The 72,089-nt window shown below is 35.3% G+C and overlaps 3 protein-coding genes across 13 annotated transcripts; all 3 read left to right on the forward strand.

Moving 5' to 3' along the window:
- The first annotated feature begins 565 nt into the window (after positions 1-565).
- LOC18435108 (putative glycosyltransferase At5g03795) lies at positions 566-4,543 on the forward strand. Of its 2 annotated transcripts, XM_088869563.1 has the most exons (5): positions 566-850; positions 1,061-1,158; positions 2,261-2,472; positions 2,747-3,095; positions 3,676-4,543. In XM_088869563.1, exons 3-5 carry the CDS (start codon positions 2,330-2,332, stop codon positions 4,336-4,338), a joined length of 1,155 nt encoding a protein of 384 aa, XP_088725689.1. In that variant the 5' UTR covers positions 566-850; positions 1,061-1,158; positions 2,261-2,329; the 3' UTR covers positions 4,339-4,543. The 2 variants fall into 2 exon arrangements, with proteins under 2 accessions (XP_088725689.1, XP_020523345.2); XM_020667686.2 differs by lacking the exon at positions 566-850 and having other exon boundaries at positions 900-1,158.
- A 16,792-nt stretch (positions 4,544-21,335) lies between these two features.
- On the forward strand, positions 21,336-53,171 carry LOC18435110 (transcription factor bHLH130). 10 transcript variants are annotated; one of them, XM_088869570.1, is made up of 7 exons: positions 21,336-22,025; positions 25,871-26,163; positions 38,896-38,993; positions 43,046-43,186; positions 43,308-43,373; positions 50,387-50,548; positions 52,712-53,171. In XM_088869570.1, exons 3-7 carry the CDS (start codon positions 38,937-38,939, stop codon positions 52,766-52,768), a joined length of 483 nt encoding a protein of 160 aa, XP_088725696.1. In that variant the 5' UTR covers positions 21,336-22,025; positions 25,871-26,163; positions 38,896-38,936; the 3' UTR covers positions 52,769-53,171. The 10 variants fall into 10 exon arrangements, with proteins under 10 accessions (XP_088725696.1, XP_088725699.1, XP_088725692.1 ...); XM_088869573.1 differs by having other exon boundaries at positions 50,480-50,548; XM_088869566.1 differs by lacking the exon at positions 38,896-38,993 and adding an exon at positions 52,345-52,417.
- A 4,124-nt stretch (positions 53,172-57,295) lies between these two features.
- On the forward strand, positions 57,296-58,790 carry LOC148781730 (uncharacterized). The gene is made up of 3 exons (XM_088870885.1): positions 57,296-57,434; positions 57,807-57,862; positions 58,260-58,790. Exons 1-3 carry the CDS (start codon positions 57,296-57,298, stop codon positions 58,788-58,790), a joined length of 726 nt encoding a protein of 241 aa, XP_088727011.1.
- The last annotated feature ends 13,299 nt before the right edge of the window (positions 58,791-72,089 follow it).

Here is a 72,089-nt window from a genome sequence, read left to right on the forward strand (position 1 = left end):
CCCAAAATTTGAGATCAATCTATTTTCTAAAAAAAGGCAATATTCAAACAAAATTCCTATACAAGCAAGTATGAAATTATTAGTAAGTATCTGTCGGTAAGAAAGAATAGTCCTCCAGAATGGAGAGAGTGAGGAGCAAAGATAGAGTGTCTGGTAAACTTTCCTCATTTCCAAATCCGCGTGGCTATCCCCATTTAATTGTAGTAAACCAAACACTACACATACATTTAACCCATCAACAAAACCACTCAAGATACATCGTACTTAATTTTCAATCAACCAGGCATGCTAAACCAGACCTAGAAATAAAAGAAAATACACAGGGTGGCAATGGGCCGGGCCGCCCTGTTCTGGCCCTTGTCTTAAATGAGCCAGGCCAAAAATAAATGAAAAAAAATAAAAGGAAAAATAAGAAGCGAAGAGGGCCGGCTAATCTGAACCCATCCAGCGCTGGCCTAAGCAGACCAGCCCAAGCCCCAGTTTTTAAGGGCGTGACTCTCCGGCCCATTAGCAGCCCACGGAGGCTCTTTGCGTAAATATGTGCGCTGCATGCAATAGTGGGAGATATTGTAGGAAACCATTATTTCCTCCTAAAGTTTGCCTTTCGTTATACCCCAAGTTTTTTGGACAAGTGTCAAAACCTGTCCATGGTTTCAAACACAGTTGGGTAGAGAGAGGTCATGGCGTTGCAGAGAGAGAGGGAGTGGGGCATAATTCTTCATCGTGTTCCAGAGACAAAGACAAGGGGCACAGTAGTTTGATGTGTAGGTTAACTGAGAGAAAATACAGTTGCTTGCAGTGGGTTAGAAAGAGAGGGAGGAGCAGTAATGGAGTCTCTAGGTTAAAGAGAGTAAGAGGATGAGGGACTTTTCTTCCCGTCTGTGTCCTTACTATTCTCGTGTTTTTATTTTACTTCTTCTCTTTGGCGTAATGGCGCTTCTTCTTCTCCTTGTATCTATTTACTGTTTTCCATATTCGTCATCTCGGTTACGACCCGTCGATGATATTTCATTTCGGCTACCCTATTCTCAAGGTTTTGTTGTTGAAGTAAATCTTACAGAGAAAGAGAAGAACGATTTCTCCATTTTTGATGCTCTCAATGATACAACTACTAGAACCAGATCAAATATTTCCAGAACAAATACTTCAGAGACTGGGGTGAGTATTTTGATTATGTAATTACGCTTTTTTTCCACGTTAAAAAAATTATATTAAGTAGTTCTTTTTTCTTTTTATATATGCAGAGAGGGTTCAGTTATTTTTACAGCGTTTCCCTCTTATGGATATGAGTTCTGCTTATTTTTGGTTCTTTTTTTTCTTTGACTTCGAGTCTCAATTATTTTTTATTTACTGTGCAAAATTGTTTGCAGATGTCTTTCTTGTACTGTCTTGGACAAACTCCATTATACACCTTTTGTTTCCATGGTTCTGGGACTCACGGACTCGGACGAGTTCCACTGAAACTCGCCACTGTAGTCTCTTAAAAAAATATCAAAAATAAGAAAATGCCAAAAGAGTTGAAACATCACTATATTAATTAGAAATAATTTTTTTTTTTTTTTTTGGTAGTTGTAATGGTTTTAAGATGATTCGAGAACTTCCATTTATTTTTCTTTATTAATTCTTTTTGAAATATTTAGGTTCTAAATCAAAATTTTCAATAACCCAAACTTCTAATGGTAGTTATTACCTCTTTTAAATGTTTTCTTATTTTTAATTATTTTTCAAAATTTTTAACTCTATTTATCTCTGTTTTTTGTTGCACATAACTCAGAAGAGTCCACTTGACTTGGCTAAGGGCTGAGTATCCTGGCTGAATCGATTTTCAAAACACTGTTTGTTTCTATTGAATTTTTTTTTTTTTTTGGGACAATCCCATACCTTTTAATTCTGTGAATTGGCAATAGAAAAAGGGAATAGGTTTCAATTTTCCTTTTTATTATTCTAATGCCACGGCTTTTTTATGGCCCCATTTCCAATGTTCCACAATCCACCAGATCTGCACCAATTTGGAGTTTCAAATTCCACTTTCAAAGGTCAAGCTAAATTGTGAAACTCTGAAAATTGACTAAATTTTATGTTCTTCACGGATTAGCCATTGGTATCTACTATAACCTAAACAACTGAAAATGAGTCCTCGCATCACTAAGTAGTTTGATTTATGGATGGATGTGGCGCATTAGAACATGTGTAAACAGTCCATTTAACTCCCTACATTTTCTCATAATTTCCTCCAAATTGAAGCCTTCTCTTTATGCAGGGCGCGAGCAACTCGAAGAAGGTTGAAGTAGTTCCTTTGTTGAGTAATGTAGGTATCCCTAAAAGCATAATGAAGCTTGAAGCTGGCCTATCAAAAGCAAGAGCCGCCATAAGAGAAGCCACCTTAAGTCATCGGAATCGGACACCAATCGAAGACCCTGATGATTATGCCCCAAAGGGCGGAATCTATCGAAACTCATATGCATTTCATCGGTAAATGATTTAACAATTTGTACAGTCACTAATATTTCATAAATCTAGAAAGCAATTAGGATTGTTCAGATAAATAAGTGAAGGAACCGATCCTCTATCACCCTTTCGATTTTTCTTGATGGGGTGCTATTTTTCTTACCTTTAGGAGTCAATTTAGTGAACCATACTAAATTAGAGAAAACAATTTTGTTTGGGAAATGTGGGAAAGTAGCAATATTGCATCGATTTCCCTTCATTACAAATGCGGACCCATATTTTCTTCTTATGAGTGCAGGAGTTATTTGGAAATGGAGAAAAGGTTCAAGATATTTGTGTATGAAGAGGGCGAGCCGCCTTTAGTTCACAATGGGCCCTGCAAAAGCATATACTCCTCCGAGGGCATATTCATTCACGAGATGGTTCTTGGAAATCGCTTTCGAACCAGGTCTCAGGAACGCGCCCATGTGCATTTCCTTCCATTTAGTGTGGTGGCGATGATACAATTTGTGTATACCCCTAGTTCCTTCGATCTTTATCCTGTTAAGAACTTGGTTGCTGATTACATAGATGTCATCTCTAAGAAATATCATTACTGGAACCAGAGCCTTGGGGCAGATCATTTCATGCTCTCCTGCCATGACTGGGTACTGCTGCTTTTTCTTTTTTTTTTTACTCTTTGTATTTTTTTTTCTTTTTTCATTTCCATTTTCAAGAGTTTTTCTTTGGCGAAATAGTATGCTGTGGAACATGACACATAGCGACAACATGGTATATGCCATCTCTACCATCGAAACCTAACAATGGATGGCGAGATGAGCAATTCTGCTTGACTGGACAATGGCAGGACAACTGCTCATCTCCCCCATTTTTATTGAGCACGCATTTTATTAAAGAATTCGATGAAATGCAACAAATTGTTAGTATGATACATGTATGATGGAATACTTCCTTTCCTTTACTAATGTTGACTTCAGTCTCATGGAGATTCTTTCCAAGATGATTTTGTCAAAATTATGATTAATTTGAGCATATTGATAATCTATGATATGCTCGATGTCCGCGGGATCATCATCATCCAATTCAATAATGGATGGTGATGGAAAGTAGATTATACCCACTCGAATTCAAGTTTACTGTGGGAATACACATTCTAGTTTTGTTAGAAATTATATCTTCGTTTGGCAATTTTTTTCCTCATCTATCCTTTTTCCCATAAAAATTCAGGGGCCCCACACATCGGCCGCAAACCCCCTACTGAACAAGAATTCCATCAGGGTCCTCTGCAATGCCAACAGCTCCGAAGACTTTTACCCCCAGAGGGATGTCCCCCTGCCTGAGATCAACATCCCATCTGGCAGCATCGAAGGGATGCTTGGTGGCCTCAGGCCCTCGGCTCGCACAATCCTCGCTTTCTTTGCCGGTGGGGTTCATGGATGGATTCGGTCCATACTGCTCCAACACTGGAAGAACAAGGACCCGGATATCCAAGCCTTTGAATACTTACCTCATGACCTTTCGTACTGGGATATGCTGAGGAAGAGTAAGTTTTGCCTTTGCCCAAGTGGTTATGAGGTCGCAAGCCCGAGACTCGTCGAGGCCATTTACGCAGAGTGCGTTCCGGTTATTATCTCCGATCATTATGTGCTTCCATTTAGTGATGTTCTTAATTGGGCTTCTTTCTCAGTGGAGGTTAAGGTTGGGGAGATAGAGAGACTGAAGGAGATTCTTGAAGGGATTTCCATGGAGAAATATGTGAGGATGCAGAGGAGGGTAAAGCAGGTGCAGAGGCATTTTGTGGTTAATGAGCCTCCAAAGAGGTATGATGTTTTCCATATGGTTATTCACTCTGTTTGGCTAAGGAGGCTCAACCTAAAGTTGCACCTTTAGATTTCTCTTTTTATTTGATGGGAGAAATGCAATTATTCAATGGGCTTTCTCTAAGGGCCAATTCAATTCAGTTCATTTTACTGTGGCCTCACCATTTGATCAATTAAATAGAACAATGTAAAGAGCAAGAAAACCATACCATTAACCCCTCCCTATCTCTCTCTCATGTTCTCAAGCAAATGTACTACTGGTTTCTTTGTTTCCATATCTCAGCCCACTTCTTCATTGTTTATTGAGTGATTTACGTGCACGTTAAAATTTTAGGTAAAATATGAAATGCTCCACCTATATTTGGAAAACTTATGTGGAAATTACAAAGAAAGACTGTCAACCTATGATTTTTTTCTCTTTTTCCCAAAATTGCCTTTCACTCGACCTAAATTTTGGTAGGCCAGTGTCTTAAAGGTTGGGCCACTTTCCTACTAACGAAAAAAAAACAAAAAAAATCAAAAAATTCGAATCGACATAGGGGCAATTTTAAAAAAAATAAAAAAAAAAAGGGTTAACCAACCTTTGTAATTTTCGCCAATAAGCCAAGCATTTTGTATTTTACTTAAAATTTTAAGGTTGTACTTAAATCACTCTTGTTTATTTATTGTCGGACTTTATGCATCACACCAAATCATCCAATTTGATATGTGTGAATAGTTGTGACATCTTTGTACAAAAAGTACAAGAAAATTGTTTCACGTGGGCTGGTCTCCATTTCGATCTGATAGATGGAGATATGTTCGATCTCAAAGATAGATGTAGATATGGATGTAAATAGGTTGACCATCTAAAAAAGATAGATGTAGATATGTTCGATCTCAAAGATAGATGTAGATATGGATGTAAATAGGTTGACCATCTAAAAATAAAGCGTAACTAACCGTTTAAAAGTTTTTTAATATAATTATTATTTCTAGTTTCATTTTTTTCATATTGATGAACTTCATGGAAAAGATTATATATTCTCTAAAAATTAAAATCAAATTATATTTTAAAAATATATTTATTGCCAAACCAGCATGTCTACAGTGTGCTGGTATGCGGGTTTGCCGCATGGAAACCGTGTCCAGAAGTAAATGTCTCTTTGTGGACAATCCCAAAACATTTTGGGGACTTGTATGACGGCCTTAACATATAACTGCTTGAGGGACTCTTTGGAAGCAAGGTTTTGCGCTTTAGGTGGCCTTATTAGACTGTTTCTCTCTCTAAAATTATGAAATTTGAGATTGTTTCTCTTTAAAAATCTTGAGATGATTTATCAATCTAAGATTTTCAGGTAGTTTCCCTCTCTAAAATTTCATATAACTTTTTTTTAAAATTTTAAAATACTTTCTCTCTCTAAAACTTAAAATTAGAGATAGTTTCACTTTATAAAATTTTTAGATAGTTTTTTTTTGTAAAAATTTTTAGGCAGTTTTTCTCTTTAATATTTAGTAGTTTTTCTCTAAAATTTTGAGATATTTCCTCTCTTAAAACTTAAAGTTTGAAATAGCTTCTCTCTCTAAAAATATTCAAACAATTTCTCTCTAAAAATTTGAAAATTCAAATAGCTTTTCTCTCTCTAAAAATATTAAGATGATTTCTCTCTTTAAAATTTTTCATGTAGTTTCTCTCTCTAAAAGTTTAAAATATTTTCTCTCTCTAAACTTTCAAGTTTGAGATAGTTTTTTTCGCTAAATTTGTTTAGATAGTTTCTCTCTAAAAAAAATTAGATATAGTTTCTCTCTTTAAAATTTTAAGATTCTCTCTCTCTAGAACTTAATTTGAGATAGTTTATCTCTACAAAATTTTAGATAGTTTCTCTCTAAAAAATTTCAAGTAGCTTTTCTCTCAAAAATATTTAAAATTTCTATATACTTCATCTCTCAAAAACTTTAAAATTTGAGATAGCTTGTCTCTCTGAAAATTATGAGATAGTTTCCCTTACTAAAAATTTTCAGCTTTTTTTTCTAAACCTTAAATTTGAGATAGCTTGTCTCACTAAATTTTGAGATAATTTTTCTCTCTAAAAATTTTCAAGTAGTTTTTCTTTCTAAAATTTGAGGTAGTTTCTCTCTCTAAACAATTAAAATCCTTTGTCTCTTTAAAACTTAAAATCCTCTTTAAAACAATTTGAGATAGTTTCTTTCTTTAAAAAATTTAAGCATTTTTTCTCTCTAAAGTGAGATATAGTTTCTCTCTAAAATTATAGGATACTTCTCTCTATAAAAATTAAAACTTGAGATGGTTTCTTTATCTAATTTGGGGTGTCTTAGTGGAATTAATTGTATTTAATAAAGTGGACGGCTCTAGTGTGTGAAAATAAATCTGCATAAATATTTCCCCACCTCAAGGGAAGCGGTATTATTTTCACTCCAATTTGTGGTAAAATTTTTTACCATAGAAAAAAATTACATATTTATTAGTCACGTACGAACATGTAACTTAATTTTCACTTAGAAATATTTTGCATTAAAATATTTTCACATTTACCAAACAAATACTCCTAAATTACGTCCTCTCGTCTCCCCTTCGGCGGGCATGGGCGCATCACTCAGCCCCACCATATTGTGATCCCGCAGAAATATATTGCACATTTACTACCTTGGTCAAAACACCTAGATACATTGATTTTTTTTAATCTCAAATTTTTGGAACTATATAAAAATTAATTAGGGACTATTTTTAAAAAAAAAAATAATTTTGAGTTTTGTGACGCTTAGATCCTTCAAAAATTGAACGCTCTCTATTCAAACTTGAGGCATTATTTTCTTTTATTACACGAAGAGTGTATTTTGAAAACGTTTTTTTTGTTGAAATTATTCTATGCATCGTAGAGTTTACATCCCAAATTTTTTTTTGGAAAAGGTTTCTATACTTCCTCTAGCCCTACATCATAGAAGATCTATGCTTCTCCTATCATCCAGCTGTCCAATTTTGATCAAGAGAGCCACTCACCATTTGATTTTAGATCCGACATCTCAAAATATTTTTTTTTTAGTTTTTTTAATATAAATTTTAAGAATATGAAATTTGGTACGTGTCATCTTCTTATTGGGGCACACTTATAAAAAAAATATTAAAATTAATATTTCAATAAAATATAATGACTAAAATACCCCTTAAAAATTTCAGGGGTATTTTGGTTATTTTATTTTATTAAAAATATTTTTCTTATATTTTTCACGAGTGAGAATTTAATAGAGGATTGGACGTACAAAATTTGGTGTCAAAATAGTTTACAGACAAGAAATTAAAAATAAAATAATGTAGAGATGTTACATTGTGATTGGGGCATTCTTAGCCCTCCTTTCAGAATGGACGGTTGGATAAAGAGAAGTATATACGTTTTATGTTGTAGGGGAAGCATAGAAAGCTTGCCTCTTTTTCTTTTCTTTCTTTCCTTTTTTTTTTTCCTTTCTTTCCTTTTTTTTTTTCTTTTTTTTTTTTTTTGAAAAACAATTACCAAAACATCCTAAAATTTTGAGATCTAAAAAGTATCCCCAGCGGGTATTTTGCCAAGGGAGTGAATGAATGATATATTCCCACAACGAAATTAGTGTGAATTTCTGTATGGTGTAGATGTATAAAAAATAGGGGGTGGTTTGTATAGAGCCGATGCTCTAAACTATCAAATTAGGCCTTCAAATAAAGTTGAGAAATATGGTTTCCATATAGGAAAGTTTTGTGATAACCCTAAATTATATATTCATCTTTAGTTATAAAATTTAAAGTTTAAAAAATAATGTAGATCGAGCAGATCTATGAAAACTTGAAAATCTTAAAAATTGACGATTAAAAAATGCGTTACAAGATCACTATTTCCAAAACTTTCAATGCATTTGTTTCTCATTTTCATGCATCTTGATGTCAATTTGATGATGTTTAGGCATCAAAACAACCTCTTCTAGTAAAAGTTTTGAGGCAGACTCGCCTAAGCTCTATATAAACTTTTCCCATAAAAAAATGGGGGTAGTTGAGGGAGTGGGGTAGGAAAAAAAAATTTCCACCAAAGGGGAGGGAGGTGGGCGTAATTTATGGAAAAAATCGACTCATCCTATAATAAATATTTTAATCCACCTACGGCTAATCGCCATTTAAGCTTCAAATTTAAGTTGCAATGGTTCACAAATGTGTCCAATACGCGCTCATCATAGAGCATGGCAATAATACTCCTTTTAAAACATTATTTTTATAGAATATTCTATTTTTTGAAGAAATATTTTTAAAGCTGTGACTTTCTAACTAGGGTGTGGTTTCTATAAGGTTTAAACTTTAAACAATCCAATTAAAACACACCTCCAAATTTTATTATAGCATATAATTTTGGTATAAAATTTTTTTAGGATTATCTGAAAATCTATTTTCATATTTAATTATAAAATTTTAAACTTTAAAAATAGTTAAAATCAAATAGATCTATAAGCATATGACAATCTTGAAAATAGACGGTTTAGATAATATGTCACAAGATGCACTATTTATGGGACCCAAAATCTTTTCTTTTTTCCATATTCATACATCTCGACGTCTCAATGTCGGGATGCCCAATTAGAGCGTTTTTTACCATTAAAACAACATTTTTCGATGGATTTTTGAGGTGCTTCTTAAATTCTACATTTTAAGATTGCAACCCCGTTTGGCCCTTTGTTTCTTTTCCTTTGATCCTCCTTTCAAGAGTATCAGGCACTCAGGCAGGTCTGGGCCAAGGCTTCTTCAACCAATCAAAACCGGGCGGGGCACAGACCAATTTAGGGACCAAGACCGGCCTTATTGCCAGCCTTAAGGATTTGAACCTGGCAGTGGGGTTGTAATTGTCATTATGCAACTATTATAGAGAAGGCGAATACGTGGACCTGCCGTTGATATTTCTGGGAAGAAAAAGCCTTCGATCTTTGGACTTGAGTCTCCAATATAACATGAGTGGATGAAAACCATGTCGTCTTGAGGTGGAAATCTTGGATAATTATACCCCAACAAACCTACCAAAAAATTATTGGGTAGTTTCATGGTAGGAGTCTGCATTCTTTAGTCCCCAGATGACAATCAGTGATAAAAAAGCGGACCGCCCAACACCTAGGCGGTCCGAAAGGCTTTGGCGCATTGCCAAGGCGGTCAATCCATGGGCGGCTGCCTAGCGCCCAGCTCAGGGGCCAAAAAAAAATTCGTGAGGCCATTTTACGTCATTTGTTTTTGTTTTTAAGACCCAAAAATTAGGGTTTTAGGTTCATTTGAACCTAAACCTTGTTTGAGCCAAATTTAGAGAGAGAAAACTACAAAAAAAAACTAGATTGTGGTGAATTTTTTAAGATCGAAGGGTTACTCAAAGTTAACCAAAATTGATCAAAACATCAAAGTTAACCAAAATTGATCAAAACATCACCCATTGATATTATATTTACTTTTTGATGTTTTGTAAAGTTATTCGGGGGTGTTTTAGAAGATTTTGAGTATTTAGAAATATCTTTGTAGTGAAAGTTTGAAGATTGAGCAATCAAACTCAAAATAAGTGATTTTTTTTATTGCTTTAGTAATTTACATTATTTTTTAGATGTCTTCTTCGGGATCTAATAGGAGTGGTGATCCCGGTTGGAAATAGAGCTATAACCCATATCCTAATGATAAAAATTGCATAAGATGCGATTTTTGTGAAAAGGATACAAAATGGGGGCATAAATCAGTTCAAGAAACATCTTGTCGGTATTAGGGGGGATGTTGCCCCATGCAAAAAGACTCCTGACGGTATTAAAGAGGAAATAAAAACTTTTATGAACTTGGTGAAAATGAAAAAAGATGAGAGATTTGCTTCTATAACAGAGATCAGGTCTGGGGTTCGAGTCAATTTTGATGATAATGATAGTGATGTGGAAAGGATTGGGGAGGGATGTCAAGAGGTTGAGCAATCCATTGTTAGGGGAAAGGGGAAGGGAGTTATAATTGCTTATGGTTCTGGGACTAAGAAGCCTCGGATTAGAGGCCCTATGGATAGTTTCTTACCTTGGCCTGACCCTGAGATTGTAGGAGAGAAAACAAAAAAGCAAATCACCATTGAAAATAAAATCAAGAAGGAAGAGAGAGATAGAGCTGCATAGTATTTCGCTACATGGTTTTATGAGGCGGGTATTCCTTTCAATACCGCTAGCTTGAGCAGCTTTTAGGCTGCAGTAGAGGCAATTGGCCAATTTATCTCTGGGATGAAACCCCCAACCCCATATGAGCTTTCAGAGCTTTTTTTAAAAAAGACAGTTAGTGCCACAAAGGAAGCTGTAGAACTTAAGAAAGATGCATGGGCTTAGTATGGGGTTTCTCTTATGACTGATGCTTGGAGTAATAGAAAAAGAAAAAGTCAAATGAATTAGCTTGTGAATTATCCAGTAGGGACTGTTTTTTTTAGGTCTATTGATGCCTCTGATCATATACATGATGGCCATTACATATTTCAAGTGATAGAGAAGGGAATCAAGGAGGTTGGGGAGCATCTTGTTGTATAGGTTGTCACAGACAATGCTACTCATAATATTGCTACATCTCATTTGTTGCACATAGCTTATCCTATAATCTTTTGGACACCATGTGCAACACATTGTATAGACCTCATTCTTGATGCTCTTGGTGGTTTAACCGAGATATCAGGTGCAGTGAAGAATGTCAAGTATGTTATGAATTTCATTAATAGCCAACATATCACCCTCAGTATGATGCGTACCTTTATAAAGAAGAAAGAGATTGTGAGGCCTAGGGTCACGAGATTTGCGACCTGGTACTTATGCTTAGATAGCATACATTCGAGGAGAGTGCAGTTGAGACAAATATTTACCACGGATGACTGGAGAGCATGCAAGTGGTCTAAGGCTCAGGTTGGGAAGAAGGTGAGAGATATTATACTTTCTAAGGCTTTTTGGCAAGGGGTGAAAGGTACTCTTAAGGTATGTTTTCTTATTATCAAAGTGCTTCACATGGTTGATAGTGATGAGCCTTCTATGGGCTACATATATGTTACTATGCAGAAATGCAAAAGAGAGATAGTCCAAAATTTTAATGATGAAGAAACCCGCTACAAGCCTGTTTGGGAGATTATTGATGAGAAGTGGGATAAGCAACTACATCAGCCATTGCATGCAGCTGGTTATTTTTTAACCCAGCTTTGTTTTATTTTGAGAATGATATACAAATAAATGACACAATTATGGATGGATTTAATGAGTGTGTAGAGGTGCTAGTCCCTGAACTTGAAATGCAGGATATTATAGGCGCTGATGAGCTGATAAATTACAAGTGCTCATTAATGTCTTCCGGGAGTCTAATGGCGATGAGGCAAATGACCAAAATTAATCTAGGTATTAAATAGTATTATATTTATAATATTATTAAGTTCATCTTCATCAAATTCAACTGTAAACTGTTCAAGTAATCAAGTATTTCTATTATTTATTTATGATTTTTCTTATTTCTTTGCAGCCCATTGGTAGAGCCAATATGAGTGTAGTTCTCCAAATTTACAAAAGTTGGTCATTTGGATTTTAAACTTAACCACTTCTTCATCCGATTGTGAGCGTAATTGAAGTACTTTTGAAGGGGTAAGGCCATAAGTGTAATTTGCATAATTTTAAAAATAATACATGAACCATAGCTCTTAGATTTTAATTAGTTCACTTTCATTTTATTTTGCTAAGTTCATATAAAGAAAATGAACATGCTCGAATCAAAGAAGCTCAATGACCTTGTCTATGTCAAGTACAATCGATTGTTAAAGCAGATATTTGCTAAGAGAGATAATAAAGACCCTATCAAATCAAAAAATATGGAGTGGTTAGTTGATGATGATGAGGTCGAGGGGCTTGAAGGATTGACATGGAACATAGTCATGGATACTTCAGGGACATCAGCTGACCCTCTAGAGCCACTAGATCTTTTGCATAGAGAATAAGGGTGGAGGAAGAGGAGGAAAAAGAGGCAGATTCACAAGAGACAGCGGAAGACGAGTCCCAATATGTCGAGGAGGGTGATGACTCCGATAAATATGATGCCAATGCAGCTGACCCAAGATTCTCTGATGATGAATGAATGTTGATTTTTGAATAATTATTAAATTTTGTTACTTTGAAGTTTGAACTTTGATTGAAGTATTGTGTATTGAACATTTGAACTATTAAAGATTCTTTTGAGTCTTCAAGTATTACTTTCATAGTTTTATAATTTGGTTGGTTGGAATATTTTAAGTTTTAATTGGATATGGAATATGGATTATGGAGTATGAACCGACTTATGGATTATGGTTATGGTTATGAAATGTGTGCTAAATGTTAATATGTAGTATAATTTGAATATAACTGATAGTCTGAAACTCAAATAACTGCAGAATCCTTATTTGGACTCACTTGGGCCGCCCGCCTGGGCATCCGCCTAGGCACTGGGAGGCCTGGAACCCCCAATCCTCCTGCCTAGCGCTTTTTGAAACATTGAAGACAATAATAGAAATACATCACATATACTTATACTATATCTGGATTTACCATAAAATATAAGATATTGTACCTATCTTTTTCATATATATATATATATATATATATATATATATATATATATATATATATATATATATATATATGGATATGGGAGTCACTGTTGTACTCCCATACACCCATACACGAATGGCTCAGATTAAATCTGGGTCATTCTGTGGCCGATTTGACGATCACGGATGTCCGATAGTGTTTGAATTTTAATTATTTTTATACAATTCCAAATCACTTGAATTTTTAGGCATGTGTTCTTCAAAAATAGGCGAATCTAAGAAAAAAAAAAAAAAAACTTTTTTGTGAAATAAGTTGACCAAAATACCACCAAAACGTATCAGGGGATATTTTGATCAATTTATTTTTTGTAAATTATTTGTTTTATAGTTTTATTAGGTGCACCTTGATGAGAAAAACATTTGTCTAAAATTTCAAGTGATTTGGATTCGTAAAAAGAAAACATTAAAATTAAAAAACTATCGGATATCTGTGAACGTCAGATCGGCCGAGATTCAATCTGGGCAGTGGGCATTTACTATAGCAGTATGCATCTGGGCGCATAGCATTTTTTCCCTATATATATATATATATATATATATATATATACATTGGTTATAATACGATTTCAAATTTTTTTTATTGATTATAGTAGATACACCTTCCACATTAACCTGGTAGACAATATATACTTTCATTCCACATACAGAATAGTCGATCAAATTGGAATTGTCTTGTTCAACGTGGATCATTAGGTTGGACACATTCGATTTGTCCGATGTCCACTCATTTTTTATTATTTGTTGTTCTAATTCACTATTGAGTCCTTGATCCAAACCACAGATCCGGATCGCCCCTCCAACTGACTGATTGGGCCACTTGATCCATTTTTCAAAACATTGATACGAATGATGTGATGAATTGGACTTCCTCGATTATAAACTTCCGAGCTCCCCTTAATTGCATTGGATTGACCCATATGTGTTTACCATCTCTGTAAGGAGATCGATCGAGGTACTTGTTGTCTTGAGATTTGACCAAGAGCTATGTAGTTGTGTTGCTTTCTTTCATACTCATACAGATACATTATTCTGTTTGGAAAGAGAAAATCTTAGAGATAAAATAGATGTCATTTTCAAGTTGGTGAAAGGGTTTGCTGTTTGAACGAGCCCTTAAAATTTAAAAATAACGTTGTTCTTGTTTTTTTTTATAAGATCTACTAATTAATGAATTTGTATCAGTGTTAAAAACCCAAATTGCGTTTGGATGCGCCCTAGAGTGAACTGATGAACCAATTTGATTGGCAGAATCAGGAAAAATTAATAATAATAAAATAAATGAAAGGGCCACAAACCCAGATGACTCTCTCACCAAACCCGGTCTTAATTAGGCAATTCCGATCCTAATCTCTCTTTTCGGAAACCTGGTTTATACTGAATAATCCGCCGGAGCATAGTATAAATACACCCCCTCCTAAAATAAAAGGAAAAAGTATTTCCATACAGTATATAATTACAGAAAATACGGTCAAATACACTTTAATGGGAATATTACGCTCCAGGATGCCCGTCTCAGATCTACAGCATCGGACTAGCGTTGCTGCTGAAAGATACCTCACAAACTTCTTCTTCTTCCTCTCTTTTTTTTTTTTTTTTCATAATTTGCCCCAATATTCATCATCATACTGGGAAATTGATGTTCTATTTTTTTGTTGAGAGCTTAGGCCCTATCTGATATTTCAAACCTTGGATAGCTTACGATATAGGTTGTCCGATATTTCAAATTTTGGACCACTTGTTATCCTTAAATTTAGGGGGCGTTTGGATACCTGGAAATATATACTGTCATAATACATTACTGTGTAATGCATTACCTGTAAATGGATTGTTACTGTTTGTATAGTATTTAGATGCAATCTGGAAATACATTGCTTTTGTTTGGCTATGTTTGAAAGAAATATGGGAAATGCATTTTTAGCACTTACCTATAAACTATCATTTTTTTTCTTTTTTTTTTTTTATACAAAATTCTATTGAAATGAGAAATTAAAGTTATCATCACACTATTTCAAAAATAATTTCTAATGATATCGTTATCACCAGTTTAAAAAGATATTTTAATAATAAATTGTACCATTCCAAAGTCATTGTGACACCATTTCCTACTTATTTTTTATGCCTTTGGCACTTGGATGGAATCGCATGTCTTCTAACATGATTAGACTTTGGTTTCAACATGTTAAATCATTGGAATAATATGATTGGAATAACATGATTTTATTATGATAAGCTTTATTTTTATTTATTTTTTATAGAAGTCTTTCAAATGTCTCTATATATAATTTCAAATAAACAATAAATTTATGATACCAAATTCAAAATCTTTATGGCAAAGGTTTGGTAATTACAGTAGAAAATTTTGAGGCATCCGAGGAGATTAAAGAGATATCTTATTTCAATCAAGCATTAACTAATCTCTTAAAACGATTATGTTATGTGAAATTTTTTATTATGACTGTGTTGTATAATTTCTCATTATTATTTTTGCTTTTACATGAGAGCTGATGGTTTCAGATTGAGGGATACAATTCAAATTGGGTACAGGGATATAGAAATGACGCAAGAAAGAGGAAGAATAGCAGGAAAATGAATGGGCATATGAGAGAAGGAGAATAACAAAGAGAATGGATGGTTTCAGATTGAGGGATACAATTCAAATTGGGGACAGGGATATAGAAATGACGCAGGAAAGAGGAAGAATAGCGGTAAAATGAATAGGCATATGAGAGAAGGAGAATAACAAAAAGAATGGATGGGCATATGAAAGAGAAAATGAGAGGAATTTTTTTATAAGAGATACGCGTAGTTACATTATCCATTAAGAATGTAATCGATTTTAGAGCTGTTTAATAGATTTTGAAAAATCTATTTTGAAAAATTTTATATAATTTATTTTCATTTTTTTACTGCTGAAGTGTAACCAAACATAATAAATCTCATATTTTTTTGTAATATGTTTCCTGTAATTGATTTTCCGGTGGCGAACCGCACGTTGAACAATGCTTAAAAGCATGGGCCAGTGAAAACAACAAGGCGTCAAACGTGTTCACCCCAGACCGCTTATTCAAGAGCGGTATGAGATTCTAAAACTCAGACCGATACTTACGACGTGTTTCGACCAATTCAACCAGGTTGTTTGATATTTGGAATATCCGATATACCCACGAACTTGACAGTGCTAAATTTTGGAAACGAAAAAAAAAACAAAAACAAAAATCCATCCGATATTTGATAGGATCAAACAGAGGGACAACTGTGGAGAAAAGAAAAAAAACACCGTCCTTCCATGTAAATTTCAATTAAAATTGAACAAAAATATAGAAAATATAAAATAGTATGACGAATCTAAATTTTCTAAAATAGAAAACATACTTTTCTCACTATTGGCGTGTATTTAAAAGAACTAAAAAGGAAATTTATCAAATTATGCGTAAGAGATCAAATATTGAATATTTTACCCATACGTTTCGATTTAATTTCAAAATACTCATCAAAATATACATGAAAATGAGCTATAATTGTTGAAAAAATATATTAAATTGTTTAAAAATTAAATATATTTTACTAAATTTTCAAAAAAAAAAACCGTCAACCATTGAGAGCCGGCAGAAAGGAAGAGAAGCTTTACAAGCTTGTCTCTTGGCTATGCATGATAACACAGATATAGCACATCGTTTGGTGAGGGGGTCTCAGTCTTATAGACCAAAAGAAGCGCCAATAAATATCATCTCTAATTCCTCCTTGAAGGCGAAAAGATATTCTACTCCCTCGGGACTATATCTTTACATATTTCTCAAAGAAAAAGTTTGAAATATAGCCATGGAACACTAATGTTAATTGAAGCAATTACTATTAAAATAAGTAAAAGCAAGGCTATCTGAAAATATTAGTCATCAGTTTAATAGTATTTATTTTAGCTCTTTGTGTGATAAAGATTATCTACTGGATATTGAAAAAATAAAGAAATAAAAAGCTTCCCCAGATAAAGAAAGGGTTACTATATTATTACAGTGGTGAATGCTACATGGTTACTGCAGATACAGAAACAGACTATATTTGATGATTTTTTTAAATCAAATTTGAATAAAAACACGGTTTGAATTAGTTTGAAATGATTTGACTGAGAATCAGAGAGGGTAGAGTTCAAGATCGAGAAAGACTCTAATTTTTTTGACATTCAGATTTGAAAAACTGGGACTTTGAAAGAAATAGATGTGATAGATATTGCACTTAGGTGAAAAACAATTGGATTCCAGTATTTTTTTTTCGAGTGAAATGAATTGAGGGATTAAAAGTTGGGGAATATCCCCTGATTCACTAACTACAATGAACAAGGAAAATCGTGCAAATCGGGGTGAGTTACGAGTTTAGGGGCATCTAGATTGGTGATCACCTAGTTCTGAGTCGGATTGGGTGATTCCTGACTCAACAATTTTTAATCACCGACTTGAACATGTTAAATGGAGCTTTATATCATGCTCCCCCTCAACATCCATGGTCGGTTGGTGGTAACTGTACTAGGGATAACTGGCAAGTGAGGGAGACCAGAGCCCGACTATACGTCTGGCCATACTGCTCTTTCTTTTATTTTGTTTTTTTTTTTTTTACAAGGAATTGGAATATGTGCTCCGGAATCCAATCCCACCATCCATCCACCATGGATGCTGAATGAGGAATAGGGAGCATGCTATACAATGCTACCTAAGGATCACACAATCCTCCTAGTGCTAGGGCCAAACTATGCTGCTCATGTCTGGGGTTTCTCAGGGTGATATTGCACTAAGACTTGGTTTAAATAGAGCCCTTATAAAATAAAAATAGATAATCCAAGTATTGTGTCACCAACTATAACATGCATAGCACATTGATTCCGAAATCCTTTAAAATTATGAATGTCTCTTTCCAAATGACTTTTTAATGGTAAATCTAATGTTTGCCTCTTGATTGAAGGAAATAACCACTTTATATCTTATCTTACAATCCACTGACTTAAATTTGTTTATTGGAGAAAAAAGAATTAGGTCTCGGAGGATTCCATGGTATACGAGATTGTAAACCATAAGAACATTTATTTTAAGTACAAAAAGATCACATATCTTTTGTAGCAATTAGAAGTGAAATCCTACTGATTGAAAAATGTCATAGTAGAAATTTTATTTTATACCTTGTGCCCACACAACTCCATCTACCTAAATTCACATCTAACGGTCAATAATGATTATAGGATGTGCTTTCTATAGGCTGAGGCCCTAAACAAACAAAATAAGGTGCACCTTCAAATAGTATCAAAAGATGGTGTTTCAGAACTGGAAACCTTTGGAATGGCTTGAAAATCTATTTTCATCTCTAATTATAAAATTTAAAGCTTTAAAAATAGTGTAGATCGAACATATCTATGAACATTTGAAAATCTTGGAAATTGTCAATCTAAAATATACATTACAAGATGCAGCAATTCTAAGACTTAAAACCATTTTAAAATCCATTTTTTCACACGTACATACATCTAAATTTGAGAATTTTTGGGCAAAAAAACGTCCTCTTCTAATAAACTTTGATGTGCGCCTTAATTTGATTATTTAGAGCCTCACCCGTATGTAAACTTTTTCTATAATTGTAGCTTCCACGTAGCAAAAATAAATAATCTTAATGTCTACATTTCCATTGGACATTTATGACCGTGACCCACACACCTTTTTTGGGGCAAACCCAAAAACTTCCAAGTTATCATTTGTTTATCTCCAAGTCAATATGAAAAGAAAATTTTTTGATTGAATCAACCCTCTCATGACCCGGTGAACCAAACCAGTTGGCAGAATCAAAAAAATTAATATTATAAATAAAAAATAGTTATCAGGCTATTCCAAGGGCTATAAACACGGATGGCTAAATCACCAAACCGGATCTTAATTAAACAGTTCAATCCTAATCTCTACTTTTTAACACCTACTTTATAGTGTATAATCCACAGGAGCATAGTATAGCGGCTATGAAAATAAGAACTATCCTTTTCTCATTATTGATGTGCATGTAAAAAAGCCACCGACCGCTGAAAGTTGAAAAAGACGGGAAGAAAAGCTTTTGTAGATTCTCGTGATAACGCCGAAATAACGCATTGTTTCGTGAGAGGCCCTCGGCCTTACCTACCCAAAAGCAGCACCCAAAAATATCATCTCTAATTTCTAGAAATTAAATTCGACCTTTCTCATATCGAGGCAAAAGTTTACCACGTGACTATTTAAAATAATGAAAGGCTATCTTGAAATCCTAGCCGTCAGTTTAATAGTAATTATTTTCGACCTTTGTGTGATAAATCTTGCCTGTGGATATTGAAAAGAAAAAAAAAATCATCCTCAACTTAAAAAAAAAGCTGTGTTCTATATGGAAAATGATTTAATAGGGCAAAATAAATAAAGCTTTACTTCAAAACTTACTGAAAATTACATTTCTCGCATCGAAAAACTTTCAAATCGATCGTCTCAACCTTCACCATTATAATTGTGATAAAAAAAAATAGGATTTCAAGTTTTAAAAATAATGTATATTATAACACATTATCCAAACTGTCAATTTTGTTATAAAAATAAGTGTTTAAAGACTTACAAGATTTGGACTTTTTTTTAGTTTCAAATTTCATAATCGGTATTTGAAATTGATTTTAGAGCCATCAATGAAGATATTTGGATGCCCAAAGTGCTTTTGGACCAAGATTCAAAGTAAAATTTTACTTTTTTTTATAAAGCTTAGGCCTTATAGAACTTGCATAATTATATATTATAGTGGTGAATGCTACATGGTTACTTCATTGGACATCCACCGCTTTTTCTGATAAGCAATCGAAAATAAGGGTAGGTTTTTTTTTTTTATGATTCCTGCACAATCAATCTCGACCATAAGCTATCGAGAGTGAATGAACATTCGTCGGTGCACAATAAGTGGTGTATGGTGCACTCAGAGGAAGGATGGAAACAATGGTGAAAGTCTGACATGTCATGATTATGCGGTCGTGTATGAATCTGTTGCAATTCCACCATGCAAAACAGCAAGAGAGGACAGAGGAAGCAGGCACGCCCTCCTCCTTGCAGATTTTCTATGGTGTTCTGTTTCTCTTCTGTCAATAAAACAAAGAATTTTAAATTCCCGGGATAGCAATTCCTCCTTTTACCCTTGGGACAAAACCCAAATTTGGGTTATTTGTAGGATCCTGAATTCTGGTAATATAACATCTTTAATTCTAAAAGAAAGGATAAAGAAAAGAAAAAAAAGTTGATGTAAAGTTCCAAACTTTATACTATTGAAACATGGTGCACCTCAAAATTCAAGTAAAAAAGGGTGTTTTCTAATTAGGAAGGTAATTAAAAAACCTTTCGATTGTTCATCTTGACCTCGAAATTTATAAATACAAAAAAAAATTCAAGTGTTAAATGTAGTGTTCGATTTTGTAACAAATTATGGGTCTATTTTCAAGTATTCATAGATCTGATCAATTTGTTCTATTACAAGAATTTTGAATTTCATAATTATAATTAAACATAGACATTTATGCAATAGTAAGGGTTTTTACATTGGGACTGCATTTCCGGACAAAACTTAAAAGTACGCCTTATTTCTATAGTATACAAAGCTCACCCTAAAGAAGAAAAAACAAGTTTTTGAGTAGGCCTGAATAAAGAGATTACTTTGGACGTTTGGTCTTACTATTAAAAAAAAAGTTTATAGAAGTGCGAGGCTCTAAACAATCAAATTAGGGTCAATCTCAAAAATTTCGGTAGAAGAAGCTTTTTTGATATTCAAATATCTTCAAATTGATCATTTCGACCTCAAGATATATAGACATGAGAAAAAATGGATTTCAAATTTTGAAAATAGTGCATCTTGTAACCTATTTTTGGACTGTCAATTTCTAAGTTTTTCATTGATTTGCTCGATCCACACTATTTTTGAATCTTTAACTTTTATAATTAGAAATAAAAAAATATTTTAAAGCTATCACAAATAGTTTCAATATTGAAATGACATCTATATTTGAATGTGGGCTTTACTTTTGATTGTTAGAGCCCTCTTACAAACCGCACCCTACACTTAAATATATCAAATATAATTTCTTTCTTTCTAAAATAATAATTTGGGTGGATCACACAATTTAGATAATACATAAAATATAATTTCCCTCCTTCTAAAATAATCATTTGGGTGGATCACAAAATTTAGATCGAAAATATTCGTGTATGTAGCCTTTTCTCCCATGGGATTAAATGTACAGAATGCGTCTCGCCGGAGCATGCTACACGCTAAAAAAAGGCACAAACAGAATGGAGGCTCTTTTTGATATATACGTTTAAAGCAGGGGAAGTTTGAGAATCTAGTAAGATAGAATGGCATCGATCACGTGGATCCCAGCTAGAGAAAGAAAGGACTGCCATTAGTTTAAAAAGTCAGAGAGAGAAAGCAGCCAGGTGCAGCCGCCCCAAAGCAAAGTCTACGCAGTCCTCAAAACCCAAACTTTCACCCCAAATATTCCCTCTTCATCTTCCATTTCCCCCCAAATTTTCCCAATTTTCCCTCAATTTTCTGCCCAATTTTATCATCAAAATTGCTCCATTATCATTTCTCATGCATTTATAAGCTTCTTAATCGTCATTATTCAGCATTCTGCATCAATTTTCTCCCCAATTTTGTCATCAAATTACTCCATTATCATTTCTCATGCATTCATAAGCTTCATAATCGCCATTATTCATTGTTCTGGTTACCATGTTCTCTTCACAATCTCAAATGGCTTCGAGCCTCATGCGTTTCAAGTCAGCTCCAGGCTCTCTGTTAGCGAGTCTTGTGGACACCAGCGAGGATTCGCCGGAAAATTTCATAGGGAGCTACTTTTCCGGCGATTCGTCTGCCGGAATCACATCCGAATCGAGCTGTGCGGTGTCGCTTTCGCCGGATCTGGAAGAGATTCCGGCCGATTTTAGGGTGGAAAATCTGAATAAAGGGAGCTATGGTGAACCGCCGGCCATTTTCGGGCCTTCAGATCGAGGGAAAGGGACTTCGTGTTATGGTCAGATGGATGGGACGGCTAGGATCTCTCCTGCGGGATTTAGGAGTGGGTCGCTTATCCGGCATAGCAGCTCTCCGGCTGGGTTTTACGGTGAGTTAGTTATTTTGTTTCATCATGGTGTGGTTTCTGAGGTTGCAACCTTAAACAATCCAATTAAGGCGCACTTCGAAATTTCGTCATAACATGCAATTTTGGTGAAACAAATTCTTACGATTATCTCAAAATCTATTTTCATATGTTATTAACTTATTATAATACTTTAAACTCCAAAAATGGTTAAAATATCTCTAAACATATGAAAATCTTGAAAATAGACTGTCTAGATATCTGTACTTCTATATTTTAAGGTTGCAACCTGATATAAACTTTTTCCTTTAATCATTTGCTCAATATTGTGTTTATTGATTTGGAAGGTTTTTTTTTTTTTTCGGTTAAATAACAGAAAATTCTGACTGATATTAGGGTGAATTTTGTAAGAGAAAAATGGAAATTTTTTTTGTGCATTGATAATTATTGGTTTTTTCAATATTGTGTTTTTCCTTTTCTAAGAGCTTTTGGAAGTTTTGATTTTATCCTTATTTTTCCTTTTTTGTGGTTCTGATATGTAATATGTGTAAGATTCTTTTGGAGTTGAAGTTTGAAAGGCACAGAAAAATAAGGAAAATTGTTTTATGGGGGCTGGACCGCATTTCTACACATGCGGTTGAAGGGTGAAGCTTCCATCTCAAAGATGGATGCGAGCAGGTTCCATCTAAAACCAATGGAAACTAACGCTCCATTTGTTTTGTTATTAAAATTATTATTTTTAATTTTTAAAATTTATTTATTTCTTCATATTCATGATCTCCATATTAGAGGTTACTTGTCCTTAAAAATTAATCCTTAAAATCCATCTTAAAATAGATTTATTAAGTGGCCGAATTAAGGCTTGGCCACATAAAAAAAGAAAATAGTAAAAATTTGCTCAAGCTGAAACAAATTATTATTATTTTGAACAGTAAGATGAACAGTTGCAGTCCAGTAAAAAAAGAGACTTTACTTCCTCCTTTGCGTTCTATGTTAACTGGCTTCCCAGTAATAGTTCAGCCCAACCGCACATATCTGTGTGTCACACTTTTTTTTATTCTTATTTTTAGAAAAAGATGAGGTTTTGTAAGGCCTGGCCTTTATAAAAACAGAATAAAGCATCACCTCAAATCCATGTTGAAAAAGTACTCTCTGAAAACAGAACTCCCTATGATGCTTTAAAATCAATTTCCAACGCAACAATAAAATTTGAAACTAAAAAATTGGTTAAGATCCAACACTCATTTTTAAAGCAAAATGGATAATTTAGATAATTTCTTATTATATACATTATTTTTAGAGTTTAAAATCCTAATTTATTTTTACAACTATAATGTTGCAGTCGAGATGATTGATGTATATATTTTTCAATGCTTTAACTTGTAATTTTCTATAAATTATGAGGTGAGGATTTACTTATTTTGATAGGGTGCAGCCCTGTCAAACCATTGTCCTTTAAAGGGATAAGGGAAAACCTTTATACATGTTATTAGGGGTGTCAACAGGCCTTGGGTGGGTTCTATCCCGGCCCATGTCCCCATAGGGCCAGCCCTAACCTTGTTAGGGCCAGGTCAAAAAGTAAATGAAGAAAATTCTTTTTGAAAAACAAGGCCTGGATCAAACCGGGCCAGCACTGCCATAGCCTAGCCCTCAAGCCATGGCCCAAGGCCCTACTTTTTTTAGGGCCGGGCCTCCCAGCCCCATTGCTAGCCCTACATGTGACTCATCTTCCCTAACCGTGTTTGTTGTTCAAATTATTTTAAGAGCAGAAGTTTCACGATACAACGAAGAAAGCGGCAACCGCCTGGTATCGTGCTAGTTTTGAAGAACGAGCTTGTCTTATAGGATGAAGTTTCTATAAGCCCTAGGCTTTATGAAAACAAAATAAACCCTCACCTCATATCCTTATCCGGGAAAGACAATTGGCAATGAAAATCTTTATATTTCATATCCTTATCCGGAAAGCACAATAGGAAATGAAAATCTTTATAACAGCTTTAAAATCAATTTTTAATGCTGACAGTAAAATTTGAAATTTAAAAAATATTATAAATTTTGCAGATCTTTAAGCACTTATTTTTGCGATGAAATGGATGGTCTTAATATTTTGTTATAATATAAACTCTTTTTAAAACGTAACGACAATATTCAACCAAGATCGATTTAAAGGTTTTCTATGCTTGAATTGCAATTTTCTATGCGTTATGAGGTTAGGCTTTATTTATTTTGATTGGGCTGCTGGCCTATCGAACCATGTTCCTTATTTTGTGTCTGTCCTTGTACATTCTGTTAATACATTGGGGAGCGGAACCTAATAGATAAATACACATGTGGTAGGTACTTAGCAAACAGAACGATATAATTTCGGGGGTTATATTTTATCGTGTTGGAAAAAGTGGCAATTTTATACGTAGGGATTATCTATCATGAGATCATTTATTTTTTGTACAAGGAGTCACAATCATTTTTAGTTATTAGATATGAAATTCAATAAGTAAAAATGCGACACAATATTTGAGAAATTTTGTTTTGGATTTTATGCCTAAACAATGATACATCCTCAACTACCCGATTTTAAATCTGTTGGTCAATATTGCTTGTGAACTTCTTATATAAAAAACAAATGGTCTTATTGTATACATTTTTTTATAAATAAGATAGTATATACAATTCAATCGTTCACTTTTGATACATGGGACGCGACAATCATTATCGACCGCTATATTTGAGATCATGTAGTATGGGATGTGTCATTGTTTGGGTACAAAGTCTGAAATAAAATTTCTTGAACGTTGTGACACACTTTTATCTATGAATTTTATATCCAATAGCAAAAAATAATTGTGACATCTTTGTACCAAACATAAATATGTTCATAGAATATAATCCCAGTAAGTAAATTTTGTCTAAAGAAAAAAGTTCTCTTGTGACTACCCTAGATGTGGGTCAAAAAGTGCCAAAGCCCAATTCACAAAGTGCAAAAGCATACCCTAGATGTTGTCTAAAACTAGCCATAAAAGCCCAATTCAATCCCAAGATATTTCATATCACAGTTACAAGTACTTGTGACTAAGGGTGAGAATTGACCCATTTTGGATCCGAAACTCGGATTTCGAATCCTATTCAGATCCAAAATTTGGATCCAAAATCCGGATTTGGACCTAACAGTGAGGTTTGAATTGAAATCCAGATTGGATTTGGGTGTAGTGGATTTGATCTGGATTTGATGCAGATCCAGATCCAGATACAACTCGATTTTTTAAATAGTAAATTTTTTTTTTATATATAAAATTTTAAATAGTATATAAATATATAGAGTAATCTGGATCGAGTCCAGATCCTTATTTGATATGTTATTCGGATCCAAATCCGAATATCTAGGATCCGGTTTGAACCTGGATTCAACTTGGATTTGGTATTTACTATTCAGATTTGCATCTGAATCTGGTTGGATCCAGCCCCGATCCAACCCGTTCTCACCTCTCCTTGTGACCTCCTTGTATCAAAAGGTCAATGGTCTTACTATATACAATCCATTTCAAGTAAGTGACTTAAAAATACCGATGTTTTATGAAAATGTTGAATAGGCCCCTAGCCTTCACTTGAAGTCCACATAAACTCTCCATTCTGTTATCACTTATTTAACCAGCATTTTTTGTGGTAGTAGTGCCCTGTTTTGAAGGAAAAGTAAAATTAACAAAATCCTTGTAATACCCAAGATTCCATCAATGATGGGAACTGAATGGAACTTATATGGTCCAATGTAATCTTTACGATTTACACTGTCCTACACATCTAACATTACGACTAATTTACCCTCGTTGTCTCCGAACCGTTATACCTTATTTATACCTTATGAAAATATGTAGGAGGTTTCTCGGTTACAAATGGTCTGGCCAATTTTACGACGGAAAATGGTTTGAAACGGTTGAGTTCCCAGATGAGCTTTTCAACACAAAGTTCCACCCCAGGCCTGTTGTCCCCGCTATCTGAAATGAGCTTGCCAGAAACTGGGGACAGTTTAGCCGGAAGTTGTGTTGAAGAAGCCGGTCAACACTACATTTCCGGGGTTGCTTCATGGGAAAATGGCCTCATTGCTTTCTCTTCCAGGAAACGAGGTAGAGATGTTGGTGGCGATGTTGCTAGCTCTTCAGACTCACAGGTACCTTACATTGACTCTCTCACTCTTTCAGCTGAGAACTTTACATTTGAACTTAAGCTTCGTGGAGGAAACCATCACGATTGTGTAGGTTAAGACTATTTATATTCGGTAAGCGTTGTGTTTCACAAAAAATTTGAGAAATTTCGTTTTGGAACTTTAAAATAGTAAAAGGAAAACCTGGCCACTCAGATTTTGTATCAAATGCCAAAAAAAAAAAAAAAAAAAAAAAACTAATCTTTATGTGCATGGATAAAAAGGAAAGTTTATCACGTTTTAGAGGAGCAAATAAAAAATATTTAATCATGTGGCACTGGGTTCCAAGATGATGGCGAGCAGGATGTACAACCAAAGTATATCGGCTCCCTTTCATGCATGCAGCCGTGAGAAGTATGGTATACTGTTCTATACCAGATTGAACAACATTTAAAAGGAAAAAGATTTTTGGTCTGCTGGTGCTCGATAAAACATGGTGCTAACACCTAAATAATACAGTACAGTTAGGTGATTTCGAGGGTCTACCCATTGCTTTAGAAATGTTATTTGAGCCAAAACACCCGCCGAATTGGTGGAGGGTTTTGGTCTAGTCAAATTTGTCTGAACACTAATCAAACATATTGAGTTACATTTTAAAAAATAAAATATTGAATAATAATTTTTAAATATAAAATGTATTACAAAAAAAGTTGTCTAAGTTTGATTAGCCAGTCAAAACCAATCAATCCGATCAGCCAAAACCGGTCAAACATTGATTTTGACCAGTTTTCAACCAAACTCAATTTTTGCTTTGGACTAGACCGGCCAAGGCACTGGTCGGTGGTCCAACTAGTCAGACTGGCCGGTCCAATTTGGTCTTGATCATAGTTATCAAGACCAAACTGGACCGCCCATTTTGATTAGTCGGACTTCCAACTAGTGCCTTGGTTGGTCTGATCCAAAGCAAAAATCGGGTTTGGTCGAAAATTGGTCAAAACTAATGTTTGACCGATTTTGGCTGGTCGGACTGGTTGGTTTTGACCAATAGGACTAGTTAAACAATGTTAGGCATTTTTATGTAATATGTTTTAGATAAACTATCTCATCCCCATCATGTGGATGATGAAAGTGTGTAGAAATACCCTTGTACGGTTCAGATTGAATCAAACTATATCCAACAACTATAAAATAATTTTCTTTTTATTTTTTATTTAAAAGCTATTTTTGCATAAAATTAGGGGCGTATATTCATTTGTATAGAGAGCACCAAATAAAAATAATCGAAGACATTTTGAATAAAAAATTGACTAAAATGCCCCAAAATCATTCATGGGTATTTTGTTGAATTTATTTTATTCAAAATAAGATTTTATTATTATTATTTGTTGCGCATTATAAAAATAAATTTACTTCCAAAATTTGAAGCAAAAATAATTTTAATAAAAAATAAAAATAAAAAGTAAAATTATTTTAAAACCCTTGGATAAGGCTAGGTTCAATCTGAACCAATAAAAGGCGTTTGTACACCCTTCAAGTGTCCATATCATGTGGATGCTCTACGCCATCCCTATGTTTTATGTTTTGAAACTGTTATTCTTTGGTCTTATGCCTCAAAATCGGATCTAACCGGTTCGGTCAACAATTGAATCGATTTTGACTAGACTAGAGTCATCAAACCCCTCACCAATTTGACAGTTGATCTAATTTTGATAACGTTGGTCTTAATAATGGTAAGAAGTACCTCCCTACCAATATTCCCTACCCACACCTCCTACAAAGATGACATAGATGGCTATAAAGAAGAAATTCGACCTAAATTGGCTGATCTAGATCGGGAATCGGCGGGAATTAGGCAAGTCCATAGTTAGAACTAGGAATCAACAGTTTCCTCCCGTTCTAGTCGGATTGCTTGGTTCCCACTTTTTATTTTTATTTTTTTAAGCTTTTTTCAATTTTATAATTTTTAGTTGGTTGATTGTTTCAATTGGATTGCCGATCTGGATTGGCATTCTTTGATCCAAATCGATATACCAAATATCCGGTTCTTTGATATGATATAAAGCCGACCAATTAGACCTGTAGTTATCAAGACGAGACTGGACACGCGGTCCTGGATTGCTGACCAATGTCTTGGTCGGCTTCTTTCATAATAACAATATTAAATCTAATTATTAACAATATTGAAAGAAATTATTATTTAAATGGCATAATTTGATCATATTCTTAAAGTCAAATTTACCCCCGTTTGGGTGCAACAAAGAATTAAATAAACCAAGACCGTTGTGTTCAAGATACTAGCTGCGTTGCTGTTTTACTCGTACATCAAGTAAAATAAAAAACCCAAATATTTTATCTCATACACTGATTAAAATTTCATTTTGGGCAATGATCTAATGCAACGATTGTATCATAGTATAATGCAACTATATTTCTAAAAAATCATATTTGTGGTATTTGTATGATTTAAAATTTTGTACACTGCATTATATTACTATACAACTGTTGCATGAAATAACTGCCCAAATATTTGTAAACAAAACACCTTTGTTGTTTTTGAAGTACTCATCTCCTTGGAAATGTAGCCACCATTCTAAGAAAAAAAGATTATTACGTACTAAAAGATAAATATTTGAATATGAGGAACATAGAAAATAATTGAATGAACAATAACATAACTGAATATATGAGGCATTATTGGGTGCTGAGAGAGTGGAAGAGTCTAACTGAAGAGAGTAACTTGTATTTGTCACAATGTCCATATCTCTAAAAGATGATTAGGTATAAATGCAAAAGTTGTATTACCCACTAAATTCAAATTTAAATATAATTTGAAGGGAGGAATGCAACTACAACGGCTCTATTTCAACAGCGACATCAATTGCGTTGAAACAACTAAATTACCGATCTTGTTGCTCCTTTACGAATGCGCCAATTTAAGGCATATCATCACCAAACCTCATCCACACTAGGAGTAATTCCATGATATTTGTTATGACCTCTCTTTTTCTTTTTTCTTTTTTTTTAAAAAAAATGAAAATTACTAACTTCATTAATATCAGAGACTTAAAATATCAAAAGGAAAAGGTAATAAGTTGTTTTTTTTTGACAAGAATGCGGTGATTTTATTAAAATAAGATCATTACAATGAGATTACAAGTCAGAAGTTGATGAAAACGTAATAAGTTACACCGATGTATAGACAATTGATAGGTCCCGTAATGTTAACCTTGTTTGTTTAGCCAAAAGATCTGCTTTCCCATTTATAATTCATCATACCACAAAGATCTATAATTTGCGTCTACACTGTCCTGAGCTTCCATGGAACTACCTACTCAATGTGACACTATCTGATAGCCTTTTTTGAATCACTTTCAACTAAAAGAGTATTACTCTATCCTAACACTATAAAAAAGTTCATGCCCTGCACCAAAGCATACATCTCAGCTTCATTAGTACTTGTAACACCACACAAACTTGAATGCATCCCTTGTAATCTCCTATCAAACCTCCCAATTCTATCGGACCGGTATTGCCCAACGAATTTCCATCAAAATTAAGCTTCAAAAAACTTGAGGAGGTAGAACCCGGTCCCTCCATGCTTAACTATTCCCATTTTTACTGTTTTATCAAGCTTCAGTAGTAAATCCACCTTAGAAACGCCAAAGCAATATCTATTAGTTGTATCCCAACTAAATATTGTATCTAAGATTCTGTAATTGATCAATCATTATTTATCCATCAAATGCTCTATTTCTTTCTTTTTCAAATCTCTCAAAAAATAACTGATCAAAACATTTTCCAAATAATTCTCCCAACTTTTGGCAAGTAAGGAAGATCAAGGTGGTAATTCAAACACCCATTTTATTGAACATCCACGACCATAAGTGATGTGCAAACGGCCAATTAGCAATTAAGGAAAAGATGGTTCCCATCTTTGTCATCGTTTTTGCACAATAAACAAATATTAACGATCACTCTTGTTTTTTCGTCAACTCCTGAACTATAAGAATGTGTCCCAAAGTCAACGCCCAAAAAAAGATTTGAACCTTATGAGGTATTGGCCACTTGTCCTTGTGTCACTCCATCTCAATTGATCATTAAAAAGCAGATGATGCAGTGATCTCACCGCAAATCTCCCATTTGTTTTGCACACCTAGATACCTCATGCTCATCTCTTCAAAAACAAAGAAAAAGATACCTCAGGCTTCAAGGGAGATGAAAACCTCCTTCAATCTAATTAACAAAGGGCTAAATTGGTTAATCATCTCATCAAGTGATTTTGCTTTAGTATTCACCTCTCCTTCATTGGTATCGTTCGTAAAGGTTGTACTAGTATTAACCATTTAGCGAACAAAACTTTATACGTCACCTTTTAAAATTAGTTCCTATTGGATTCACTGGTTCGAGCACTATCACACAAACCTTCTCACAAAAATGCAGATGGCGCCACGAAACCCAATTATCGGACAAAAGTACCAGAATGTATGTATGTGTATGAGTGGGAAAAAATACGATTGCGCAAATAAATAAATAACTTACAGGTATCGAGATTTATGTGGTTTACTTTTTCAGGCTATGTTTTATGGAGAAAGAGATGAAATCCAATAATAAAAATACTGAAGTGCAATGATCTCCCAAGAGACAAACACTTTCTTGGGCTTTACGGTTCTTTCTAAAAGCTTTCTCTCTTTAGGATTTTTTTTTTTTGGTTCGTTTTTCTCCAATAAGTTTTCTTCTTTGTTTAGGAATATCTTCCTCTTAGCGTTTCTCTATCTAAGATGATCTATATCTCCCCATAAGAACTCTCTATCTCTTTCTCCCTTTAATAGGTTCTTTTTTCTCTCTTCGGTTCTTCCTTCTCTTCTTCTTCTCTTTCTCGGACAAAAGGAAAGAAAAATCTCTCTTAGGGTTTACCTTCATTTAAGAGGCTTCTTTGTCTTTTCTATCTGAGCGAAACGAAAAAATGCATTTTTTCAAAGAAGATAAATACTATGTATTAAGATAATCACTTACACATTTTATATAATCTCCTTTTATATAGAAATACCAAACGATTTATGTTTTGACTTTTTTATGACTTGTTTAGACATTCACTTCTATCTCTTAAAGAGATAAAATAGAATCTTTAACAACTTTATGAGATTCCTAAATTAAAAGCACTTATATGATTCGGTCAAAGTGTCATTGGATTTGAGTTTTCAAAACTGGCCCTATAATATGGCTAATGCCATCGGTGCCCCTCTATCATGGTCAGAACACCCAACAATCTTCCCTTCATGTCCCATGAGGAAGGATCTTCTTCATAGATTGACCTGTGCTTAGATGGCATCAATGCCAATCACGCCTCTACACAGAGCTCATGTTTGCCTTTGGCCATCATGTTTGATATATTTCTGTTGGTATGGATGTTCTCTTGTTGCAGTAAATTCTCACCCTTTTACAACTTGAACAATCATGTAAAAGCTGTCCTTGCAAAATTAAGGAGACTTCCTGAAGTTGACTTTCTGAAGTTCACGTCCCCAACCTTATTAGCTCTTTCTATTTTCATAACGCATGTTTTCCTTCCTCAAAGTTCAAACACACTGTAGATTTTCCTTCCTCAAAGTTCAAACACACTGTAGATTTTCCTTTGAGATATCTGAATATCTACTTAACTGTTACAATTGTGGGAATGTTTCTATTTGACCCCGATAACATATAAGTTGTATGTGACCCTACTTCTTAGCCGTTCGATCTGAATTGAATGTCTATGATTGTTCAAACCACAACGTCACATTAAACACTAATTTGTTTTTCATTTTTTTTACAAACATTTTGATGAAATTTTGGGCCTCTAATCAACAAGTTAGGGCAAACCTAGAAAAAATAAAAACAAAATATTGTATCTAAACATAGATGACCAAAATGCCCCTGTAATTTTTAAGGGTATTTTGATTATTTTTCGTCACCATAAATATTTTTTAAATATTTTTATCATGTGCGCCCTTGTTAGATCTATGCATGCCCCAAAATTTTCTTCAAAATTATTTGTAGGATAAAAATAAAAAATAAAACACTATGAGCCATCTGATCAAGATCTGACAACTAAGTGCTAGCTAGTGACATTGTGACTCAAGCCATGGCAACCATCTATTCAGATCTGATGGCTGAGATCAAAGGTCACATATACTATATATGTGGGCGGGGTCACATAGAAAGCCTTTCCTACCAGTGTTCTTTACCAAGATTGGTGATGAATATGTCACTATGCCAACTATGTTTGCGATATCTAGCCTCATGCACACCATTACGTTCATCAAACTTCTTACAATCTCATGTATACCATGCTCAAATCGAATGACTTGTTGACCACATAATTGAAGTCCATTTAAATGGAGAGTCTCATGTAAGAGGCAACTTTTGTTGAAGATTCATTCTTATCTCTTTTAGAGCTTGCTAAGCAAATTATCCAAAAGTCAAAATGTGAGAGGGTTAGGGTTTCCTATATAAAAATAGATGGGATGAGATGTGAATATAATTATCTTAGTACGTGGTGTTCGTCTTCTTTGGTGAAAAAAATATCATCTTAAAAAAGAAAAGAGATAGAAAGAGAATTCATGTGGGAAGATCTAGATCTTCTTAGAAGGAAAAGATCTTGAGATAGATATAACCCTAGATAAAGAAGAAAACCTCTTGGAGAAGAAAGAACCCAAGAGAAGGATAAATTAGAGAGAGAAAATCTCTAGAAGGAATAGTAAGGCTAGAAGAGGTTGTTTTGATGCTAAAAAATCCTCAAATTAATCATCTTGATTTCAAGATGCATGGACAGAAGAAAAAATGGGTTTCAAGTTTTGGAAGTGGTGCATTTTGTAATACATTTTCGGACCATTGTTTTTCAAGTTTTCATAGATCTATTCAATCCATATTATTTTTGAAGCTTTAAATTTTATGGTTAGAAATGAAAATAAATTTTTAAGGCTATCTGAAAGATTTACAGTGTTGAAACCACATTTTTCAATACTATTTGAAGGTACGCTTTACTTTGATTGTTTAGAGCATCGGCTTTATTCAAACTGCACCTTTTATTAAATGGTAACTCGGATATAATTCTTTCATTGGTATTCACACAAGCTGGCTTATCCACGTTGGAGGCAAAATACTTTTTTTTTTATTGAAATGACACCATTAGTAATAAAATTGGCAGAGAACTGCTCATATCTAGATGGATGGACATGAGAAAAAAATCGATTTCGAGTCTTGTAAATAGTCCTTCATGTAATATATTTCTCGACTGTTAATTTTCAAGATTTTTCATGTTTTCATAGATCTATTCGATTTGCACTAGTTTTGAGACTTTAAATTTTATAATTAGATATTAAAATAATGTTTCAAGCCATCACAAAGATTTTCAGTATTGCAAAATGCATTCCAACAATATTTAAAAGTGCGCCTTACTTTGATTGTTTCGGGCCTCAGCCCTATACAAAACCACACCCTTGTTTAATTGGATTTTATTATGAGCAATGATCCAATGCAACGGTTGTATAGTATATTGCAACGACACTTTTAGAAAACTATGTTTGTGGTATTTGTATGACCCCAAATTTTGCACACATTCTCTCTTCATCTTAATAATCAATCCTCAAACAAAAAAAAGTTCAATTTTTTAGATATGGTCAAAATGAGTCATCTCCAAAAATGAATCTAGACCATTCATTTTTTGAATTTCAAGATCTTAACTTTTACAAACTCAAAATCACTTTTTTATTTTTTAACATTGTTCATCTAATGATAATAAAGCCATCCAAAAAAATTGGAAATGAAAAAATCCTTTTAGGGCTTAGATCTAAGCATCTCATCAAAAGGAACGGCCTATGTTAATTGGGCTAAAAAAATACTTTTTAAGTTGTGTTTTCAGTTTTTTCTTTTTTTATAATTGTTCATTAGAATGAAAAGAGTGTATATTTCAAAGTTTGGATCAAACAAATGGCCATAAGATGGTTTAGCGTTGTTGCATCATATTACTATAAAATGGTTGCATGATATCATTGTTCTTTTATTATATCCTTGAGACAATCTTACTAATTGTTTCGTTCCCTGTTGCACATGAAAGGGGGGTCTTCAAAATAGAGATGAAATCGTGCTTCAAAATACAATGGAATAACCATTTTCTTACATACTTTTTGTACTTTTGCCAACTTGGTTAAATATTTGATCGTTTTCATTTTTGAGCCCCTTTATTTGCAACATATTTAGCCTTCCAATTTATTCACCCCTAAAGAAGCGTGGGGGACCGAATTTTCCTCTAGTAATCTCATGAATCCAAAACGGCTCTGCAAAAGGTTACTATTGTTATCATTGCTAGTGCTAACAGGATGTTTGCTCGAGTTATTTGAGAACCATAATATTAACATAGTTTTTTCATTGCAATAGAGAACTCCCAACTGATACACTCGAAAGGAACAATATACGTTCAAGAAGGTTCTCTATATCGCCATCGGTGCATTTGCTCATGTGTAGTAAAGGTTCTTATAAGCTTAGGGTAGCAAACCCCGTCACCACGGCGCAGAAAAATTGGGCTTAAGGCTACAAAATCTAGCCTGAGGGCTGGGTAACCACGGCTCGAGGGTAGGGCTGGGGCTGGGTCTTGGCCATGGCTGGCCTGACCCAAACCTCTTTTTTTATTATTTTTTATAAGAGCAATATTTACTTCATTAATGATTCAACAGAGATACATTAAAAAAGAAAACTCATAGAAAAAGTTCTTCGGTGATCAGCAAATCGCCCGTTTGAACTCCCATATCGGCAAAGTTCTTCGATAATCAGCAAATCACCCATTTGAACTCCCATATTAGAAATTCCATCCGTAATCGTGGTGGCAGCACCACTTGAGCTTCAGCTACTCGTCTAGGTTTCGATTTCCACTGATGCATGTGAAAACCACTAATTATTTCTAAAAACAGGTGGGGGCATGTATTCCCCTCTAATCTACCCAAAAAAAAGACCATCCACAATCGTGTAAGCCTCCCTATCAACATGTTGAGAAGATGTTGTCTTTGTTTTTTTCCACTTATTTTTTTATATTTTATTTGGTTTGGCATGACTCGATAGGATTAGGGCCTCTTAGGCCCCAGTCCAGGCTGGGGTTGGTGGTATGGAGACTTGGGCCTGGCCAGGGATAGAGTTAGCCCGACCCAGGCCTGGCATGCTGCCAGCCCTTAATAAGTTCAATGTGGAGTCGTGAGATCAAACCTTAGTACAACTGGGGCAACATTACAAAAACTGTGAACCCGGGTTGTTGAAGAATGTTTACAACAAGAAAGTGGAGTAGCAAGGATCATCGCAGAGACATATTCTAAATTTATTGTTGGATAAATCACAAGCAGTTACATCGCTCTATCACTCCTTGCAACCCGGCTTTCTCTCTCCCTTATAGCTCTTTCTCCTTTTCTGCTTCTTTTTTTTTTTTTTTTGAAATGTTAACTATTAATTTCATTAGATTAAAGAGCAGAGCTTCATAAATAGAATAATAAAAAAAGAGAAAAAGAAATAGATGAATACAAGCAGTAATCCATACTTCCAAGGATGATTTGCCTTGACTTCCAAACATAACGTAAATCCTAACCTCGAAGGGTCCTACACCACCAATTGCTTAAGGCCCAAATTAAACTACACAACACTTCTGAAGGCATCAATTATAAAACCTCTACTAACCAACCCAAACTTCTCAAAGAGATACTCCATAAGCGCTTCCCCTTTTGTAATCACCTCACATGCTAGAGTTGGGGCGGTGTACATTCTACACTGAAATGGCTCCCAAATGAACAAGACAAGCATGGTGGCGGATAGGAGGGTGGTCCACACAACCGGCGACCAAAAGTAAGGTCTAAAAGATTCATCAAAGAAAGAGCAGGAGAGAAAGATGAAAAGGGAGGGATAGTCGAGTGAAAGAACTAGAGTGAAGAGAAGATAGAACAAAGAAAGAGGAAGTGGAGGAAGCCAACTCTGACAAATTCTCTAAACAAACAATACTAGGCCAACATATAGGATTTTCAAGCCCTCGAAAGAGAACATGAAAAAACCATAATTGGGAGCCCATCTTTAGGCATTAACTTTAGTAGCCAGATATAAGAGACATCGAAGTTCTCGAAATAGACCTAGAGGGCTTAAAAACTCCCACTACAGAATACCAAACTCCAAATCGAGGGGAGAATCCCATCTTAGGTGTTAACCTTACTTTGGAGACAAAGTTGAGAGAAGAAAGAAAGAGACAAACGTGGAAGGGGATGTAAGATAGAAGGGGTGTAGCAGAAAGAGACAAAGAGATAAAGGAGTAGGGGGACAATATAGCGCCTCCCTATCACCTTCCGACAGTTCACCTCTTGTCCATGATCTCTACCTGAGATTTCGGCCACAATCCTTTTTCCTCATCTCTCATCTCTCTAAAGAAAGTTAATGTCTGAGATGGGGTTTATCCCTCCTTTTGGGGGTTTTAGCATCCTATTGCAGTGTTTTTTGGCTTTTGGGATTTTTACAAGGGCCTTAAAACCCCCTTGTATTCGGCTACTTTAGCGCTCAAGATGGGGCTTGGCCTGGCAGTAGGCTTTTGTGAGCCCTATCGTAGAGTTTAATACTCCCATTTTTCTCCTATTCATGTGGCTTGATATAGTTTCTTTGAAGAGTTGATAGGGGGTATGCTTCAGGTGGGTGGTTTTTGGTTCTAAGATCCTCTTGCACTTTCTCCATCACCTCTTATTTGTTTCCCTCTCTTTCCACCTTTGTCCTTTCACTTAACTTTTTTACTTTTTTTTCTTCTTATCAGTCCCACTTCTCTCCTATCCAATTTATGAAACCCTATTTTTTTATCACTGGTTGTATGCCGCCACCAATTGGTGGGTCACCATATTCTTATTGATTCTTTTTTGGCAACTTTCTAGCTAGTGTAGGTTGGGCTTCGCCCGAACCCTAATGGGAGAGGCAACTGTTGAAGAAAAGGTGCTATATAAGGGTACTCTAATGAGAAGCATGGGGTAGAGGAGGTCCAAGAGGGGAATGACAATGGAAGTTGCTTCGTGTGGCTTAGGTAGGGCTCTTGAGTAGTTGGTGGTGCAGGATCCTTTTGTGGTTTAGAATTATGTTGTGTTTTGGAAGTCTAGGTTGGTGATCTTTAGAAGTAGAGATCATACACTTCATATGTTTGTATTCCTCTATTTCTTCCTCTCTTTATTTACTGTTGTATTTTTGGAGGATTTACTTCTTTATTTTATAAAAGTTATAGTTAACTTCTACGAAAAGAAAGGAATCACAAACAGTTAACATTTCTCTGATAGAGATGGAAGCTTTGATGTGTAGGGCGATCCAATAGTGTTTCGGGTTTAGATTAACTATATGACTCCATTTCATAACCTTTTATTCATGAATGTTCCAACTTTCGCCTAACCATTAATAAATGGTAGCTTGCATTATTGTTCAGCTATAGTTATTCACGAATAAGGACAGCTTCTCTTCCCAGGTTAGTTGGAAAATGTTTACAATGCTTGCCTACCTATTTCAGTTAAAAACATAGAATACTCATGTTTATATTTAACGATCTTCTGCAATTTGATTGTTTATGAAAATTTCCATTAAACCACTGACAAACTCACTGCATGGGCGAGTAGTGAAAGAGGATTTGAATTCAAAGTGATAGATTTAATATTTTGGACTCACAATTGGATCTCAACTTTGAGCCTTACATCATCATCATAGCTTTTTTTCGGATTAAATTGGGGTCGGCAACACGAATCGTTGTCTGTCATTCTACTATATTAAAAACCATACCCTAAGTGAGGCTATCTTTTCAGACTATTTCCAAACATGTTTTTTTGGGCCTACTCCGTTTTTTTTTCAATCTTTCCACCGGTACTAACTTGCACGTCCTAATAAGTATTGTACTAGGTTGGTGTCACACATGTCCAGTCCACCTAAATCTACTCTCTCGTATCTTATTGCCTATTGGTACTACATCTAAATTTTTCCAAATGGATTTATTTCGAATTCTATCCCTTCTTGTCTTTCCACTCATCTATCTCAATATCTTCATTTTCGCTATACTCAGTTTATGAGATATTGTTTTATGTGCTGGTTGCACAACTATCTTATAAAACTCACTCTTTAGCTTCATTGGAATGCGGTGATCACATTAGAGCCTCACATAAAACTCGCAAATCGTTGATTATCTAAAAACTTGAATCTCACTAGACACAACAAATAGATTATTCATCAAACAAGTAATCTAGAATGTTAGGGGTTTAAACAAGGCCTAGAAATAATGAGAAAAAAGCATAATATCCTCTTTGGTTCGGGAAGGAAAGCCAGATATTTTGGTGTTGCTGCAAACAGATCTCAAGTCTCGAATATTTAAATGGTAGAGATATATGGGGATGAAATCCAATGGATTTTAAAGGAACAGATACTGTGGGTATTCCCAGCCTTTGGTATGGGACGTTACCTTGCTACACAGTTCCACTTATGCCATAACCCAAAGATCTATCTCTATTATTTTTTTTAAGGTCCTAGTTTGGGTTTTAAGTGGGTGTTGACTAATATTTGGTCTCAATAAACATGTTAAAATGTCTGAATTTTGGAATGAATTGATGACTATAAACAAGAAGGGTGAAGACGTTAAATTTTCTCTTAACTTATCCTAAGCATAGGTGGGTTGTGTTTGGTAGGCAGTCAATATAAAATTTTGCCAAAACTTGATCATAATTTGGAAAATACTCTATTTGCTTATGGTAGGGTGTCTCCCGCACTGATGGTATGACCATTAATAGAGCAGAATGGGCGATCAAGATTTGTGTAGCCGACCTCAATTAGTTGGAAAAAAAGCTTCAATGGTAATGAAGTTTGAATTTCAATTGTCCATGTTGCTTGTCTGATTATTTGAATGTAGTGCATTATCCTTCTAAATCTAGCACTTTAAATCATATTACCCCCCCTGTATGAGAGGGTTTATTGAATTCATCCTCTTTCAACAATTGTTGTACATCTCCCTTCTTGGTACTAGATTCACTTGATCAATTAATTCACCCACTGATCCCCACAGGTTTAAATTGGATCGCTTCCTTATTTCCGGGAAGTTCACATATTAATTGTTAGGGCATTACTTAAAATCACTTAAGACCATTCTCCACTGGTCTTAGACACACTGATGGAATGGTCCTTGCCACTTTAGGTTTGAGACACCAAGCCCTTATTGAAGTGGTTTCATGGGCAAATATAGAGTTTTGGGATGACAAGGATTCTGACTACCAAGAAAAATACTCCTCAAAGAGGGGAAAAAAAGATAAAGCAATAGAAAAAGATAATTGGGGACACTTACCAACTAGAATTCAAGCCATCGCAAATCCAACTTAGTCCTTTGATGATTAAGAGCTAGCAAGGCTCAATGTAACCTGAATATGCAAATTCAAGCAAGGGTGGCACTGCAGGCTTGAGCCCAACCAAGCAAATATTGTAAGAAAAGTAAACTTGTCCATGATTAGTATGCCTCCCATCTCTCATAATTTCAATCTATTGAAGCTCTCCAATTCACTTCAAAATTCATGAGAAAGAAAGATTGATTATTTTAGTTTCATGAGCAAGAGACATTGATTATGTTAACTTTAGATGGGTTACATCCTGTAATGATCAAGTCTATAAATTTTATCCATGACCATTTCCTTTTGGAAAACATCAATGAAGATGCATGAATTCGTCCTAGAGAGAAGAAAGCCCTGTCGTAGAATTATGTAGCCTCATGAAACCATGTCCAGATGCTTGCTTCAAGCCATATAAACCCTTCTTGGGCTTGCATGTCGAGGCTTCTTGAGGTCTTCGTATCCTTCAGGTTGGTGCATGTACAACTTATTAATATCTTTGTTCACAAATGTCTTTTACACATTCATTTGGTGGAGCTTTTGACCCCTTGTTTATTGGAAAATGCATCCATTTTTTCCTCCATGGCATGTCACCATTTCACACTAACCTCTTTGGTGCACGCTTATTTGTGACCTGCACCATGTTGGCATAGTACAAGTTATGTACATAATGATCATAAGAAGTTTTGGAGGATATTTGTTTTGCGCTGCATAAAGCTTGATTGATTCTTGAATTTGGGAGCTCAATAATGGGTTTCTCTTGAATGGTTTGGGTTGGCTTCAAGGGAGACTTTTTCTTCAACTGCTACTGGTGTGGATGCCAACTTCAACTCCTTGTGGAGCTTTATGCCATTGTGCTCACTAATCAAATTTCACATCTCGGCTCTAAAATCTAAAAATTGTGGCATATTTGTCAATACATCATCAAAGCCTTTTTTTCTCTTTTGAATCATCATCATAATCAAAGCCTTTTTTTCAACTAATTGGGGTCGGCTATACGAATCCTAGTCCATCATTTTGCTCTATTAAGAGCCATACCTTCTGTGCGGGAGACACCGCAGTATAAGCAGATAGTGTATATTCTGAATTCATGAGAAATTTTGACAAAGTTTTACATTGACTACCTACCTAACACAATTCACCCTCTTTACTCGGGCTTGGGATAGGTTACGAGAGAGTTTAAAATCCTCACCTTTCTTAGACCAACCTTTTTTCTCTTTTAAATATCCAAGTAAAATTTTATTTTATTGCTTTTTCATCACGTTAGCCATGGCCATCATCTTCACGCTTCATATAAGCTATATGCATCTAAACAGGCGAAGATGAACTACATAGGATTTCTTCTTATAGAAAAGTTTATGTGGTACCTTCATCCTAAGTCTCAACGGCATCCAATTAATCAAGTACACAATCATACACATGATTCTTAGCTTTAGCAGACTTGACTTCCACTAGGTGTTGATTCTTGTTCTAAGCAATACCATTTTGTTGAGAAATCCAAACATGATGGCAGCCCTTTGATTCCATGTTTCTTTGAGAATTCATCAAACACTTTTGACATGAACTCTGTATTACGATTAATCTGAAATTTCTTGACTTTTCTATTGAGGAAAAATCCCAGCTATCATGGGAATAATCATCTGTGAAAGAAGAAGCATGGTAACCTACCTACCTTTGAGACTCCAATAGGCTTGGCCCCAAACATCACTATAGATCACTTCTAATAGATATCTTATTATGGTGTAGGAATGGGCGAATGGATGCTCTGCAGTCTTACAGAACCCATAGGCTTCATATATGTGATTTCTTGAAAATGGATGGTCCAAGTAAAATGTTACGCGATGCACTATTTTCATGACTTAAAATTTTTATTTTTTATTTATAACGATACATCCCTAGTCGGGAGGAACTTTTTCTATTTTATTAGACGCACTCATTTTTTGGGAAAAGTTTAAATGAGGTCCTATTCAAATATGTTCCTATTACAAAAATTAATTTTAAAGATGGATTTAGGATCTAAAATGCATCATGTGTCGCTCTAGATGCATTTTTGCTTTAGATCCATGATTTTTCTGCTTAAATAATAGCACAGAATTGATTTCTCAAAAAAAAAAAAAAGAAAGAAAAAAAAGAAAGAGAAAAGATCTCTAGTGATAGCGAGAAAAGATCTCTAGTGATAGCTTAAAATAATCTATTATTGAGGTTTAAAATCTGACCTTTTTCTTTCCATTATATTCATGAGGCAAGTTTTAGGCAAGTAGGCTGTACAATATGTTTCTAAAGTTTAATTATATTAATACATAAAATTTAACTCAAATGTGTTTGAATGGCTTTACAGTTAGTCATCACACGTGTATTTTAACGGGTCGGGGTCTGATTCCCACCAGAGAACACCACTTTCAAAGACCGGCACTTTTTTTTTATATGATGGGAACAAGGACCATCATTTTTTTTCAATGTAGCTTCATTTTTTTTCAATGTAGCTCCAAAAAAAATGTAACTGGCCTCAACCAAAGCCCGAATATCTTGACCGAATCGATTTTCTAAATATAGTTCGAAACAAACTGGTTTGGAAGCAGATGATCGTGCCTAAAAAATTGCCCGCCTTAATAGTGATCGGTCCATTATTGTTCTCAAGGAAACACTAATATAATTTTTAATTAATTAAAAAGAAAACCATCTGATCTTTTATATTTTAGGTTGATGTCTCTTTTTCCACCCTTTGTCTTTACACACAAAATGCCTTTTGTTCAAAACTAGCACTTCTTAATACGTATCTTTATCAGTCTTTACCACTGTTTTAGAACTGCTAGTTCCAAGCCTATGTTTTTGTACCCACCCGTTCTAAACTGTTAGTTTAGAACCCTATAACTTGATATGGGAAAAGTTTATACAGAGCTTAGGCTCTAAACAATCAAATTAAAGCCTACCTCAAAAATTTCACTACCTCAAAAATTTCACTAGAAGAGGTTGTTTTGATGCTCAAATATCTTCAAATTGATCATCTTGACATCAAGATGCATGGACTTGAGAAAAAATGGATTATAAGTTTTGGAAATAGCGCATCTTGTAACGCATTTTTTGACCTTTAATTTTTAAGTTATTCAAGTTTTCATAGATCTACTTGATCTACACTATTTTTGAAGTTTTAAATTTTATAATTAAAGGTGAAAATATATTTTAAGGTTAGTAAAAAATTTCCAATATTGAAACCACATTTCTTGACACTATTTGAAGGTGGCTTCAAATTTGATTGTTTGGAGCCTCGGCTCTATACAAACCACACCCAATTGATATTTATATTCTACGTTTATGTATTTTTTTTTTTCATTTTTTTTTTTTCAAATTAAGCTAATTATAAGGGGTTTTGTGTATGCTTTTCCTTGTAGAGGTGCTGTAAGGTGATACTCGTATACATGAAGATTGAAAACTTTACATTGTAATAGCGTCCTCATTTTGTTCAAGTGCATGACTTTAATATATTGATGGACTAAAACATTAAGCCAATTTACTGTAAAAATAAAAAACAGAACCATGGATTGAGCATCTCATCGGATATGGAAGGAGGGATCGGAATGGAGAAATCGGTGTTCCTACTGCAGGACTCGGTGGCATGCAAGATCAGGGCTAAGCGTGGCTACGCAACCCATCCTCGCAGCATTGCAGAGAGGGTCTGTTACTAACCACCACATAATTTTAATTTTCATTTTCTATTAACCGATACATCCACATCTCACTCATTAAATTTTTATGTTTTTTTCTTATTATTGTTAAACCCTCTTTCTCTCTCAGGAGAGAAGAACACGGATAGCTGAAAAGCTGAAGAAGTTACAAGAGCTGGTGCCAAACATGGATAAGGTGATTATCCCACTCCATCTCACAAAAATGAAATAAGACTAAACGTGAATAATCCTAGCTTTAGTCCCTTTGCTGTTTGTCTTCTGCAGTATTTAGGTTAAATAAACTGCAATAAGCCAGTGTTTGAAATAATGGGTGCTGGTTAAACTTTTATGCAAAAAGTTTATGGAAGGTTGCAATTTTAAAATGTAGAAGTAAAGATGCACCTCAAAAATCCATCAGAAAATGTTGTTTTAATGTTGTTCGATATTAATATATGAATATGAAAGGAAAAAAGATTCAGAGTCAAAAAATAGTGCATCTTGCTACACGATATCTAGACGGACCATTTTCAAGATTTTCATATGTTTATAGATCTATTTGATTTTAACCATTTTATAATTTAAAATTTTATAATTAAATATGAAAATAGAGTTTTAGATAATCCTAAAAAAAGTTTATACCAATGTTACATATTATGAAAAAATTTGGAAGTGTGCCTTAATTGGATTCTTTAAAGTCGCAACCTTATACACACCGGACCCAACTGTTATTACTCTTACAACTAGAGAGTTTGAGAGAGAGAGAGAGAGAGGGAGAGGTGGCCTTACTAAGATTAGGAATGATGATAGAAAGGAGTGGTAATCGGGTCAGATTGGGTAGACCCACCGGTCCAGGTCCAATAAGAGTGGTAATCGGGTCGGATTGGGTAGACCCACCGGTCCGGGTTTGGACCTGCCATGTCTAGGTTGGGGTTGACCTGCGGTCCAGTATAAAATATATAGAATATACATACTAAATAGTATAGAAATAATTTTCTTATGTTTTAATTCTAGACCCATGTCCAGGTAGGGTCCGGGTCCAAGTGACTTGGACCCGATATCTAAGTCCGGTCCAGGTCCGGGTCCAGATGAAACCTAGTCGGGTGGGGTCAAAATCAACCGATTGCTGCCCCTAATGATGGAGAACAGTCGTAAGTCTATAAAAGTAGTTGATTCAAGACAAGTTTATAATCAGAAGAAGATGGGTGGAAATAGCCGCGTAGGTTGTGGATCACAAAATTTTCTCTGAATTGCACTCTATGATCCATAGGATCATAAAGATAGATGATCATTGAGCTTTATCGCCATTCAATCACTGGTTACGGTGATGGATGGAGAGTTGGTCGTAGAAGCTCATGGCCATCTTTCTTGCAAAGGGGTTATAGAGGGCCTAAAGTACCGAAAGCAGACTCGATTTAGAACCAAAAAAGAACTCCATTTGTATGATCATTATGATTAGGATACAAGGATCGAAAGATGAAAGAAATAGGTAAAGGATTGATACATTTATGATTGGTGATTCGGGCCTCGGCCTGTGGCCTAGGTGAGTTGAGGGGCTAGCACTTATTTAAAATAATCATAAAAAGAGTAAATTACGTACATGTACATATACAAAAAAAAAAAAAAAAAACTAAAATGCAAAATGAGTTAATTTTAGGTTAAAATTATGGGGAAGGTCAGTCAACCTAAGGTTTTTTTTCTCCAAAATTTTCCTTCGGTCTGAGGATACCATCTTCGGGCCGTATTTTAATTTAAAATTTTTGTTTGGACTATTTTCGATAGTAGGGTTGTGCCGTAATGTTTGGGGCAGTGCCCAGTCGGTCCAATGTAAGCATCATCGGACCGCCTTTTGTGGTGCTCTTTAAAGTAGTCCGAGGTTGGCATCTTGGGACTGTAAAGACCGACTTTGTTAAGCATTCAGAGGTGGTTTGAGCTACCCATTCTCGGACCGCCTTATATGGTGCTCTCTAGGGCAGTCCGAAGTTGTCATCCTCGACCGCATTATCTCATATGTTTACTAATAAATAAGGCGGTCCGAGGATGCTAATCTAGGCATTGCCCTACTAGCAAAAAAACCTAAAAGAAATAAATTAAAAAGCAGTCCGAGAATGTCATCCTTGGATTGAAGGGAAATTTTAGAAAGAAAAAAAAAAAACACAGGTTGATTGATGTTCCACGTAATTTTTGTCCAAAATTGGCCCATTTTGTATTTTTTTTTGTTCGTACATAAATTACTCTTATAAAAGTATATATTTTTTGGGAAGTTAAAATCTTAACTAAAGGATTAGAAAGATACTTTTAGATCGTTTATATGGTTTTGAGAATAATTTGAACTATCTCAATACGTTCCAATTTTTACTTTTTTATTTTTAATTTTTCAATATTTGAAGGTATAAATTAAGATTTTCATTAATCGATCTTTTACAACTTTTTTGGACTTGCAATGAACTCTTGTACTTATTTTACGTTTTTTTATGTTTAATGATTTTTAACAAACTTTTTAATTTTATCTTTCAACAAATTTCTTGTATTATAAACTAACACACCGAGTCCGAGCTTTGGCTAGGGCAGAGTTGGCGGCCCAAGCGAGTTTAAAATAGATGGCATAGGATATTCCTCAGAGAAAACACTTACAAAATAAAGGTAATGAGTGTCCAATGAGTTTGAGTACATTAAGAAAATATTGCATATGTAGGATACCCTCAACACTTTATGGGATAGTAACTATGAGTTAAGTCACTAGCAGGCTGCTGAATGAGGAGACAAAAAGAAAATATTTTGACTCATCAAACTCACAAGCTCATATCACAAATCGAAAATGGTCTAAAAATAGGGAACAAAACTAATCTAACCGATCTAAGGATAAAGATTAGGTTGAAGTTGAGGAAGCGGATCACATATTATCATCGTGGCAAGAATAGGCCCATCAAGAGAGAGTGTCAACTCAAGAAAGTGAAGAATGAAGAAAAGCCAAGAATGATGGCAAGCAAACCACTGCAATGACCGCAGATGTTGATATGGTCAGAAACTGTAGTGGTGGACGAATCAATATTGCATCAGGAACGTGCGACTTTGATTGGGTTATAGTTATTGGAGCATCATTTCATGTTACCCCACATAGTTGCTATTTTTCTTCTTATAAAGCTTAAGATTGTAGCTCTATAAAGATAGGAAACAATCGGTTCCTCAAAGATTATGGGTAAAGGAGATGTACACATCAAAACTAACAATGGGATGAAGCTGGTGTTAAAGGATGCTAGACACGTGCCAAATATCCGTCTAAACCTCATCTCAAGAGGGTGTTACGATGATGAAAGGTACCACTCAGTGTTCAGTAAGAGACACTGGAAGCTGAAGATGGGATCTCTTATTGTTGCAAATGGCAACAAGTATTGTTCACTCTACAAAATACAGGTGCAAATCTCTAATGACGAAGCTAATGTTGTCATGAAAGAATCCTCACTAGACCTGTAGCACAGGCGAGTAGGCCATATGAATGAAAAATGAATGCATATCCTAGTAAAGAAGCAGATCTTTTCCAGTATCAAGAATACATCTCCTGCCCCATGTGGCCATTGTTTGCAAGGCAAACAACATAGAGCCTTTCTCAAGTAAAAGCTCGAAAGATACGAAAATCATGGATCTAGTGTATTCAGATGTGTATGATCTTATAGATGTAAAGTCGCTTAGTAGCACATCATATTTCGTCACCTTCATTGATGATGCTTCAAGAGATACATGGGTGTAATTAATGAAATCAAAATATCTTATATTTGAGAATCTTTCAGAACTTTCATGCTAAAGTGGAAAGAGAGACATGCAAGTTGTTGGAATGTATCAGATCAGACAATGGGGGAGTACACCTCAAATACTTTCAAAAGCTATTGTGTTGAGCGTGGCCTAAGAAACGAAAAGACAATGTCACATACCTCTCAGCATAATGGTGTAGTAGAAAAAATGAATCACACCATTATAAAAAGAGTTAGGAGCATTGCTTTCTACCGTGAAGTTACCAAAACCGTATTGGTGTGAAGTAGTCCTCACCACATGCCTCCTAATAAAATAGATTCCTAATTGTGAGATCCTAGAATGAGTTTGAACTGAAAAAGGTATCTCTTATTCACAATTAAAGATATTCGGGATGATGGCATTGATGCATGTACCCAAAGAACAAATATACAAGCTGGATGAGAAAGCACTTTTATACATCTTCTCAGGGTACTCAAATGAAGAGTTCGGCTATAGGCTATGGGATCTTGAGAATAGGAAGGCGGCTAGGAGTAAGGATATGGTATTTCAAGAATACCTTACCATTGAACATGTGAGAACTTTGAAAAGCCACAAGAGGATGGGTCCCAAGAGTTTGACATGCCAGTTCTGGGTGATGTGGAGCAAGGGGAACAACTTGTTCTAGAAGTGCCACCTACAGTTGAATTGAGAAGGTCCTCTAGGGGACATAAATCATCTATCAGATACATTGCATCAAAGTATATCCTATACACTGTAGGCGGTGAATTAGAAAGGTACCAAAAAACTTAGGCCGATGAACATAAAGAGAAATGGCTTAAACCTATGCAAGAGGAGATGAAATCATTGCATAAGGACCACCCCTATGACCTGGTAAAGTTGCCTAAAGACAAGAGAGCACTAAAGATCTTCAAGATAAAGACTAAAGAGACGAGCTCACAACCAAGGTACAAGGCGAGGTTGGTCATGAAAGGTTTTAGGTTGAAGGGAATCGATTTTAGTGAAATCTTTTCTCAAGTGGTAAAAATGTCATCAAGTCATATGGTGTTAGGCTTGGCTGCAAGCTGGAGTCTAGAAATTGAGTAGCTAGATGTCAATAGTTCCTTTCTCCATAGCTATTTGGAGGGTGATATATATGTGGAGCAGTCATAAGGATTTAAATGTAAAAGGGAAACAACACATAGTGTGCAAGCTGAAGAAGAGCCTATTGGGTTGAAGCAAGCCCGTGGTACAAGAAGTTCTATTTCTTCATGGGGAAGTATGGGTGCAAGAGAAAAACCTTGGACCATTAGGTGTTTGTTGCTATATATTGATGACATGCTGATAGTTGGTCAGGATGCCATCAAACTTGTTAGGTTGAAGAAGCGTTGAATCATGCCTTTGTCAGGAAGGACATAGGACCTGCTCAACAGATCTTGGCATGAAGATCTCTCGTGATAGGATGGCTGGGAAGTTATGGTTGTCATTAGAAATGTACACTGAGAAAGTGCTCGAAAGATTCAATATGAATGAGGCAAAACCTGTCGGTTCCTCACTTGGAAGCTACTTAAAATTAAGTGTCAAGCAGAGCCTTTCAAATGAGAATGAGAGTAAGAAATACGAAAATGACCTATACGTCGGCCCTAGAAAGTTTAATGCATGCCATGGTGTGCATGAGGCCTAGGGGTGGCAATGGACCCGATCAGACCCGGGACCCGACGAGTATATTCGACTTCAGGTCTAGGTATGGGTCCAAATTTGGGACCCGAATACTATTCGGGTCTGGGTTTAGTGGGACTTGACCTGTACTCGTAGTCATAGGGTATATGATGGCAATCATGTGTCTTTGGTGTGTGCTAGGTGTTCATATTGTCACAATATTGGCAATATTTACAGTATTATTGGCAAAAAAGAAGAAGCTCATAGTTATAGGGTATATGATGGTAAAGAAAAAAGGGCAAAAAAAAGTGCTCATAACCATAGGGTTGCAATAGATCCGATCAAACCTGGGACCCCATAGATCTAATTTTGGACCCGAATACTATTCTGGTCCAGGTCCAGCCAGACCCAACCCATACTCGACCCGTTGCCACCCCTAATGAAGCTAGATATCGCACACACAATCAGCGAAGTGAGCATATTTATCACTTATCCAAACAAAGAACACTGGGCAGCAGTCAAGTGGATATTCAGATTTCTCAGAGGAATATCCAAAGTATGTTTGAGCTTTGGGGAGATAAACCTGTGTTATAAGAGTACACAGATATAGACATGGCTGGAGATATAGACTTTAGGAAGTCAATCTCGGGATATTAGTCTACTGTTGCAAGAGGAGTTGTTTCATAGCAGTCCAAGTTGTAGAAGTGTTTGGCTCTATCGACCATAGAGGTAGAGTACATTGCAGTCACAAAAGGATGATATGGATGAAAAAATTCATCCAAAGCTAGACTTGAAACATGATACATATATCATCCACTGTGACAGTCAAAGCGCTATCCACTTGAGTAAGAATGCGAGCTTTCACTCTAGGACGATGCACATTGATGTGTGTTACCATTAGATCCAAGATGTCCTAGAGAAGAAGCTGTTAGATCCAAGATGTCCTAGAGAAGAAGCTGTTGCAGGTAGAGAAGATCCATACTGACCAAAATATGTCTGTATGATAAGAAAGATTTTGGCAAAAGACGAGCAGGAACTGTGCAAAAGCGTGGCTGATATGGTGCCATTTGAGCATCAAATTAATTTGTAAAGGAGAACCTCTCGCATGGGTGCCATCTAAGCACCAGCATTATGGAACTCGCTCGAGTCCACTCAGCCTCGCCTATACCCTAAGTTTTATGTACAACTTGTGGTATATAAAAATAAATAAAAATGATTGTAAAAAATGTGGGTTTGATGTATAAATTTTTGTTATATAATTTGGATTTTTGGTAAAGATTAGTGAGTGTTGTTTTTCAGGGCATAATCCATATATATATATATAGATATATTGTTTTTTAATTATTAAAATGTCACCTGCTATAAATCAATTTTTTTATTTCATTTTTCTATACTTTTTTAATCTTATTTGAATTTTTAAAGGTTGTCTTTGATTTTAGTTTAACATTTAGTCATTTTATTTTCTTTATTTTCAAGTTTTTCATATTTTTTCAATTGAACTAGGACTTTCGACCAAGTAACTCGGCCGGTTGACTCCCTTGGTCGAGGTGATTTCCTAGTTATTGAACTAGACTATAAACAACATCAAAAACTCCAAAAGAGATGGATAAAATATATTAAAGATGGAATTTTGCAATTTTATCGCTTGGAACATTTTAGAAAATCCCAAAAAAAAAGAAGAGAAAATAGATAAATTTATCATAAATAAGAAAAACCGATGAATAATCATCAAGATCATCAAAGTTATATATCCAATTTTTGTACATTGATTTTATAAAAAAACATTCAAGTTTGACATATTTTTATGAAATTGATTTTGTATTATAGAACTCCGGCAAGGTGCCAAGTCCGAATAATTCGCTTGAACCGCCATGGTTGAATAAAGAAGCCTCACATTCTGATTTTATTCATCTTTGGCAGCAAACAAACACCGCAGACATGCTAGAATTAGCAGTTCAATACATCAAAGGCCTTCAAAATCAGGCGCAGGTATGCAAGTCTTATTTGTGAGCTTCCTATGGACTACAAATAAATGAAATCCATAATGCATTGATGGAATTCCAAAACATTTTTCAATGGGTACTAATACTATCTCCCTTGAGAGTATAGTTTACTTGTACTCCCTTGGTGAGAAGACTTGCTCGGGTGGATTTTTTTTCAATCTAAAATCTGGAAACCACTTCAGAATTTTTTGATAATTATTCTCAAAAAAAAAAAAAAAAAATTTGAGTTTTCTAACTCTTAGATCTCACCATCTAAAAATTAGATGCTCTTTATTCAATCTCAAGACATTTTGTTTTATCAAATATATAAAAGGTACAATTAGGATTTATTATTATTATTATTATTATTATTATTATTATTATTATTATTATTATTATTGTTGTTATTGTTGTTGTTGTTGTTGTTATTATTATTATTATTATTGAGTAGGATTTTATCTGAGGGAGTAAATGGACATTCTACTCCCACTGGGGTAGAATAAATTTTGGCTTTTTCGATTAATCTTTGGGAATATTATAGTTTCAACTTCCTATACATTCTACTCCAAATACTTTTTTTATTATACCCTAAACCCAACACTATTTTTTCTTGTATTTACTCCTAATCAAATAGTCAAACAATTTTGAGACCAAAGTGCCGCTTTCTCTCTCTTTGTCCTTTTAAACTCTCTCTTACTTTCTCTATGTACCTCTCTCCATCCATCCTCTCTCTCTTTCTCTATACTTATTTCTCTTTCTCTACCCTCCCTCACTTTTTCTCTCTCTACTCTCCCTACCACTCACATGCCCATAATGCGATCCAGCACGTTTTTGTGCCAGACTGAAAATTTTTTACGGTTCGGCACAAAAACGTGTCGGACCACAATTTTACTTCCTTATAATGCGATCCTACATGTTTTTGTGTCAAACCAAAATCTTTTTCGCGGTCCGACACGTTTTTGTGACGACAAAACAAATTTTCAGTCCAGCACAAAAACTTGCCGGACTACATTATGGGCATATGAGTGGTCAAGAGAGAAAGAATCAGGGAGGGTAGAGAGAGAAAGAGAGAAAACAGGAAGGTAGAGAGAAAGAATGAGAGAGGATAGAAAGAGAAAGATCGAGGGAGGGTAGAGAAAGATAGAGAGAAACAGGTGGAGAGAGAAGACAGGTGAGAGAGTTTAACTAGAGAGAGTTTGTGAGAGAAATATAAAAAAGCATGCTTTGACTATTTGATTAAATATAAGGAAAAATAATATTAAGGTTTAGGGTATAATAAAAAAGTACTGGGATAAGATGTGTAGAAAGTTAAAATTGAGGGTATCTATAATTTTCTCATATTCTTTTGGGAAAGCTTTTTATGTTCCCCCTACAACATAGAAGCTCTATCCTCTCCCTTATCCAACCTCTATTTTTTAATCGAGGGCTAAGATTGCCCCAATCACAATGTCACGTCTTTACACCATTTTATTTTAATTTTTTTTCTATAAAATATTTTGACACCAAATTTTGGACGTGCATTCCTCTATTAAACTTGCACTAAAGAGAAATATAAAAAAAATATTTTCAAAAAAATAAAATAACCAAAATACCCTTGAAATATTTAAAGAGTATTTTGATTATTATATTTATGGGAACAATTATTGTTAATATTTTTTATAGGTGCGCCCCAATGAGAATGAGAAGATGGCACGTACCAAATTTCATATTCACAAAATTTGTATTAAAAAATTTAAAAATAAAATACTTTGAAACATCGATCTAAGATCAAACGATGAGTAACTCTCTTGATAAAAAATGCAGGGCTTGATGGTAGGGGAGGATAGAAGTTCTGTGTTGTAGAGGGAACATAAAAAGCTTTTCCTACTCGTTTTGGGTGAGTCGGCTTGATTTTAACGCAGTTTAAAATTCAAAATTCAAAATCTTGGCCTCCTCGTTGTAAACAGGAAGTCACATTTCTAAGGACCAAAACTCGCAATGTTTGCATATATTTGCTCCCGGAGCTTCTGCTTGTTATATTTGTTGTTTCTTTTCTTAAATGAGACCGATTCTGGATGGAAATTAGTTGGCATATGAAGAAACTTTAATTAATCAAGACTCATTAGTTTCAATTAATTTAATCAGCTACAGAATTACAGTAACTAACTGTGACATTTGAGCTAAATTGCAGAAACTATCAGATGATAATGGCAGCTGCACTTGTTCGGACCCACAATCAGTGACATGATACTGGATGTGCGACGTAAGATTCCGATTCAAAAATCATTTACGGTGCCGACAGACGGGATTTGAGGGTTCTAAAGAGGTAAGACAAAAGGAGAAAGAAGCGCTTTGCAAATTATCAGAAAGAAGGGTGTGTCTATGTTGAATCGATCACAACGTAACCATGTGGAGGGGTTACAATTTCATTTATTTTTTCCATGATAACGCATGAGAGAGAAAATTTGGAAACTGCATTTAGGAGAATTTGCTCAGCTGCTGAGAGAGAGGGGGGAAAGGGGGGAAGAGATATCGTCGAACTTGCTGAATCCAATGTTAATGGACCCTCTCTTAAGTGCTACAATTGAGCATCTGACAATTTTCTCGTAGCTAAAAAGTCAATGCTGAAAGCCAAACATCTATTTTGAAAAGAATAATATCCACTTTGTTTTTTTTATAGAAAAGTATATAATAAGATTATTTATTTTTGACACAAGGAGGTCATAATTACAATTTATTATTAGATGTTAAATCGGACACCTGAGGGTGTGAATGATTTGGTAAAAAATCCAAAACAAAAAATCTCAAATTGTGTGATACACTTTTTACTGTCGGATCTCACATCCAATGACTAAAAGTAGTTATGACCTTTTTGTTCTAAAATAAATGGTCTTATAGTACGTAATCCTTTTTTGACACAAGGATGTCACAATCACAATGGACTATTAGATATTAAATCGGAAGTCTAGGAGCGTGTGAATGATTTGGCAAAAAAATCATAATAACATTCTCGAAATATATGGTACACCTTTAGCTGTCAAATTCCACATCTAGTGGCTAAGTGTGATTATGGCTTTTTTATATTAAAAATAAATAACCTCTTCGAAGACAATCCCAAAATAAATGGCTTTATAGTAATCCCTTTGTGGATTGTTCAAAAACATTTACTTGTAGGTCGTGCCAAAACTTAGTTTCAGGCTTTTGGCACTAAGAAAGCTACTTTTTGTCATGATTGCAGATATGCACACCTGGTCTCGGTGAGCACCACTTTTAGCAAAAAACTCCATATTAATTTTCCTGAAACAATGATATAAAGAGGCATTGAGATTCCCAGGAAGAGCTCTAATTTCCATAATAAATGGGGGTTAATCTCCAATGAGGTTTAGCATCCTATTTACACCAAGAGATCGCGTTTGTATAATCCTTTTCTGCTATAATCCTCACATCAGAGGAGGAAGAGAACATCTGAGAAGGAGGAGACAAGTCGTAACTGTTGTACAAGAGTCTTAACTTTTATCTCATTGGCCATGACCACCCCGTAATGCTTCGAAAAAGGAATGAACGATAGAGCTTCTGTGATCTCTAACAAGACCACCAATAGCCCGACTTCCTGGATTATCTCAAGAGCTAGCATCAAAATTTAATTTCAAATAATTTTTCAGAGGAGGCATCCAAGTGGCTACTGTACTTGGTCTAGGAATTCCATAACCTAGAATCTTAGAAAAATTAAGGATAAGATGCTCATTAGAAATAAATTTACGATCTTTATTCATGGAAACCCAATCAGCTGCTAAAGCTAGGATATTAGATTTAAGCTCATAACATTCCAAACATTTATACTCAAATTTTTTTCTATTCGTTTCTCTCGAAGGGTTCCAAATAATACTGGCCGACAAACCTTTTCATAAAATTCTACCATCTTTGATATACTTGGGGAAAGCCACTACTGTAATAAATGCCACATACAGAAATATGTCTGCAGATGCAAGTTGAGTTTCTTCCTATCCCATACGAAGTGGCATTCAAGAAAAAGATGGTCCAAAGCTTCATTATATGCTTTACATAGATCACAGACATCAGTAAGGATGAATCCTCTTCTCAAACCAATTTTCCTTGACAAGCAAAAAGAAAAGTTGAATCTTAAAGGGCACCAATATAATCTAAATCTTAATTAAAGAATAGTCTATATTTTTACTACAATCCTTACAAAGCAATCGATAAACCGATTTCACCAAAAATTCATCCGACGGACTAAGGTCCTGAACAATCTCGTCCTAGCTCTTAAGTGTGTATTAAAAACTCATGCAAGCACTCCATAAGATGAGACAATTGATTAAGAAAAATCTTAGAAACGCTTTTATCTCGCAGTTACTCTCCAAATAGTATTGAATCCTTCCCTTGACACTATATTTTCCACAAGGGCTAACGGGTCACAGACTTTGGAAGTACTCATGGAAAAGAAATCCTTAAGGCAGTATCTCTCGACCATTTATTGAACTTGAAAGAGGTGCCATCTCCATGTCCCACTTCTTTTTTGAAATATCAAAAAAAAATGGGCTTGGAATAATCAATACTCTTTCAAATGCATGAATGAGCAACTTTAGATCAAGGACTTTTAATAAGCCCAGTTATGACGTCCTCACCATATTTTTCTTTTAAAACTTGTCTTCAAAGAAGGCTCTAGTTAGATTGACATCTCCACCACCACTTCATTAGCAAATTGTAGTTCATCAATTTTTGCTTTCTAATCCCAAGTCCCCCTTCTCATTTAGGAGCACATATTTAAAGATCCAACTTCTTCATTTTATTGTTACTCCCCCAAAAATGAAAGCTCTCATTAACTCTTCTAGCAATTTAAAAACCTGCAAAGGTATCCAGAACATGGACTTAAATATATATGCAAGTTAGATAAATTGGATTTAATTAAAGTAACTCTATCACCAAATAATAGGAATTTGAATCTCCACATATCCACTTTATTTTGAAATCTTTCCACCACCAGATGCCAAATAGACCTTGAAGGGTAAGAGAGAGAGAGAGAGAGAGAGAGAGAGAGCTTTCCTCCTACTCTAACCTAGTTTCCTAGACAATGGAGGTAGGAAAAGGCATTGAACATGGAGATGAAAAAAATATTGGAGATCAGCCTATTGGGGCTTCTAGCGAGGGAAGGAGAGGTGACAAAGGTAAGAATATTTTGAATCGTGAAGTTCATAATATCAAGGCTGGAGATGGTAGAGATGGAGGAAGTGCTAGAAATCGTTGCTCTCTGTAGTTGGAGAAGGTGTTTGTCGCCAAGAATCAACTCCTTTCTCTTGGACTGCAGTCCCAATTCTTTGTTACAGGCTCTTTTTCCCCTCCTCTTAACAATTTTTATGCTCTCGCTGATTGGAGAAGACGTGCTTGGGGATTATCCTACTTACCATATCTTAAGGTTATTGGTGGCAATAAGGTGGTATTTAAGTTAAAATCTCAGGACGATGTATCCAAAGCTCTGAGGTTTCATTTTTGCAGAGTCAGAAGTTTCCTTCTATCTTTAGAGGGGTGGAAAACTCCCTTGCCCCCAGTTTCTACTTTTCCGGCTAACGGGCATGACTCAGTTGTGGTGCACCAATCCTCCCGACCCCATTATCGGAATCAAAATCACTGGTGGAATTCACGACGCACGTTGAAGCCATTTTCGGATTCAAAATTTAATATTATGAAACGCTGGAACCCTATCGGCACTTTCGCGGCTTGGATAGAAGGTTTCTCAATGAATTTATCAAAAGTAGTTTTCCGCGACAATAACATTCTGTTACCTTGTAATGTTGAAGGTCCAAGTAGTTTTTCTAAAGGCGCGGGTCCACTAAATCCTACCTTCTCTCCCTTGGTCAATGTGGGTTTTGATCTACGGGGTCTTAAGGTTGCAACGCTGCCTTCTGTGTCAGCCTTCCGTGTAGATTTGCACCAGGATTTGTTTCCTCAACCCTCCGCCTTTTTACATTTTCTTTGTGGGAAGGCTCCTTTGAAGAGGGGTCCTGCTGACAGCAGGCTTCTCCCTCTAATCCTTCTCCTTCAGGTTAAGTACAAACTACTGCAAGATGTAGAATTGTTGCTGTCCTCTACGGATCTTCGTCTTTCTCATCATGGCACCATGTATCCCCTCTTTCATTGCGAGCCATCCATCACAGGTTGACCCTCCCTTCCTAGGGTACGTTTCGACCCTCTTTCGGTTGATCCTATGGCTTTGACTATTATCGACCCGGAAGAAGATAGCTCCCCTGTCACTGGTCTCGCACTGCCTGCAACCTCTGATGTTCCTCTGCTGTGTGATCCTGACCATTCTTTAGCAATGGTCCATGTCACCATGGGAGACCCTATCTCGGTTCAATCTGCTCAGGACCAACCTCCTTTGTTGAGAGTTGTGCCCTCTGGTCGTGCACAACTCTTGGTGCCTAGCCTCTCTCTTTCTCATGATAAGGTGGCGCCTTCCGATGTCAATCCTGCGCATGTTCCACAGGATGAAGATATGGGCTTAGATTTCAATGTCCCTATCGGGTGTTTCTTCAAGGAAGTCAAGCGACTGATGAAAAAGATAAAAACCACAAACCAGGGGAAACCTATGATCTCTGGTAATAGCCCGAAGAAAACACCCAAAAAGAAAATTGTCATGGGTGGTGGGACCAGGTCGTCTGCGAGATTGGAGGCCAGTGGTATTGTGAAGAAGACTGTTGCGTTGTCATAGGTGGTCCATGGACCTGTGTTCATCGACCTTTCAGATGGTCCGGACGTTCCCATGGACCTTCCAGGTACATTGGATTTCTCTGTAGCTGCCCAATATGCGGATGCATTTAAGGATTACGGTAATGTTGCCCTGACTGCAGACATGAATGTTCTCGAGGCTTCTTTTCCAGTTGCTAGTTGGAACGTTCCAGGTTCCTCTTCTCTTTCTTGTTAATATGAATATTTTGTCTTGGAATGTAAGGGGCTTGGGTAGTCCCAGACAAAAAAGTGATGTTAGGTTTTAATTTTGAAATTTAAACCTTAGACAGTTATATTGCAAGAGACCAAACTCCTTAGTCCCGATGTTTATGATGCTCGGGAAATTTGGGGCTCAAGCGCAATGGCTTTTTGTGGTATTGACACCTTTGGATAATCTGGTGGTATTTGGATGCTTTGGGATCCCTTGATGTTACAAAATTTTGTGATAATTCAGCATTTGAATTTTATTTTGGCGGGTTTTTATGGCCCCACTCCGGGTTGTTCATGGGGCCTGTTATCTATTTATAGGTGGTCTGATTATGCAGCAAAAGAACTCTTTTTCCATGTTATGAATGATGTTATTCTTAATTTTGACTTTCCGGTTTGTATTGGAGGTGATTTCAATCTTTTAAGATGGCCCCATGAATGTTTGGCTAATGGTGCTATTTCTTCCTCGATGAGACTATTCAATAGCTTTATTGGAAATAATTCATTTTTGGACCTACCGATTGTTGGTACCAACTACACCTGTTCTAATAATAGCATCATCGCTCTGTCTATGTCCAAACTTGATGGAATTAGTCTCTGCTGACTTGACCACACCCTTATTTTCTTAACTTCTAGTATGGAAAGAAGAGACCCAAAGCCTTTTAGAATGGAATTGGTTTGGTTAGAAGAAAAGGTTGTTATTGAGCTCATTACTTCCACCTGGCAGAACTCTATCTCGTAGGGTTCTGTAGATTTCCAGTTGCATAAGAAACTTGTTGCTATCAAAATAGCATTTTATCAATGCTTCCCTAAAAATTGATGAAGTGCTTCTAGAGATTGAGTCATTGGACTTTCATATTCAATCTTCTGGCTCTCTGTCTGCTGTCAGCCAGATTAGTAGGAATGTGAAACTACAGGATCCTTCTGCTCTTTATAGGGTTGAGGAAATTTACTGGAAGCAACGGTCAAGAGTTAGGTGGCTCAAAGAGGGGGGTTTGAATACCAAGTTTTTTCATTACATTGCTAGTGCTAGAAAGAGGCAAAATGATTTATCAGGCTTGGTTATTCCGGGCATCGAATCCCCCGAGGGTGATGCATGGAAGGAGGCTGTAGTTGAACATTTTAGGGGGGCATTTTCCAAGGAGGTTTTGTTTACCCCCATTTTGTCAAGACTACCTTTCAAAATGTTGTCTCATGTCTCGAGCTCTTTCTTGGAAAGGGATATTTCAGTTGAAGAACTTAAAACTGTAGTTTTTTCCCTTACAAGTGATAAGGCCCCAAGACTAGATGGCTTTCTTTCAGCATTTCTGGCATCTTGTTAATTATGAGTTGCTGGAAATGGTTAGAACGTTTATGGTTCATGGGGAAATTTTCAAGGGGATTAATGCTTCCTACATTGCTCTTATTTCCAAAAAATCAGTGATAGCAAAATTGTCCGACCTAAAACCTATTAGCCTACTCTCTATCCTTTATAAGATAGCGGCCAAGGTTTTAGCTAAGAGTTTGAAGTTGGTGTTTCCTGGTCTTATCTCTCCGAATCAGTCCGCATTCATTCATAATCGTCAGATTACTTATAGTATTCTGGTGGCTCAAGAATGTATTCATTCTAAGATTAGGAGTCTAAATCCTGATCTTATATTGAAATTAGATTTGGAGAAAGCCTATAATCGTGTGGAGTGGGGGGTTCTTTTGGAAATTATGAAAAATATGGGCTTCGGTGAAAAGTGGAGAAGCAGGATTTTTGGTTGCTTATCTTCGGCACATTTCTCAGTTTTGATTAAGGGAAGCCCTTTTCATTTTTTTAAAGCCTCTAGGGGACTTCGTCAAGGGGACCCTTTATCCCATTCTCTTTTTTCTGTGTATGCAGAGTGCTTTAGCATTCTGATTCAGAATGTGATAGCACGGGCCAGATTCTCTGGTTTTCCATTGTTTGAGGTGAGGCCGACTATTTCACACCTACAGTATGCAGGACATTCTTATCTTCTGTGATGCTTCTGAATCACAAATTGCTAATTTAGCATGTTTTCTGGGTTGTTATGAGGCGGCTTTGGGAATTAAAGTTAATTACAATAAAAGTCTTATGGTTGGAGTTAATTGCCCCCATGATTTGACTCTATCCTTAGGCAACCGCTTAGGGTGTTTGGTGGGATCCTTTCCCTTCAACTACTTGAGAATTCCTATCTCTGACACTAGGCCATCCTCTTCAGTTTGAGACAAGCTAATTCCAAGGGTTCGAGTGAAATTGGATTTGTGGGAGCCTAAATACTTTTCTTTGGGTGGTAGCGTCACTTCTTTACGTGCTTTCCTTGCAAATCTGCCCATTTATCTTATGCTTCTCCTCCTTATGTCAGCTTTTATCATCAGGCAAATTGAAAAAATGATGCGTAACTTTTTGTGGGGTACTTTGGGATCTGAACATAAGTTTCATCTTCTCAGATGGGATCAGGTTTGTACTCCCAAGAGTGAGGGGAGTTTGGGAATTCGAAAGCTTAAATTTATAAATGAGGCTTTGTTGTGTAAATGGGGGTGGCGAAGTTTCCATTGTCAATACCATCTCTGGTTCAAAACTTTATCTTCAAAGTATGGCATGGATAGACATGATCTATGGTTGGGTGGGGGTCGTCCTTCTGAGACCTCATTTCCTTGGAAGCCTATCGTTAGATGTCAACCAATGGTTGCCAGTCACTTTCGTTGGGTTGCGGAAGTTCTATCTATTTCTGGCATAGAAAATGGTTCAGTGAGATTCCCCTTGAGCTCTCTTTCCTATATTTATATGCAAAAACAACAGTTCCTAAGGCAAAGATTGCCAGCATTATCGATTTGAGAGGAGCTCGCCCCTTTTGGAATTTGTCATTTCCTTATGACAGGCTCAGTGGCAATGATTTTCAGTAGTGGTTGCAAATATTGGAGTTACTAAATTTGGTGTATATCTCACAGGATTCTGATGATCAACTTGTTTGGGAATTTGAATCTGATAGTAACCTTTCTATTAAATCTTGTTATAAATTCCTCTATCATGACATATGGAGATGGTCGTTACCTTGTGTGGCAAAGATTTGGAAATGGCATGTCCCTCACAAGGTTCAAGTTTTCTTATGGTTGGCTGCTCAGAACAAAATCTTGACTGTTGATAATCTTATCAAGAGGGAAAAAGTGCTTCCTAACATTTGTCTTATATGTAAACTTAATAAGGAAACTAGGAACCATCTTTGCTTTTAATGTTATGTGGCATAAACTATTTGGTATGGTTTTTTCAACCTACTTGGAATCCATGCTTCTCTTCCTAGGTCGGTTTTGGACAATATTACTCAATTCTCCTTTTCTCATCTCCCCTCTGAAGGTTCTTTGATCTGGTGTATTGCTCGAGGAGCATTGGTTTGGGAAATTTGGAAGGAAAGGAATATGCATACTTTTGATGTTATTAGCCTTCCTTTTGACCGATTGTTAGACAATATAAAGCATTCCATTTGGCAATGGTATTCGGTCACAAAAGAAGGTTCGGGCTTTCTAAAGCGGACGTCTTCGTTAATCTGCAAAATTTGTTTCTCAAGGGTAAAGTGAATATGCGCCCTCGTTGCTTCTGGTCTCCACCAGAGACAGGCCGTTTAAACTAACTTTCAATGGTAGCTCTCTCAGTAATCCAGGTTTGGCTGGCGTAGGAGGTGTTCTACACAATGATCTTGGTGAGACCATGTTTTCCTATGCGGGTCCTACTAGGTTGCTACGGCTAGTCATGCAGAGCGTGCTTCTTTATTATAACGTCTGAAGCTCATTATCTCCAAAAATCTAGCTCATTGTTGTATCTGCGAAGGTGACTCCCTAAATATTATTAATTGGTGTAATAAGAAATCGTGTACCCCATGGCTACTTCGATCTCCTTGGTTGGAAATCATGGATTTAACTGGCCCCTTCGATGTTTCCTTCACGCATGTTTATCATGAAGCCAATGATATAGCAAACTCCCTCGCTAAAGGAGGCTTTGCCTTCTTTGTCCGTGTCTTCTGATGTAATTTCCTTTGTTTAAGTTATTTAAAGCTTCGAATATTTGTCAAAAAAAAAAAGAAGCCACAAGGGGCGAGACATAAATATTTGCATTATAAGGAGTCAAAAGCATAACCCATAATATTAACCAAGGTTGTTGTTCTCATCAAAATTACCAATCCCAAACAATTGTGTCTTAGTAACCAACTAAGACATTTTAAGGCTGGTAACCAACTCAACACATTTTAAGAATAACCACAAATTTTGAGCTTATGTCTCCTTTGCCTTATAAATGGTGTCGTCGACATATTGTACATGAGAAATCACAAGATCACCATTTCCAATCGTAACACCCGATATAAGAACTTTGTCCACCACAGAATTAAACATGACACTAAAATCTTTTACTACTAAAGTATATAAGAAGTTGATAAAGGATCCCCATATTTGATTCCGCTAAAAACTTTAAAAAAATATGGAAGCTTTCCTACTGATAAGGATAAAAAAATTAGTAGCAAACAGTCACCACTTATCTACAATCTCCGTCTAGACCAGAAGCCCATTTGCCTCAATATCTTATAAGCACCTGCTAATCCACTTTATTTTATGCCTTTTCAAGAGCAATTTACAAATCACCCCCTCAAAATCTATCTTTGAGTTTTGAGTAGATACATTCATGAACCACCAAACTATTCCATTTTATGTCTATCTTTCAAGAAAGCAACATGCAGCCCCTTAATGAGAAATTCCAGTACCTCTCTCAGTCAGTTAGCTAACACTTTCGCGATAATCTTATGGAGACTACCTATGAGTGCTTTCAATCTTAAGGTTTTCATTGAGTGCTTTTATGGGCACAAGTGCAATACAAGTATAATTCATTGCATAATTAATTTTACCCCTGGAGTAAAATTTCTCAAACAAACCCAAGAGACCTTCTTTAAGAAAATCCAAGAAAAAAATACAACTGTAGGAAATCTATATGATCCCTGGGCCTTGTCTTAACCCAAGCAAACACAACTTCCTTAATTTCTTCCATATCAAACTTCCTCTCAGACCAAGTGCCTTATCATCTGGAATTTTGTTGATATTAAGATACTCAAGGGACAAGTTCAAACTGTGATGCGCAGTAAAGGATTTCTTGAAAATTATGAACAATAGCATTCTCCACAGCTACATAATTATTACAGTCCACCACTTGAATATTGATAGCTAAATTACCCCTTCTATAATTTACAATTGCGGGAAAATATTTCATATTGCAGTTGCCTTTTTTCAACCATTTACCTGAAACTGTTGATGCCAAAAAATTTCCACCAATCTCAATGTATCATGCAATAAAGACCTTTAGAGAGGTATGCTCAATTGATTTTTCTTTAAAGAATCCAATACTACTAAGCTCTAGCTCATCAAGATCCTTGATATGTGAAGATGAAGCATGAAAATAGCCTAAAGACATTCCCAGTTCACCCTTTTCTAATCAATAATTTTTTCCTTAAGTAGTTTCAACTTCCTAGATACCTAGAATATTTTCCATCCGTGCACCAGATCAGTATCCAACAATAGGGAATTATGAACGAAAGCTATTTTAGGCAGAACTTGGCCACTACATTAGGAAAATAAAGCTCCCAAACAGAGGAAAGTAGAAACCTATCAATTCTTGTTAGAGTAGGTGAAATGGTAGGATGATAAGACCAAATATATATTGCCCCCTTCAGAAGGACTATCAATAAGCTCATGAGAATGAATAAAATGAGCAAACTTTACAGGCAAGAGCAAAGACGGGGCAGAGAGAAGAAGATTAATGAGGCCATTTGATGATATTAAAATCACCTAAAATACACCAAGACAAATTAAACGAGTGAGCAAACTTTACAGGCAAGAGGAATGATGAGGTAGAGAAGAAGATTCATTAGGTCATTTGATGATATTAAAATCACCTACAATACACCAAGAAAAATTAAACGAGAACCAATAGCAAATAACTCATCAAAGAAAATAGCCTTTCATTTGGTCTATTAGGACTATAAGCATTTATCAAACATAATTTAAAATTATCCATAAGTCCATAAAAGACAATAGAAACATACATATCCGATGCACAAATTCAGAAGCTTTAAGTATAAAGCATTCCCAAACAAACATAATACCCCCAGAAGCTCTAATAGAATTAGAGCCTACACAATCCATCGGTCTCCAACTCTAAAATTCATTGAGTAACTAAAAGTTTGAATATTCCATCTTAGTCTCCTGAATAAGTAAAATATTCGACATAGCTTGCCAACACAAAAACAATAGACTATGTTTACGGTTAGAACTATTTAGGCCCCGGATGTTCTAGCGAAAAATTTTCATTTAGAAACAAAACATTTTCTACATCTAGTGGTCTTTTTTAGATCAACAAATATAATATTCAGGTGTTCAAAATGAGCACTAGCAACCACACAAGATTCAACTCTAACACAATTAGTATTACATACCAGATTGTCAAGCTCTCATTGAACATATCCCTTTCTCTTTCTTCTTTGTAAATCGCTTCACGTAGAAGAACCCTTCACCTCTTCTACACAAAGCCTTTGTGATAACTAAAGAATTTTAGAGAGAGAGATGAACTTTTGTAGAAAATAATTGTGCCCCACGTAGATCTTGGCATGGTTCTTTTATTGTATATATAAGAGTAACAATGGTGTAATATACACACTTTCCTATCTTTTCATTTACAATATATACTTTCATATGTTGCTACTTTCCTATCTTTCATATCTTGTTACAATTTTTTAATTTTGTTTCTATTATCCCCCCTCAATCTCGGTTGGGGAGGTATTTAAAATCCAAGTTTGAAATAAATATCTCAAAAAACATCTCGTGGCAAGGGCTTAGTGATGATATCAGCTACTTGATTGAGAGAGAAAACAAAATGAGTGATAAATAATCCAAGAATGTGCTTTGTATGAACATAAAAAATTGAATTAACTATCATGTAGAGAGCACTGATATTGTCATTAAAAGTGTTGGTGGCTGAAGAAGAGGTACCCCAATATCCCGGAGAATAAAAGAAAGCCATGTCAATTCTGTAACAATGGATGCCATAGATCACTATTATGCTTCAGCACTTGAACGGGCCACAGTCGATTGTTTCTTAGCACTCTAAGATATGCAGTTGGAACCAAGATAGCTGCAGAAACTAGTAGTTGAACGGCGAGTATTAAGACATCGAGTCCAATCTACATCAGAGAAAGTATATAACTTAAGAGAACTATCATATAAGATTCTTATACTATAGGACTGTGTACCATTAGATAACGAGGAATCCGCTTCATTGCTTAAAAATGTGCAATTGTAGGGGCATGCATAAATTGGCACATTGTATTAACGTCATGGGAAAGGTCAGACCGTGTTATGATAATGTATTGGAGTGCACCAATAATGCTCCGATAAATGGATGGATCAGGAAATGGACTAGAACTCTCATAAATATTATTCTTCATTGCCATTAGTATTGAAATAGGTTTGGCACCGAGCATTTGAGCATGAGTAAGAAGATCCCAAGTATATTTGCTTTGTGATAGAAAAATTCCACCTGAAAAATAAGATAGTTCAATGCCAAAAAAGTAGTGAAGAGGTCTAAGATCTTTCATTGCAAGTTCCCTTCCAAGTTGGAAAATGAATCATTCTAAAATATTTAAATTATCATCAGTAACAATAATATCATCAACATAAAGGAGAAGGATAATAGTGCCTTGAATAATACAAGAAACAAATAGAGATGAATCAGCTATGCTGCAATAAAATCCCAATGATAATAAATAGGAACTAAATCGACCAAACCAAGCCCGTGGTGTTTGCTTGAGACCATATAAAGCTCTTTTTAATTTGTGGACATGATTTGGATACTTTGATCTCACAAATCCAAGAGGTTGTTCCATAAATTCTGGTTCCTTAAGTAAGCCATGCAAGAATACATTTTCACATCAAGCTGTTTGATAGACCAATGGTGCACAATAGCTCTGGTGAGCATAATCTAAATACTAGCATGCTTAATTACATAACAGAATGTTTTAGAGAAATCAATTCCAGCAACCTGATTGTATCTTTTAGTAACTAGTTTGGCCTTAAGTCTCTCTAGACTACCATCCGACTTTAAGTTACTCTTATAGACCCAATGATAACCAACAATATTCATACCTAGAAGACGTGGAACTAGCTCCCAAGTTGAGTTAACATGTAGGGCTTCGATTTTCTCTTTCATCGAACGATGCTAACCTAGATGACCTAATGCAGACTTAATGTTTTAGGTTTCATTAGGGATAACATGAAAAGTATGAGCACTTGAGATTGCTACCATGGATGGAAGAATATGAGGTATTCGAGTATCATATTGAGATCTTGTGACTATGTACTGACGAGAATGCTCAGAGACTAGTAAAAAATTAGATCGGTTGGTTTCTTGAGTGATAATATTTTCATCACCATAATTGAAAGAAAGACTAATGCGATCTTGCCGGGGAATTTTATTTATTTATTTATTTTCTTCTTTTCACCCATTTTTTTTCTTTTTCTTTGCTTTTGGCAAAGATCACTTACAAGTAGTCTTATAAAACTAACAAATCCAAGATCTTAAAAACCTTGATGTTATTAAACCAATTTTTTTTAAACAAAGAAAAATCTACAATTATTATGCTTGGGAATATAAAGACAATATAATTAAATATGACAAGAAACAAAAAGAGAGTATCGTAGATTACCTCATTCGGGCTTATTACACCCCACACCGAGTCACCACCATCCGATAGTGCGGGATCAATGATCAACCTTCAATCTCAACAAGAAAAGCAAGTTTAGGCTAAGCCACACCAATAGAACATGAACCCCTTTGATCACAAACTCAAACCCTATGTGAATTCCCTTAGCAACCTAGTTTGAGAGAGATGGATTCTTTTTTTGCTATACTCTAAAAACCGTAACTAAAAATCCATAGTTGAGAGATGGGAGAGAGTAGAACCTCATAGCCTAAACCCTTAGGTTCTTTCACAATCTGAGCCTTCCATTCCATAATATGACTTGAGATTGCTGCCATGGATGGCATAATATGAGGTCTTCGAGTATCATATTGAGATCTTGTGACTATATAATGACAAGAATGCTCAAGGGCTAGTAAAAAATTAGATTGGTTGGTTTCTTGAATTACAACATTTTTATCACTATAATTGGGTGTTGCATCATGTTGCACATCTTGGATTGGTGTTGTAGTGGTGAAATCTTCTTCCATAAGAGAAGTTGGAGAGCTATCATTGGTGATGGACAAGGCAAGACCTGATGGACCAGATACATCAAGGGTGTCCCATGTGGGTGGTTTATGTCGATGTGATGAATTAGAAGAAAAATGAATATGTGTATCAGGCTCATAACACTCTGATCATTCTGCAAAGGTGGACAGCTCCCCCTGAACCTGAGCAATATCAAACAAAGAATTTGAGTTAGCATAAGGATGTACATTTTCATCAAATACAACATGTCTAGAGATATAGACTCACCCTGTGGGTGGATGCCACATCTGTAACCCTTATGTTGAATACTGTAACCCAAAAATACACATGGAAGAGAACAATGGCAAAATTTATCTGCAGCATAATCTCGAAGGTACGAAAAACACCGACAACAAAAAAACCCCGAAGTGAAGAATAGTTTGGTAGGCGGCCAAACAACAAAGAATATGGTGAATCCATTTGCAAATTGATCCCTGGAATCTTGTTTATTACAAAGACTACAGTATGAAAAACTTTAACCCAAAATCGTTTGGGATTTCTTACTTGAAACATCATTGTAAGACCCAAATTTACAATATTTTAATGTTTCCTTTTAGCTATTCCATTTTGTTCAAGGGTTCTAGGACATGATATCTACTGCATAATTCTATTCTCAGTAAGATGAGTAATGGATTCTTTCTTAGCAATCTCAATACCTCCATCACATTGAATAAATCGAATTTGTTTTTCAAATCTCATATCAACCATATGATGAAATTTCACAAATGCAGAGAAAAAACTCATATTTTCTTTTCGAATGATAAATCCAAGAAAAATGAGTGTAATCATCCACAAACACTATATAAAAACAATAACTCTGATTAGATAAAATTGGAGCAAGACCCCATAAAATCTGAATGAATCTTAAAAAGTGGTTATGTAGAGGTCTTATCAATTCTACTAAACATGAATTTGTAACTTTTTCCCCATTTGACAACTAGCGCAAACAGAATGGGTTTTATTTCATGTATCAACATTAATCAATTGCTTAAATTCTAAGTAATGAACTACTGTATTTTGAGGATGTCCGAGTCGTTGATGCCACACATCTTCTGATGTTCTCTTATTTTGATTAGAAAATAAAGCTTTATTCACATCTTCAAGTGCATAAAGTCCACACTTTCTACTCCCGCTGGCTAAAGTTCTCATTGTGCTCATTTCCTTAATCAAAAAACAATTTGATGAGTACTCAAAAATACAAGAAAAATCTTTTATAAATTGACTAACAGATAGTAAGTTCTTTTTCATCTCTGGTACTAAAAGACTATTAAAATTATTAAATTTTTTAGACCCAACATCAATATTTGCATTACCAACATGTGAAATACTCAATTGCTCACTATAGCCAACCACGACCGTATCTTTACCATTATAAAGGCGAAGGTTTTGCAGTTTACTTGGGTCTCCTGTCATATGAGTTGAGGCACCAGTATCTGGGATCCATTCCGAGTTTGGGAATTTGCTATAGTCATTGTAGCAAGAGCTTGAGAAATGCCTTTTTCTTGGTACATATGATTGAATCGATGCTAATACTTTAATGCAGTATATCCAAATTTTCCACAAATTTGATAGACATGGAGGACAAAGAAAGTTAATGAGAACTAAATAATGCAAAAAAAAAGATGGGCAATGAGATGCAAAGATACAAGATGAAGTCCTGCCGTAGAGAAGATTTTTTTTTTTCATGAAATTTCATATTTAAAACAAAACATGTAATGAAAGGAGAGTGAGAGATTTACTTTGGATTAAGTTGAAATTGAGATCGATTATGATAAGATACCATAAAGAATTTTAGAGAGAGAGAGAGAGAGGAACTTTTGTAGAAAATAATTGTGCCCCACACAGATCTTGGGGTGGTTCTTTCATTGTATATATAAGAGTAATAATGGTGTAATATACACACTTTTCTATCTTGTCATATGCAATATACACTTTTTTATGTTGTTACTTTCCCATCTTTCCTATCTTCTTACAATTTCTGAATTTTGTTTATATTAATAACCTCTATTCAATCTCCATAATAAACATTCATAGCTTCTAACATGCATTTGACCTCACCCTCATGAAGCACCAAACTCCTGTAATCAAAATCATTCATCAAAGGATCCTCATCAACATCAACACTATTTTTATGAAATTCTTTCATCTCTCTTCCAGGAGCTTAAACTACCAAAGAAGGAATTAGAAGAGGTTCCTCGAAAGGTAGAACATCCAAATCTTGCTTTAACAGGAACATTAGAAACAATCATTGTAGATCTAAGTCACCTATCCCTATTAACTACAATTTTAGTCTTCAATACAACAACTGGATCTCCTCGATAATGGTGAACCGTCTTTATTTTATAGGACAAAATAACCTCAATATAAGTATGGTCCGTCTATACCATCACCACCTACAAATCTTAAATCATTCGCTCTCTGCCTCTCATGTGTCCACTCCCATCTACCTTTTCTCTCTCTAAATTCTTCTCCAACCATTCCTTTGCCCGTCATAAATTAAACAAGTAGGTTGAGGATTCAATTATACGTACCTTAACTAATCTTAAGGCCTATATGAATAACTAGATAATGTAAATCATGGATTTGATTAATGTTCTAGATATGAATCTTTTAGAAGATACAAATCTTAGATACCTGGTAGATGTTATTTGGAGAGTGTACAAATCCTAGATTTTTCAATTTCATTTTACTTTCAAATTATTAGTTATTCTCCCTCTAACTCCTCTCTCACTCTCATACAGTGATAGTTCTCAACTCTCTCTAATTGTTCCAATTCTCTCCCTTTTGTCTCTCCAACATGGCTATCTCTCTCTCTCTCTGTAACTCATTTTTCTCTCTAAATGTGCATTTTTTTTACGTGGCCAATCTCTCTCTAACCATACCATTTCTTTCTCTAGTTATGCCCTTTCTTTCTCTAAATTCTCCTCTCTAATTGTGCCTTTTTTCTCTATAAATCCTTTTTCTGTCTAGTTGTGACGGCCTTTTTAGCTCATGTCTCTCTCTAACTGTGCCCATTCTCTCTCTTATTCCTTTCTCTTTCTCATCATGCATTTTCCCTCTTTAACACCACTTTGCATGCTTGTGCCCACCCTTTCTCTTTCTTAACTTCTCATTGTATCTCAAACTGTCATTTCTCTATCTTATGAGCATTTTCTTTAGCCGTACATTTTCTCTCTCTAAGCTAACATTTTCTTTCTCTAATTACACACTCTCTTTAAAGGGTGCGGTTTGTATAGAGCCTAGGATCTAAACAATCAAATTAGAGCCTACCTTCAAATAATGTCGAGAAATGTTGTTTCAATATGGAAAATTTTTGTGATAGCCTTAAAATATATTTTCATCTTTATTTATAAATTTTAAAGCTTAAAAAATAGTGTAGTTCGACAGATCTATGAAAACTTGGAAATCTTGAAGATTGACGGTCCAAAAATGTATTACAAAATACACTATTTCTAAAACTTGAAATCAATTTTTTTCTCATATCCATATATCATGATGTCCAGATGATCAATTTAAGAATATTTGCACATCAAAACAACCCCTTCTAGTGAAATTTTTGAGGTAGGCTCTAATTTGATTATTTAAAGCCTCGGTTCTATATAAACAGTGTCCTCTCTAAATATGCCCTTTCTCTAATTGACAGCCATTTCTCTATCTAACTCTATCTTTTGCTATGTAAATTATTTATCTCTCTAGCTATGCTCTCTCTCCCCCTCACTCTCTGACGATCTCCTTGCCAAATTGATGATTTCCACTGGATTCATATATCCTAAATATTCTATATTCATCTTTTTAAAAAATCTTGGCGTATTTAGGATGTGAGCGCTTATGGGTACTTGCATATCTAGGCAGGATATGGATGACAAAAATGAAATCATTATTTTTGTGGCTCATTTCAGGATATGCAAATCTCAACATCCAAATTGATAACATTACTTATCAAGGGGACAATGAATTAAGAAGATTCATGCATCAATGGGACAAGATGCATTTGGGAAATGTATCAAATAAATGAATCAGTTAACACCTTACTATCTTGTGATTAAATTTCGTGATACAAAAAACAACATAATCTTGTGTTAGAATAGTTGCAAATGGGTGCAATATTCAATAGTTCTAGAGTATTTTTATAAAAATTTTAAAAGAAGTATATACTAAGATTGTGTACCTATGGTGTAAGAAGGTGCAATTACTTTAGCCATTAGATGTGGAATATAATATTGGGGGTGTGATATATATTGTCAAAATCTAAAATAGAATTTCTTGAACTTTGTTACACATCCCTAGCTACCTAACTTCACTTCTAATAGCTGGGAGTGGTTGGCGTCTCCATTTAGTAAAATTGTTGTATAGTATTCAATTGTAATTTGCATACATGATTGCGTAATTAAGTTTCAAGTTCGAATCCTTGCAACACATAGAGGGCTTTGAGTTGTTTCAATTGTATCATCAACAAGGTCTCCAAATCGTTTATTGAACCAGTGAGGGGTTTAGTCCAATCAAAACTAGTCTGACTACCGTCGAACCCATTGGATCAATTAAAAAAAAAAAAATAGAAAAGATAGCCTAAAAATATAAAGTATATTAAGAAGTATTATGTGGCCGATTCAACTGATCAAAACGATCCAGTCCAGCAGGCCAAAGTCAGTCAAGCATTAGTTTTAGATAGATCTCAACCAAAATTAATTTTTATTTTAGACTAGACTTGCCAAGAAATTTACCGGATAGGTCCAATCTTTATAACATGATCCTAAATCCATGGGAGCTCGGGGTGCATAACCAAGGGCATGACTACCTTAAATAAACAGTGTAGAAGAATAATCACCTTCGCAACACTTTACAAAAGATGGGTGCAATTCCATTCAATATAATGCAATAATTTTGATGTCATCCTAAAACCATTAGGAGGCATAAAAAAATAGGACAAGCTTTCTATACTTTCCTTGCAACATAAAACTTATATACTTCCCCTTATCCAACCCTCTAGCCTGAATAGAGGGCTAAGATTGCCCCAATCACAATGTCACGTCTCTACACTAATTTATTTCTATTTTATTTTTATATAAACGATTTTGATACAAAATTTTGTATGTCCAATCCTCTATTAAATTCGCACTAGCAAAAAAATATAACACAAATATTTTCAATAAAATAAAATGACCAAAATACCCTTAAAAATTTGAAGGGGTATTTTAGTCATTATATTTTATTGAAAAATTATTTTTAATATTTTTTATAAGTGCTCCCAAATGAGAAGATGGTACGTAAAAAATTTTATATTCACAAAATTTTTATAAAAAAAATTAAAAATAAAATACTTTGAGACGTTAGATCTAA

The sequence above is a fragment of the Amborella trichopoda genome, chromosome 6 (genome assembly GCF_054954075.1).
Source record: "Amborella trichopoda isolate Santa Cruz 75 chromosome 6, AtrichopodaSantaCruz75HAP2 v2.0, whole genome shotgun sequence".
NCBI classification, from domain to species: Eukaryota; Viridiplantae; Streptophyta; class Magnoliopsida; order Amborellales; family Amborellaceae; genus Amborella; species Amborella trichopoda.

Bases quoted from the DNA above. Each gene is read 5' to 3' on its own strand.
- LOC18435108 (XM_020667686.2), top strand. From the start codon at position 931: ATGGCGCTTCTTCTTCTCCTTGTATCTATTTACTGTTTTCCATATTCG. The intron at 1,159-2,260 runs GTGAGTATTTTG...CTCTTTATGCAG, and splicing joins CAAATACTTCAGAGACTGGG to GGCGCGAGCAACTCGAAGAA. The intron at 2,473-2,746 runs GTAAATGATTTA...TTATGAGTGCAG, and splicing joins AACTCATATGCATTTCATCG to GAGTTATTTGGAAATGGAGA.
- LOC18435110 (XM_088869565.1), top strand. From the start codon at position 21,635: ATGTTCTCTTCACAATCTCAAATGGCTTCGAGCCTCATGCGTTTCAAG. The intron at 26,164-43,045 runs GTACCTTACATT...AATAAAAAACAG, and splicing joins CTAGCTCTTCAGACTCACAG to AACCATGGATTGAGCATCTC. The intron at 43,374-50,386 runs GTGATTATCCCA...TTTGTATTATAG, and splicing joins TGGTGCCAAACATGGATAAG to AACTCCGGCAAGGTGCCAAG.
- LOC148781730 (XM_088870885.1), top strand. From the start codon at position 57,296: ATGGACCTTCCAGGTACATTGGATTTCTCTGTAGCTGCCCAATATGCG. The intron at 57,435-57,806 runs GTTCCTCTTCTC...CTGATTATGCAG, and splicing joins TGCTAGTTGGAACGTTCCAG to CAAAAGAACTCTTTTTCCAT. The intron at 57,863-58,259 runs GTTTGTATTGGA...CTATCAAAATAG, and splicing joins TTCTTAATTTTGACTTTCCG to CATTTTATCAATGCTTCCCT.